Source organism: Rutidosis leptorrhynchoides, chromosome 4, assembly GCF_046630445.1.
Source record: "Rutidosis leptorrhynchoides isolate AG116_Rl617_1_P2 chromosome 4, CSIRO_AGI_Rlap_v1, whole genome shotgun sequence".
Taxonomy (NCBI): Eukaryota; Viridiplantae; Streptophyta; class Magnoliopsida; order Asterales; family Asteraceae; genus Rutidosis; species Rutidosis leptorrhynchoides.
Window position 1 is genome coordinate 282,587,464 of NC_092336.1, and position 72,089 is coordinate 282,659,552.

A 72,089-nucleotide genomic window follows, 5' to 3' on the forward strand; every position below is an offset into this window, starting at 1 on the left:
AATGTGAATTCTGGCTAAGGGAAGTTTAATTCCTTGGCCACATTGTGAACAAAGATGGTATTCAAGTAGATCCGGGGAAGATAGAGACGGTGAAGAGTTGGGGACGACTGACAACGCCTACGGAAATCCGAAGTTTTCTCGGTTTGGCCGATTATTATCGTCGGTTTATCCAAGACTTTTCTAAAATTGCTTCTCCATTAACGAAATTGACGAGAAAGAACCCGAGGTTTAATTGGGAGAACGAGCAAGAAATTGATTTTCAATTGTTAAAAGAGAAGTTGTGTCAAGCTCCGGTTTTAGTATTGCCGGAAGGTGTAGAAGACATGACGGTTTATTGTGATGCTTCTTTAAATGGGATCGGGTATGTTCTTATGCAAAGAGGTAAAGTCATCGCGTATGCCTCCTGATAATTAAAGGAACACGAAACGAGATATCCGACTCATGATCTTGAGTTGGCGGCGGTAGTTCATGCGTTGAAAATTTGGCACCATTACTTGTATGGTGTCAACTGTACGATTTATTCGGATCATAAGAGTTTGAAACATCTTTTTGATCAAAGAGATTTGAATTATCGTCAACGTAGATGGATGGATGTGGTGAAAGACTATGATTGTGAAATACTCTATCATCCGGGTAAGGCGAATGTGGTCGCGGATGCGTTAAGTCGGAAGAGTCAACATCCGACAATGCGAGTAGGATCGTTACGCATGATTATTACTAACGATTTTCTTGTAAAGCTTGGCGAGACTCAAATCGAAGCTTTTATTAACAATAAGCATGAGGAACGAATTGTGGGACAAACGTAGTTTATTACCTTAGGTCCGCATGTGTTATCTTTTCAAGGATAGGTGTGGGTGCCTAAAATGGGTGATTATCGACGAGTGCTACTTGATGAAGCACATAAGTCAAAGTATTCCATTCACCCGGGCTCAACGAAAATGTATCTTGATTTGAAGAGAGAGTATTGGTGGTCGGGCATGAAACGTGATGTTGTTAAGTATGCTGAACAATGCGTCACATGTTTGCAAGTGGAAGCCGAACACCAAAAGCCGTATGGTAAGTTACAACCGTTAGAAATTTCGAAATGGAAATGGGAGCACATTACCATGTATTTCATCACAAAGTTACCAAAAACGGCGAGAACCCAAATTGACTCGATTTGGGTGATAGTTGATCGATTGACAAAAAGTGCCTTGTTTCTTCCCATTCGGCAAGCTATATCGTCGGAGACTTTGGCTAAATTGTTCATCAAGGAAGTGATATCGAGACATTGGGTTCCTATATCTATTATTTCGGATCGAGATACCCGTTTTACATCTCGGTTTTGGGAAAAGTTTCATGAAGATATGGGTACACAATTGAAATTGAGCACGGCGTACCATCCTCAAACGGACGGTCAAACCAAATGTACGAATCAAACTTTAAAGGATATGTTACAGGTGTGCATTATTGATTTCGGTGGTAGTTGGGATGAGCACTTGCCTTTGGTGAAATTCTCGTACAATAATAGTTATCATACTAGTATTGGGATGCCACCCTATGAGATGCTTTATGGTCGGAGCTGTCAAACTCCGATTTGTTGGGGCGAAGTGGGTCAAAGAGAAATCGGGAGCACCGATTTGGTCTTAGAGACAAACAGTAAGATTGAGACGATTCAGACTCACTTGAAAGCGGCTCAAGATAGAAAAAAGACGTATGCCGACAAACGTAGGTGATTGATTGAGTTCCAAGAAGGTGACATGGTGATGCTTAAGGTTTCGCCATGGAAAGGTATTATTCGGTTTCGAAAACGGGGAAAGTTAGCTCCTCGGTTTATTGGGCCATTTAAAATTTTAGCTCGTGTTGGTGAAGTCGTGTACCGTTTGGAATTACCCGAAGAGCTTACGGGGATCCATAATACATTTCATGTTTCCCATCTCCGTAAGTGTCTTGTAGATGATTCATCTTGGGTACCTTTAGACGAGATTGAGTTAAGCAATAAGTTAGAGTATGTTGAGAAGCCGATTTCCATACTCGATGAGAAGGTCAAGCGGTTGAGAAATAAAGAAGTGAGAACTTTTAAAGTTCAATGGCGCCAGAGTAAAGGTTCCGAGTTCACTTGGGAGCCCGAAGAGTTTGTATTGGTGTATCTTCCCTCTTGTCATGCGGCTTGGATTGAGAGGACGAAATCCGGTTCAAGTGGGGGAGAGTTGTAAGGACCAGTTTTACTCAGTTGTTTGGGACGCCGTCCAAATATGTGGGACGCCGTCTAAGTGTGAAGGACTGAACGTCGTCCAGTAATTTGGACGTCGTCTAGATGGGCTGGCAGACAAGCTGTTTTGCTTTTAAATATTCAAAGGGGGTAGTTTGGTCTTTTCACTTGTTGAACGAATTTAAGGCTACTAGATTAGATTGGGGTGAGTCATTACTCCATTTTCAACCACCACCTCCTATCCACTTGAATTCTAGAGAGAGAGAAAGGTTTTAGTGTGAGAAAGCTCAATCCAAAGAGGAAGAAGCTAGTTTCGAGCCAAAGTGCGTGTTTTAAAGCTGTTCATCTACTTCCTAGCTACGTTGTGATAGTGGTGGTAAGTCCTAAACCTAATTTCCTCATTTTAAGTTGTTATGGGTTAGGGTGTGGTCTATAGATGAACATAAAACCCATATTTGATGATTTTGGGTGTTCTTGGGTAAGATTGAGTCATGAAGACTCAATAGTAACTAACCTAGGGTTTCAAAGTATAAATTGGTGTTTGTGAGTTCTAAGTTGGTTAGTTAAGTACTAGCACATCTAGATGTGAAGTAAGTGGGTGTTATTTGGGTATTTGGTGACCAAATGGGTGTGTGAACCTTGAAATGGGTCAAATGGTCTTTGATGACCTAAGTTGTCTAAATATGCGTGAAAATGCGGTAACCTTGTGTTAATGAATAATTTAAGACCCGAAACTTGCTAGTGTTAGGGTTTTGGCGAAGTTGACCTAATATGATTATTAAGAGTGCAAATGGGTCGAAGTTGCACAATGAGTTAAAAGGATACAAGGATGACGAGTGAGTTGATCGACCAACTCGATTGTGTGATTGATTAGATGCATTATATATATATATAGGTACGTCGCGTTGAAGGTTACGAGTTTGATCATCTCACCAAAGACGTTAAGGTGAGTGGAATAATTATATATGTATGTATATGATTTATTTACTTGTGGGGTATGGGTTAAAGTTCGATGTTGACGATTTCATATCCTAGAGTATATTGTTGGTTGATGAGGGTTAAAGTTCGATGTTGACGATACCTCATGTATGGATTTAAAGTTCGGTGTCGACGAAGCCATACACTATTGTAGTGACATTTGATGAGGGTTTAAGTTAGATGTTGACGATACCTCATATGTGGGATTAAGTTCGATGTTGATGATACCACATTTATTAGGACTAATGAGAATTAAGTTCGATGTTGATGATACCATTCGTTGGGCTAGCCTTGGGATTTGAGTACTAACGGATGTTGTGAATATCAATGTTTATGTATTCGTGTTGTAGCATGTTGTATTGTTGTGTTATATGCTAATGTTGTGCTAGCTTTGTTATTGTGGTTTTAGCGTTATACATTATAATGGTATGCTAATCATGTTGCTAGTATGTATTCGGATTTGGTGTAAGTGATTGCATGTAAGTAAGTTATATATGTATATTATGATTATTGGATTCACTAAGCTTTAGCTTACCCTCTCGTTGTTTACCTTTTTAGGCTCCGGCGTGGACAAAGGTAAAGGTATTCGGTTGGATTAGTGGTCACCCGCTTATTTTGATAGGGGTTTCTTTTGGGTTAGCTTTTGGAAGTTCGGCCAAGATTTGGGTAGTTTAACCCCAAACACCATGCTCTATGTGTCGTTTGGAATTTAAACTATGATGGTCGAAACTTGTATTTTGAACAAATTTCGTAAAACAGGACATTGTGGGCCCGGTGTTGTAAAACTCATTTTGATGATGAAAATCTCTTAGTTTTACTTATTATAACATGTTGTGAAAAGGTTTTCATTTAAAAGTATCGGGAAGCGGGATTTCCGTTCGTGTAATTTGGAACCTGAGATCACCAATTGTTTAGACGCCGTCCAAGTCTTAGTACTGGACGCCGTCCAGGAATCTGGACGCCGTCCAATTGTACTTGTCCATAATTTTTTTTTTTGGTGTGTTTTTGGTATAACGAGGTCGGATTGTTATAAAATTCCCGACAGACGTTAAAAAACAGCAGTTACGTGTGTGCACGTGCGTTTCATGTGAGGGTAATTAAGTTCTTTAGCATTTCATTCCTCTCTTTAGCCTATTTAACACATAATGTCCACAATTTCACCAATAATATCTTACCAACCAAATTTACATCTCTCTATCTCTCTGTAAAAAAAACAAAAAATCGCTGTAAAAACCCTAACATAATCGAGTCCATGCAATGGCAAATGACTATGTACTTCGTGACGAGCATGATTATAATGAGTTGAATCTATAAGATATATACGGTGATTTTGTTAGCAGGGCTTTTAATTTGTAAATTGTTATTACTTTAATTTGAAAATTATGACTTTGATTCGACCTAAATTTTTTTGTGTTACAGGTATTTATGAAGAACTATTCAAAGTTAAGCTACATCATGGTGGTCGTTTTACAAACTTTCCTGGTAGGAGATATGTTGATGGTAGGATTACATACGCTGATACTCTTGATATTGAGAGAATTTATGTATTTGTTAGAATAATAGGCTATGATGGTTTTTCTCCACATGTCTACTACTTTTTAAAGCCTCGTCATGAACTTGATAATGGGCTAAAACCCTTACGATGTGACCAAGATGTTATAAATTTTAGTAAATATGTGAAGGAAAATAGGGAAATGTCTGTTTACATTGAACATTATGTACCAACATTAAACCCTTTTGTAAGTCCTAAAAAACCTCTTGTGTTAGAAGAGATTGAGGATGAAGTATTAGTGCCTAAAAAATCCACTAGAAGCAATATTTTTAGGGAAAGAAGTCGTGGAATGACTTCCAAAAACCTTTATCTGGAATGGCATGAAACACGACAGAATGAGAGTCAACAAAGTGATGTAGTGGATAATAGCCAACCAATGTTTAATGAAGCTATTATGAGCGAAGATGAACCACATGATGACAAGTTGAGGGTGATGGTATTGAGAGTGAACCACATGATGGTGAAGGTAATAATGATGTACCACATGGTGGTGAAGGTTTTGTGGTTAAAAGTGACAGTAATGTTCAGACTACACATGAAGAAAGACTTGAGGATGAGGACAATATTATAGTGGATACAGATGTTGACATGAATGACTTCAACTTTAGCATTCACAACGATGAGAACCCTGAAACATGTGGTAAAAATAGTGGTAATGCTATGGGCAATGGTGTGTTAAAATTTGATGATTTTGGTAGTGATTATGATGAAGATGGGCTAGATTTCAGTAGGAATCAAAAAATCAAGGAATTAAAACAACCAGAACTGGCAAAAAGAGGTGAAAAAGTGGAACATTTTTTTTTACCTTGGTCAGAAGTTTGCTAGTGCAGCAGACGTTAAAAGTTATGTTAAACAGCATGCAGTTGAAAATAGGAGAGCTTTGATCCTGAATAGGAGAGCTTTAACTGAAAATAATGTATCTAAGGCAAAGACATGTCTATTTAAGAGAATCTATGTTTGTTTGGGTGCTTTGAAACAAGGTTTTAAAGCCTAAGGAAAAGAGATTCTATGGGTTGATGGTGCTTTTATGAAAGAGCCTGCTAGAGGTCAATTATTTACAGCAGTTGGTATAGATTCCAATAATGGACTATACCCTCTAGCTTATGCAATTGTTGAGAATGAGTGCTACAATTAATGGTGTTGGTTTCTTGATATTTTGAAAGAAGATCTGGATCTGCAAAGCAATTCCAATTTCACTTTAATTAGTGACAGATGAAAGATAACATTAATTTATACAATTTTGACTTTAGTTATTTTATATTTCCAATTTTTGTATCAATAATAACCCTATAGTGATTTTGTTATCCATAGGGACTTATCAATGTAGTTGAAAGGATATTCCCAAGTGTTGAGCATCGTTTCTATTTAAGACACATCCATGAAAATATGAAGAAGAGATGGAGTGGGCTTGCATACAAAAACCACTTGTGGGGTTGTGCCACAGCTACTACTGTTCCCCAGTTTGACAAGGCCATGTTAGAGTTGAAGAAATTCAACAAATATGCTTGGATTTACTTGGCTAAGATCCTACCAAAACACTTGGCAAGGTCTCACTTTCAGGTAGGGCAAAAACTGATGTTTTGCTAAATAATATGTGTGAAGTACTAACAGATGGTTGGTAGAAGCTAGGGATAAGCCTGTTATCACATGTTTGGAATATGTTAGGGAATATATGATGAAAAGGATAGTGAATGTTAAGAAAAATATAGCAAAGAGTGAAGGTCATTTAATACCTACTGCAACTAAACTATTTGAGGCAATTAAGGAAGAGTCTAGGAAGTATAATGTTTTGTGGAATGGAAGTGAGCATTATCAGGTTAGTGGACCACATAATGATCAATGTATGGTAGATCTGGTTAGAAAAACATGTGCTTATAACAAGTGGGAACTGACTTGTATGCCCTGTTAGCATGCAGTTGCAACATTGTATAACCATACCTTTAACAGTCATACTATGAGAGTACCTGAGGAGTGGGTTGACAAAGTATACTGGTTAGATACTTGAAAAGAAGCTTACACATACTTGGTTCAGCCTCTTAATGGAAGATCTTTATGGGCCAAATCTAGTGTGACTACTCTTTTACTCCCACCTAAAAGGGTTGCATCAGCTGGTAGGCTTAAGAAAGATAGAAGAAAGGCACTTGATGAAAATGACAGCATAAGTGATGGTCTGTGTTAAGACGGGGAAAAAGTGAAACTTGTCGAATATGTGGTGAGTATGGTCAAAACAGGAGGGGCTGTACAACATCAAAGAAAGAAGCTATAAGAATTGGTAAGAGGAAGGCATGTAGTGACCCGAACTTTTCCATGTTTATATATATTAATTGAGATTGATATTTACATGATTAAATGTTTCCAACATGTTAAGCAATCAAACTTGTTAAGACTTGATTAATTGAAATATGTTTCATATAGACAATTGACCACCCAAGTTGACCGGTGATTCACGAACGTTAAAACTTGTAAAAACTATACGATGACATATATATGGTTATATATATAGTTAACATGTTTTTATTATAAGTATGTATCTCATTAGGTATTTTAACAATGAGTTATATACATAAAAATGAGACTATTAATTTAAGAAACTCGAAAACGATATATATAACGATTATCATTATAACAACGTCTTACTAGGTACATATGAATCATATTAAGATATTTATACACTTGGTTAATTATGTTAAATGATAAGTAAATATATTATTAAGTGTATTAACAATGAAATACATATGTAAAAATAAGACTACTAACTTAATGATTTCGAAACGAGACATATATGTAACGATTATCGTTGTAACGACATTTAACTGTATATACATCATACTGAGATATATTATATATCATAATATCATGATAATACAACAATTTAACATCTCATTTGTTATAATAAACAACGGGTTAACAACATTCAACAAGATCATTAACCTAAAGGTTTCAAAACAACATTTACATGTAACGACTAACGATGACTTAACGACTCAGTTAAAATGTATATACATGTAGTTTTTTAATATGTATTCATACACTTTTGAAAGACTTCAAGACACTTATCAAAATACTTCTACTTAACAAAAATGCTTACAATTACATCCTCGTTCAGTTTCATCAACAATTCTACTCGTATGCACCCGTATTTGTACTCGTACAATACACAGCTTTTAGATGTATGTACTATTGGTATATACACTCCAATGATCAGCTCTTAGCAGCCCATGTGAGTCACCTAACACATGTGAGAACCATCATTTGGCAACTAGCATGAAATATCTCATAAAATTACAAAAATATGAGTAATCATTCATGACTTATTTACATGAAAACAAAATTACATATCCTTTATATCTAATCCATACACCAACGACCAAAAACACCTAAAAACACTTTCATTCTTCAATTTTCTTCATATAATTAATATCTCTCAAGTTCTATCTTCAAGTTCTAAGTGTTCTTCATAAATTCCAAAAGTTCTAGTTTCATAAAATCAAGAATACTTTCAAGTTTGCTAGCTCACTTCCAATCTTGTAAGGTGATCATCCAACCTCAAGAAATCTTTATTTCTTACAGTAGGTTATCATTCTAATACAAGGTAATAATCATATTCAAACTTTGGTTCAATTTCTATAACTATAACAATCTTATTTCAAGTGATGATCTTACTTGAACTTGTTTTCGTGTCATGATTCTGCTTCAAGAACTTCGAGCCATCCAAGGATCCATTGAAGCTAGATCCATTTTTCTCTTTTTCAGTAGGTTTATCCAAGGAACTTAAGGTAGTAATGATGTTCATAACATCATTCGATTCATACATATAAAGCTATCTTATTCGAGGGTTTAAACTTGTAATCACTAGAACATAGTATAGTTAATTCTAAACTTGTTCGCAAACAAAAGTTAATCCTTCTAACTTGACTTTTAAAATCAACTAAACACATGTTCTATATCTATATGATATGCTAACTTAATGATTTAAAACCTGGAAACACAAAAAACACCGTAAAACCGGATTTACGCCGTCGTAGTAACACCGCGGGCTGTTTTGGGTTAGTTAATTAAAAACTATGATAAACTTTGATTTAAAAGTTTTTATTCCGTGAAAATGATTTTTATTATGAACATGAAACTATATCCAAAAATTATGGTTAAACTCAAAGTGGAAGTATGTTTTCTAAAATGGTCATCTAGACGTCGTTCTTTCGACTGAAATGACTACCTTTACAAAAACGACTTGTAACTTATTTTTCCGACTATAAACCTATACTTTTTCTGTTTAGATTCATAAAATAGAGTTCAATATGAAACCATAGCAATTTGATTCACTCAAAACGGATTTAAAATGAAGAAGTTATGGGTAAAACAAGATTGGATAATTTTTCTCATTTTAGCTACGTGAAAATTGGTAACAAATCTATTCCAACCATAACTTAATCAACTTGTATTGTATATTATGTAATCTTGAGATACCATAGACACGTATACAATGTTTCGACCTATCATGTCGACACATCTATATATATTTCGGAACAACCATAGACACTCTATATGTGAATGTTGGAGTTAGCTATACAGGGTTGAGGTTGATTCCAAAATATATATAGTTTGAGTTGTGATCAATACTGAGATACGTATACACTGGGTCGTGGATTGATTCAAGATAATATTTATCGATTTATTTCTGTACATCTAACTATGGACAACTAGTTGTAGGTTACTAACGAGGACAGCTGACTTAATAAACTTAAAACATCAAAATATATTAAAAGTGTTGTAAATATATTTTGAACATACTTTGATATATATGTATATATTGTTATAGGTTCGTGAATCAACCAGTGGCCAAGTCTTACTTCCCGACGAAGTAAAAATCTGTGAAAGTGAGTTATAGTCCCACTTTTAAAATCTAATATTTTTGGGATGAGAATACATGCAGGTTTTATAAATGATTTACAAAATAGACACAAGTACGTGAAACTACATTCTATGGTTGAATTATCGAAATCGAATATGCCCCTTTTTATTAAGTTTGGTAATCTAAGAATTAGGGAACAGACACCCTAATTGACGCGAATCCTAAAGATAGATCTATTGGGCCTAACAAACCCCATCCAAAGTACCGGATGCTTTAGTACTTCGAAATTTATATCATATCCGAAGGGTGTCCCGGAATGATGGGGATATTCTTATATATGCATCTTGTTAATGTCGGTTACCAGGTGTTCACCATATGAATGATTTTTATCTCTATGTATGGGATGTGTATTGAAATATGAAATCTTGTGGTCTATTATTATGATTTGATATATATAGGTTAAACCTATAACTCACCAACATTTTTGTTGACGTTTTAAGCATGTTTATTCTCAGGTGATTATTAAGAGCTTCCGCTGTCGCATACTTAAATAAGGACGAGATTTGGAGTCCATGCTTGTATGATATTGTGTAAAAACTGCATTCAAGAAACTTATTTTGTTGTAACATATTTGTATTGTAAACCATTATGTAATGGTCGTGTGTAAACAGGATATTTTAGATTATCATTATTTGATAATCTACGTAAAGCTTTTTAAAACCTTTATCTATGAAATAAAGGTTATGGTTTGTTTTAAAAATGAATGCAGTCTTTGAAAAATGTCTCATATAGAGGTCAAAACCTCGCAACGAAATCAATTAATATGGAACGTTTTTAATCAATAAGAACGGGACATTTCAAGGCAAGCATGGAATCTGGAAGTGGAGGCATAAAGAAGAAACCAAACAAAGTGGAAAATTAAGTTTTTAATGTTTTGCAGTATGTCATGAAGTTTTTAATGAAGTCTTTTGTTATGTACTTTGTAATTTGGTGTCTTTTGGTATGTAATTTATGACAACTTTGGCATGTACTTTGGCATGCATTTTAAGTAGGGTAAAAGTGGTGTGATGTTATCTTCTTTTGGTATGCAACTCATGACTAGTTATTTTGAATGTACTTTGATCACTTTAACAATCAACAAACTGGTTGTTTATGCATGTTTTTTCCTGTTATTTATGGTCATTTTATTAGCTATTTACAGAATACACAAGTACACCAAATGCCATTTCCATTCCATTACCAAAAGAGGTATTTTTTTTAATTAAAAAAGATCTTCATACCATAATACCAATTCTAGTTCTAGTCTGGCATATATTACAACAAAAAACCCAGTACTAGACAAATCTTCAACCACCTACACTAAACTTCAAGATGAAACACAACACCCAACAGAACAACACAAACACAAATCAGTAAGAGCTTCATCATTCTTGCAGTCCTTTTAGCAGCCATCACCTCTTCTTCTAGGGCATTGATAGTCCTTAACAACCCAGGAATAATCATCTTGGATTGTTCACACATTGGTGGATCAAGCCAAAAAAAAAAGCTACAACCATTATTTTGAAATACAATACGATTAATTTCAGTAATTTGAAGTAAAATACACTTAATTATTTGTTTCAAAATTATGGCTTTTTTACTAACCTGAATAGAACACCTGTAATACCTTCTTCTAGGGTTGCGAGGTGTCCAAGCCGTACGTTCGATAGCTCATAAACCACAATTGCAGTTAACCATCGAATTATTTTGGGTTGCAGAAACGAAGGTGAAAGATGAAAGTGTGGAGTCTAAACTGATTTGGTGTGTTAAATAGAAGATACACCATTAATGGACTTAATTGTGTTTTCCAAACTATTTAATTGGAGGAGAGAGGGATGAAATGCTAAAGGACCTAATTACTGAAATGTCCCGTTCATATCGATTATAAATGTTCCATATTAATTGATTTCGTTGCGAGGTTTTGACCTCTACATGAGACGTTTTTCAAAGACTGCATTCGATTTTTAAAACAAACCATAACCTTTAAAATATTAAGACGATTATCAAATAATGATAATCTAAAATATAGCGTTTTCACACGACCATTACATAATGGTTTACAATAATATTACACAACAATATATATGTCTTCGATGCAGTTTTTAAACAATATTATACAAGCATGCTGACTCACACTATTGTCCATAAATTAGCATGCAACAGCGAAAGCACTTAATAATCACATGAGAATAAACATGCTTTAAATGTCAACAATAATGTTGGTGAGTTATAGGTTTAACCTATATATCAAATTGTAATAATAGACCACAAGATTTCATCTTTTAATAACATGCAATCTGCATAAAAATCATTCATATGGTTGAACACCTGGTAACCGACATTAACAAATGCATCTAGAATATCCCCATATATAAATATCGAAGTACTAAAGCAGTTCAAATTCTATGACTGGGGCGTGTCAAAGCCCATAGATCTAGCTTTAGGATTCGCGTCAATTGGTGGCAATTATAATAAACACCAATTCTTAGGCTACCAAGTTCAACAAAGGTGATATCCGGTATAATGATTCAACATATAATGTAGTTTCAATACTTGTGTCTATTTTGTAAATCATTTTCAAAGCTGCATGTATTCTCATCCCAAAAATATTAGATAGTAAAAATGGAACTATAACTCACTTTCACAGATTTTTCCTTCATCGGAAAAATAAGACTTGGCCACGGGCCGATTCACGAACCTATAACAATTATGTACATATATATCAAAGTATGATCGAAATATATTCACAACATTTTTTATTACGTTTTAATGATTTAAGTTTGTTAAGTTAGCAGTCCAACGTTAGTAATCTACAACTAGTTGTCCACAGTTAGATGTATAGAAATAAATCAATATATATTATCTCGAATCAATTCATGACCCAGTGTATACAAGTCTCAGGCTAGATCACAACTCAAAGTATATATATTATTTTGGAATCAACCTCAACCCTGTATACCTAACTCTAGCATTACTGCATATAGAGTGTCTATGGTTGTTCCCAAATAATATATATAGATGGGTCGATATGAGATGTTAAAACATTGTATACATGTCTATGGTATCCCAAGATTACATAATATATGTTAAAATACATGTATAATACAATATAAGTTACTTAAGTTATGGTTTGTATAGAGTTGTTACAAATTTCATGTAGCTACAACAAGCAAAATTATCCAATCTTGTTTTACCCATAACTTCTTCGTTTTAAATCCGTTTTGAGTGATTCAAGTTGCTATGGTTTCATAATGAACTAACATATATGAAACTAAACAGAAGAAGTATAAGTTTATAGTCTAAAATACATGTTAAAGGTCAATATTGTGAGAGGTAGTCATTTTAGTCGAAAGAACGACGTCTTGATGACCATTTTGAAAAACATACTTCCACTTTGAGTTTAACCATGATTTTTGGATATACTTTCATGTTAATAAGAAAAATCATTTTCCCAGAAGAACAACTTTTAAATCAAAGTTTATCATAGTTTTTTTTAATTATCAAACCCAAAACAGCCCGTGGTTTTACTACGACGGCGTATGTCCGATTTTACGGTGTTCATCGTGTTTTCAGGTTTTAAATCATTATGTTAGCATATCATATAGATATATAACATGTGTTTAGTTGATTTTAAAAGTTAAGTTAGAAGGATTAACTTTGTTTACGAACAAGTTTAGAATTAACTAAACTATGTTATAGTGATTACAAGTTTAAATCTTCGAATAAGATAGTTATATGTATATATGAATCGAATGATGTTATGAACATCATTACTACCTTAAGTTTAGTAGGTAAACCTACTGGAAGTGACAAAAATTGATCTAGCTTCAAAGGATTCTTGGATGGCTTGAAAGTTCTTGAAGTAAAATCATGACATGAAAATAAGTTCAAGTAAGATTTCCACTCAAAATAAGATTGTTATAGTTATAGAAATTGAATCAAAGTTTGAATATGAGTATTACCTTGAATTAGAAAGATATATTACTGTAAATAAGAAAGATTTCTTGAGATTGGATGATCACTTGAAATGGATTTGCAAGATTGGAAGTAAGCTAGTAAACATGAAAGTATTTGTGAAGTGTTCTTGAGGTGTTCTTGAATGATGATGTTTCTTGATTGTAATTGAAGCTAGATTGACCTAGATGATCAATATTACTGAAGTATAGACATTCTTAAGCTTAGAGAGAGTTAAGATGGAGAGAATTTGGATTAGAAAATCAAAGAAATGTGATGTGTATGTTGTTTGAAAAAAATGCCTAATGCTTAGTCAATATAAGGTTACTAGTTTTTGTTTTCATGCTCATAAGTCATGCTAGTTGTCAAATGATGGTTCCCACATATCTTGGTGACTCACAAGGGCTGCTAAGAGCTAATCATTGGAGTATATATACCAATAGTAAATACATCTAGAAGCTGTGTATTGTACGAGTACGAATACGGGTGTATACGAGTAGAATTGTTGATAAAAATAGATGAGAATGCAATTTTAAGCATTTTTGATAAGTAGAAGTACTTTAATATGTGTCTTAAAGTATTTCAAAAGTGTATGAATACATCTTAATATACTACATGTATATACATTTTAACTGAGTCGTTAAGTCATCGTTAGTCGTTACATGTAAGTGTTGTTTTGAAACCTTTAAGTTAACGATCTCATTTAATGTAGTTAACCCATTGTTTATTATATCTAATGAGATATTAAATTATTACATTATCATGATATTATGATATATGAATATATCTTAATATGATATATATACATTAAAATGTCGTTACAACGATAATCGTTACATATATGCCTCATTTCGAAATTCTTAAGTTAGTAGTCTTGTTTTACATATGTAGTTCTTTTTTAACATACATAATGATATATATAATTATCATTTTATCATGTTAAATATAGTGTAACAATACCTTAATATGATACATATGTATTTAGTAAGGCGTTGTTATAACGATAATCGTTATATATATCGTTTCGAGTTTCTTAACTTAGTAATCTCATTTTTTATGTATATAACTCATTGTTAATATACCTAGTGAGATACTTACTTATCATAATATCATGTTAACTATATATATATATATATATATATATATATATATATATATATATATATATATATATATATATATATATATATATATATATCATATAGTTTTTTACAAGTTTTACCGTTCGTGAATCGCCGGTCAACTCGGGTGGTCAATTGTCTACATGAAACTCATTTCAAATAATCAAGTCTTAACAAGTTTGATTGCTTAATATGTTGGAAACATTTAATCATGCAAATATAGTTTTCATTTAATATATATAATCAAGGAAAAGTTCGGGTCACTACAGTACCTACCCGTTAAATAAATTTCGTCCTGAAATTTCAAGCTGTTGGAGGTGTTGATGCATCTTCAGGAAATAAGTGCGGGTATTTCAGCTTCATCTAATCTTCACGCTCCCAGGTAAACTCGGGTCCTCTACGAGCATTCCATCGAACCTTAACAATCGGTATTTTATTTTGCTTAAGTCTTTTAACCTCACGATCCATTATTTCGACGGGTTCTTCGATGAATTGAAGTTTTTCATTGATTTGGATTTCGTCTAACAGAATAGTGATATCTTCTTTAGCAAAACATTTCTTCAGATTCGAGACATGAAAGGTATTATGTACCCCGGCGAGTTGTTGCGGTAAGTCAAGTTGGTAAGTTACTGGTCCGAAACGATCTATAATTTTGAATGGTCCAATGTACCTTGGATTTAGTTTCCTCCGTTTACCAAATCGAACAACGCCTTCCAAGGTGAAACCTTAAGCATGACCATCTCTCCAATCTCAAATTCTATATCTTTTCTTTTAATATCCACGTAGCTCTTTTGTCGACTTTGGGCGATTTTCAACCATTGTTGAATTTGAATGATTTTCTTGGTAGTTTCTTGGATTATCTCCGAACCCGTAATTTGTCTATCTCCGACTTCACTTCAACAAATAGGAGACCTGCACTTTCTACCATAAAGTGCTTCAAACGGCGCCATCTCAATACTCGAATGGTAACTGTTATTGTAGGAAAATTCTGCTAACGGTAGATGTCAATCCCAACTGTTTCTGAAATCAATAACACATGCTCATAGCATATCTTCAGGGGTCTATACCGTCCTTTCACTTTGCCCATCAGTTTGTGGATGATAGGCAGTACTCATGTCTAGACGAGTTCCCAATGCTTGCTATAATGTCTGCCAGAATCTTGAAACAAATCTGCCATCCATATCAGAGATAATAGAGACTGGTATTCCATGTCTGGAGACAACTTCCTTCAAGTATAAATGTGCCAATTTTTCCATTTTATCATCTTCTCCGATTGGCAGAAAGTGTGCTGACTTGGTGAAACGATCGACTATTATCCAAATAGTATCATAACCACTTGCAGTCCTTGGTAATTTAGTAATGAAATCCATGGTAATGTTTTCCCATATCCATTCCGGGATTTCGGGTTGTTGAAGTAGACTTGATGGTTTCTGATGTTCAGCTTTGACCTTAGAATACGTCAAACATTCTCCTATGTATCTAGCAATATCGGCTTTCATACCCGGCCACCAAAAGTGTTTCTTGAAATCTTTGTACATATTTTCCGCTCCGGGATGTATTGAGTATCTGGTTTTATGTGCTTCAAGTACCATTTCTCCCACATCACCAAACTTTGTTACCCAAATTCTTTCAGCCCTATACCGGGTTCCGTCTTCCTGAATATTTAGATGTTTTTCCTATCCTTTTGGTATTTCATTCCTCAACTTTCCTTCTTTTAAAACTCCCTGATGTGCCTCCTTTATTTGAGTAGTAAGGTTAGTACGAATAACTATATTCATAGCTTTTAACCGCATAGGTTCTCTATCCTTTCTACTCAGAGCGTCGGCTACCACATTCGCCTTCTCTGGGTGGGAACGAATCTAAAAATCGTAATCGTTCAACAGTTCGACCCACCTACGCTGCCTCAATTTCAGTTGGTTCTGATCAAATATGTGTTGGAGACTTTTGTGGTCGGTATATATAATACTTTTGACCCCATATAAGTAGTACCTCCAAGTCTTTAATGCAAAAACAACCGCACCTAATTCCAAATCATGTGTCGTATAATTCTGCTCGTGAATCTTCAATTGTCTAGATGCATAAGCAATTACTTTCGTTCGTTGCATTAATACACAACCGAGGCCTTGCTTTGAGGCGTCACAATATATCACAAAATCATCTTTCCCTTCAGGCAATGACAATATAGGTACCGTAGTTAACTTTTTCTTCAACAATTAAAACGCTTTCTCCTGCTCATCCTTCCATTCAAATTTCTTCCCTTTATGCGTTAATGCAGTCAAGGGTTTTGCTATTTTGGAAAAATCTTAGATGAACCTTCTGTAGTAACCAGCCAGTCCTAAAAATTGGCATATATGCTTCGGAGTTTTCGGGGTTTCCCTCTTTTCAACGGTTTCAATCTTTGCCGGATCTACCTGAATACCTTCTTTGTTCACTATGTGACCGAGGAATTGAACTTCTTCCAACCAAAATGCACACTTTAAAATTTTTGCGTACAGTTGTTCCTTCTTCAAAAATTCTAGCACTTTTCTCAAATGTTCCTCGTGCTCTTGATCATTCTTTGAGTAAATGAGTATGTCATTGATGAAAACAATGACAAACTTGTCAAGATATGGCCCACACACTTGGTTTATGAGGTCCATGAACACAGCTGGTGCGTTAGTCAATCCAAACGGTATAACCATAAACTCGTAATGACCGTAACGCATTCTGAAAGCAGTCTTTGGAATATCATCCTCCTTCACCCGCATTTGACGATACCCAGAACGTAAATCGATCTTCGAATAAACCGACGAGCCTTGTAGTTGATTGAATAAGTCATCGATTCTCGGTAGTGGATAACGGTTCTTGATGGTAAGTTTGTTCAACTCTCGGTAGTCGATACACAACCTGAATGTACCATCCTTTTTTTTGACAAACAAAACAGGAGCTCCCCATGGTGTTGTGCTTGGTCGAATGAAACCACGTTTTAACAGTTCTTGTAGTTGACTTTGTAATTCCTTCATTTCGCTGGGTGCGAGTCTGTAAGGAGCACGAGCTATTGGTGCAGCTCCCGGTACAAGATCTATTTGAAATTCAGCGGATCGATGTGGGGGTAGTCCCGATAATTCTTTCGGAAATACGTCGAGAAATTCTTTTGCGACGGGAACATCACTGATGTTCTTTTCTTCAGGTTTGACTTCTTCGATGTGTGCTAGAATGACATAGCAACCTTTTCTTATTAGTTTTTGCGCCTTCAAACTACTAATAAGATTTATCTTCGCGTTGTTCTTTTCTCCGTACACCATTAAAGGTTTTCCTTTTTTGCGCATAATGCGAATCGCATTTTTGTAACAAACGACCTCTGCGCTCACCTTTTTCAACCAGTCCATGCCAATTATTACATCAAAACTCCCTAACTCGACTGGTATTAAGTCAATCTTAAACGTTTCGTCAATTAGTTTAATTTTTTTAATCCCGGCATACTTTATCTGCTGTAATTAGTTTACCGTTTGCTAATTCGAGTAACAATTTATTATCCAAAGGCATTAATGGACAATTTAATTTGGCACAAAAATCTCTACTCATATAGCTTCTATCCGCACTCGAATCAAATAAAACATAAGCAGATTTATCATCAATAAGAAATGTACCCGTAACAAGCTCCGAGTCTTCCTGCGCTTCTGTTAAATTAATGTTGAAGACTCATCCACGGCCTTGCCCATTATTATTCCCTTGATTAGGGCATGCTTTACTGAAATGGCCCGGCTTTCCATATCCATAACAAATAATGAAATTATTTGTTATGTTATTTTATATGCCTTTGGTCCATAGACATCACACTTCGTTACACTACGTCCGGTTCTGTTACACTTGGTACACACTACTACACAGAACTTATCTGGATGATACCCTCCACCCCTTAGACATTTATTGTTCTGATTGTTATTGCCATTGTTGTTATTGATTTGGTTGTTGTTTCGATTGTTATTGTTGTTAGGACGGTGATTGTGGTTGTTGTTATTGTTGGGATAGTTGTTGTTGCGTTTGTTTTTGCAAAAAATGGAGCGATTGTAGTTGTGATTGCTGTGTTGGTTGTTGAAGCAATAGTTACTGTTGTTTTGTTGGTGATTCTTTTCACTGTTTTCTTCCCACTTCCTATTGACTTGTTTCATGTTGGCTTCTTCGTCCGCCTGCTCTTTAATTCTTCCCTCAATCTGATTTATGAGTTTATGAGCCATTCGACTTGCCTTTTGTATGGAGGCGGGCTCGTGTGAACTCAAATATTCTTGAATCCTTTCTGGTAACCCTTTTACAAATGCGTCGATTTCTCTTCTTCGTCTTCGAACGCTCCCGGACACAATAGGCACAACTCTGTGAATCGTCGTTCGTACGTGGTAATATCAAATCTTTGTGTTTGTAACCCTCTAAGCTCTACCTTGAGCTTATTGACCTCGTTTTTGGGACGATACTGCTCATTCATCAAGTGCTTGAATACTAACCACGGTAGTGTGTAAGCAGCATCTTGTCCCACCTGCTCGAGGTAGGTGTTCCACCATGTTAATGTAGTACCCGTGAAGGTATGCGTAGCGTACTTTATGTTGGGTTTTAACAAGTTTCATAATACTTAGGACATTTTAAGAAACAAATAAAGCGGAAGCATGTAAGTATTACCATTTAGAACTTGTAAACCTTTAACCAATTAAAGTTAAAACCCAATTAGGATCAAGTTATGAAACATGCTTACAAACTACAAGCAAATAAAGAGATTATACCTCCTACTAGCTTGTTGATAGATGATGATGAAGATGATGATGAATGGAGCTCCAAAACTATGAAACCTCAAGTAGTTATACCCCAAACTTGTGCACCAACACCCTAGCTTTTGGTTAGGATTTATTTTTACTTGAAATGAACTTGCAAAATTCAAATTATGAACCTCCTTTTGGCCACCAAACCCCACGGCACCAGCAGCTAAGTTTTAAGAGAGTTATGCAGTTTTTTTTCAAGTATTTTGACTTGTTTCACTTGAGAGAATAAGTGCTATACTTGGTAGAAGTGTTAAGCATGCTTATGAGGAGTTGTGAAGTATTAAAAGTAACAAAAACAAGCATGTGAGCCCTTCCTTGGAGTCCAAAAATCTGCCACATATTTGTTTAATAATAATACATGTAAGTTTATAAAAAATTTATAAACTTATTATAAACTTATGTATTATTTTGTTACTTATATATTTTATAAAACCTTTTATAAAATATAACACAATATAATCATTTAAACCCATAAACAATTATATATAAATTATCCAAATAATTTATCTCAAGTGATAATATTTTAGAAACCCGATTTTCTAAAATCCAAGTGTCGCGTATTTGCTTAATGATCCAATCGTTAAGATCAAATACGTATGAGGTGTCGGTAAGTTTGTTATTGGGTATGACCCGACTTGGATCATATCATATTAGCCGCATTAATTTAATATGTCTCTCGGGCATACGAAATACCTTCAATCTCCCACTTGCACGAGAAACATAAGAAATTAATGCAAGTGACGGATACAGCCTAACACACCGTCCATCACTCCTAATATGTTATGACTTTGTGCCATTCAATAACATCATCCCTTTCGAGCTCCCTACTCGAACTGATATATGTAGGTGAATCTTTCATTATTTCCTTTCGTCCTAGATGTCATGTTAAATCCAAGAGATACAGAGTGATCACTCTCTTATAGATTTAACTTTTCAGGCCTTAGACATCTGACTCTCAACGAATAAGAGGGATAAATTCCATCTTGACTACATACGTCCTAGATATACACTTTGTAATATACCTGAGTTCTTCCTTATGTACTACCATGTTTCAGAATAGCGAAGGAAAGAATCAAGGCACAGTACTTGGTGAATATCCGAACCCAATATGTATCTCAGGTCAGAGGATACAATGATATTCGCCTTTACTCAAGATTACATGTGATCAACCACAAAGGCTCTATACAGTAATTCTTGAGAGCGGGTCTTCCAATATTTGTTTCCCACAAATATCTATGAACCTTGGTTGCAACCTTGCCCCACATTCAACCTATGAATGTATACCAATCCAAGTTCATAATAGTCTAAACCTCACACTTGTTCCCACAAATGTGATCGACTACGGAAATTTAGAATAGTTGCTTATTCATGGATGAAATATGCAAAATAGGAACATGACTCATAATTAAATTAATACCATAGTTATATTAATGAGTTTGAATAATTTCGTTCCAGTACAATACATAAAATAGATCATATCCAATCACTAGAATATCGAAGCCCTAATGCACAAACATGTCCCTCATGTTTTGGCCCATGTAAAAGCTTCGTGAGTGGATCCGCAACATTATGATCTGTGTGAACTTTGTGAATACATATCTTTCCCTTTTCAACCTCATCCCTGATGTAGTTGAATCTCCGCTCAATGTGACGAGTCTTTTGATGAGCACGAGGTTCCTTGATTTGAGCAATCGCACCCTCGTTGTCACAAAAGATCTCAAGAGGGTCCTGAATGGAAGGGACCACTCCTAAGTCGTCGATGAATTTCTTCATCCATGCAGCTTCCTGAGCTGCCAGTGAGGCGGCAATGTACTCCGACTCTGTAGTGGATAACGCAACAACCTCCTGTTTCGAACTCTTCCAAGAGACCGCACCACCATTTAACATGAAGACATAACCGGATTGTGATCGAGAGTCATCTCGATCAGTTTGGAAACTCGCGTCCACGTAACCTTTTACGGCGAGTTCCTCCTCACCAGACCCATATATTAGAACCATATCCTTAGTTCTCCTAAGGTATTTCAATATACTTTTAACAGCAATCCAATGACTGTTTCCTGGGTTATTCTGGTATCTACTTGTCAAGCTTTGAGCGCATGACACATCCGGTCTAGTACATATCATCGCATACATGATAGACCCAATAGCAGATGCGTATGAGACTTTCTTCATTCTTTCTTGTTCATCTTTAGTGGTAGGACACTGAGATGAATTGAGAACGGTTCCTCTTTGAATAGGTACCAAACCTTTCTTAGAGTTTTCCATCTTGAACCTTTTCAAGATTTTATCAATGTATGTACTTTGACTTAAACCTATCAATCTCTTGGATCTATTCCTATAGATCCCTATCCCCAATATGTATTGTGCGTCTCCAAGATCCTTAATGGAGAAGCAACTCTTTAGCCAAGTTTTGACTCCTTGCATTGTGGTAATATCATTCCTAAATAATAATATATCATCCACATATAGTACAAGGAACATGATAGTGCTCCCACTAGCTTTCTTATATACACAAGCTTCATCACCATTTTTAATGTAGCCAAATTTCTCGGCTTCCTCATTAAAACGATGATTCCACATTCTAGATCCTTGTTTCAATCCGTAGATTGACTTCTTTAACTTGCATACACTTTTAGGATATTTTGGATCAACAAAACCTTCAGGCTGGACCATATAGACATCTTCCATAAGATATCCATTTAGGAAGGCGGTTTTGACATCCATTTGCCATATTTCATAGTCGTAGTGAGCAGCAATGGCAAATAATATCCTAATAGACTTTAGCATTGCCACAGGCGAGAAAGTTTCATCATAATCAACCCCTTGAGTTTGAGTGAAACCTTTTGCTACAAGTCTAGCTTTATATGTATCCAAGTTTCCGTGTATGTCGGTTTTCATTTTGAAAAGCCATTTGCAATCAACTAGCTTAGAGTTAGGAGGTTGCTCAACAAGTTCCCACACTTGGTTTTCATACATGGATTGCATCTCGGCGTTCATGGCTTCCTGCCATTTATCTTTATCAATCCTTGATAAAGCATCTTGGTAGTTTGTTGGTTCATCCAAATCAACCGTATAGCAACCATCTATGAGAAACCCATATCTCTCAGGAGGATTGCTAACCCTACCAGATCTACGAATGCCTTGTGTATTTTGATCATCCATTTGATCACTATCAACATTTTCATGTTGAGTGCTAGTGTCAACCAATTGTGTATCATCTACTTGATCTTGAACCTCTTCAAGATCTATCTTCCTTTCACTATTTCCTTCCATTAGGAACTTAGTTTCAAGGAATTCCGCCTTCCGAGCAATAAATACGGTTTGCTCGGATGGATCATAGAAGTAATATCCCATGTCATCTTTGGGATATCCTATGAAGATACACTTTGTGGATCGAGCATTCAACTTATTAGGGACGTAACGCTTAGGATAAGCTTCACATCCCCATACCTTTAAGTATGATAGAGATGGAGGTTTACCAAACCACATCTCGTGAGGAGTTCGTTCCACTTTCTTGGTTGGGGCCATATTTAAAATACGAGCCGCGGAGCTTAGACAATAACCCCAAAATGATAGAGGCAACGAGCTTCTTGCCATCATAGATCGAACCATATCCATTAGGGTTCGGTTCCTCCTTTCGGAAACTCCATTAAGTTGGGGTGTTCCGGGTGGAGTAAGTTGTGAGATAATCCCACAACTCCTAAGATGATCTTGGAAGGCATCGCTTAGGTATTCACCTCCTCTATCGGTACGTAGTACCTTAATTGTCTTATTGAGTTGATTTTGTACTTCGTTTTGATATTCTTTGAATGCTTCAAACGTTTCGTCCTTGTGTCTTAATAAGTAGACATATCCGAAACGACTAAAGTCATCAATGAAAGTAACAAAGTATCTTTCACCTTTCCTAGTCATGGGTTTAAAGGGTCCACATACATCCGAATGTATTAATCCCAATAAATCTTTAGCCCTTTCATAGGTCCCTTTGAAAGGTGCTTTAGTCATCTTGCCTTGTAAACAAGATTCACATACTTTAAACGAATCCATTTCATTTGATTTCAAAAGTCCATTCTTTTGAAGTGTATGTATTCGGTTCTTGTTTATGTGACCAAGGCGACAATGCCATAAATAGGAATCACTCAAATCCCTTTTGAGTTTCTTGGTGCTTGTATGGTATATTGAGCTACTAGGTAATGTGTCATCATGAACCAATTCATAAATTCCATTTGAAGGTGAAGCCTTGAAATAGAATACATTATCTAAATAAATGTGGATATCATCATTAACAAAATTAGGATTAAAACCACATTGTTTCAAACGGGAAACAGAAATAATGTTTCGACATAAGTCGGGTGCATACAAAACATCATTCAAAATAAGTTCCAAGCCACTTGAAAGTTTTAACACAAATTCTCCTTGAGCTTTCACTTGCACTTTAGCTCCATTCCCCATGAAGAGACTTGATGTTCCCGTTCGCTTGTTACTTCTTTTGAACCCCTGCAAAGAATTGCAAATATGAGTTCCACATCCCGTGTCTAATACCCATGTATTAGAAGAAGTAATATTAAGCTCAATATATACCATATATATATTACCTGAGGTTTGCCCTGCATCCCTCTTATCCTTCAACTCCTTAAGATAGATCGGACAGTTTCGTTTCCAATGACCCATTTCACCGCAACCGAAACATGGGTCTTCCTTGGGGTTTGCCTTCTCGGCTACCTTTTGCTTCTTAGCCTTGTTGATGGTTGGGGTAACCATCTTCCCTTTCCCTTTGCCTTGGTAAGCGGGTCCTTTTCTCTTAGCCACCTTTGGCTTAGAGGTCTTACCTTTGGACCCACCTTGATCGATTGCTAACACGGGTAAAGCCCTTTTACCCATGCTAGTTTCTGCCGTTCTAAGCATACCGTGAAGCTCACCTATGCTCTTATCCATCCCATTCATATTGTAATTAATTACAAATTGATCAAACCTTTTTGATAGGGAGTTAAGGATAAGATCGGTGGCTAACTCATTAGATATGTTTAGGTTAAGACGGTTAGCACGATCGATAAGGCTTTTCATCTTAAGTACATAAGATGAAACCGATTGGGTATCGTCCATACGACAAGCATGTAGCGCTCAAACCGTTTAGAAGCGTTCGACACGCGCTTGTTGAAGGAACATCTCCTTCAATTGCGTTATCATGTCGTATGCACTATGATGTTCGAAATCCTTTTGGAGTTCGGGTATCATAGTCCCAAGCATTAAGCATGAGACTTGAAGGGAGTCGTGGCAATACTTATCGTAAGAGGCCATTGCCTCCACATCATTCTCATCCGGTTGATCGGGAATGGGGTCCTCAAGCACATACATTTTATCCTCTTGTTTGAGGACAATCCGAAGATTGCGGAACCAATCCATAAAGTTGGTATGGTTGAGTTTGTCTTTCTCTAAGAGAGACCTTAATGATAGGTGGTTTAGGTTAAGTGGTGCTTTTAGCATGTTGTTGTTGTTATTGGCGGCCATCTACAAAATTAACAAAGTTCGTTTAAGTATCGATTTTAATTTAACATTCAATACCCTTTAAATCAAATTGAATTATTAAATTCTAGAATCCAACGGTAAACCAAAATTCGGTTAGGTGACCTTTATCCCGCAATTTGATTTAGCTAGGTAGTCAATAAATGACAATTGCAATCCATTTGCAACTTCTAGAGTATGGGATCATGCAATCCTTTTGCATGGCATATTTATCCCATCAACGCCTATTTGTTCCTCATGCTTCGGTGATCCTAAGTTCATGATTCCCAAATCAAGTCGTCCTACTTGTATAGACTTGTAAATTTAACATACATGTGGTTAGGTGACCTTTATCCCACAAGCATGCGAAATTTACCTTAATCATATTAGTTTGCTCATAATGGTTAGGTGACCTTTATCCCATCATGAGTTCCCTAATACTTTTAAGTGTCACACAATAGGATGGCGTTTAACTTGTTTACCTTGTTAGTGAAAGGGATTTTGAGTTTTCGTTAATTCTAGTTTGAGAAAACTTTTATACCATACACCAACATGCATTTAGTGCATGGTACTTATGAAAAACTATTTTCATGTCTTGTAATTAAACCAATTACATGATATAAACCATTTTATATATATGATCCTTATTATGATCTTAATAACCGTTTGTTAATGTCCTATTAGCCATTTCAATTTAACCATTTTAAATTGTCGTTTTGCATGTGATTAATAACGTCTAATTTAACCAATTAAATTTTAGTTTTGTTTGTTGTTGACTTGTGTGATTAACTTGTGGCATACAAACATACAATCCACAATCATACAAGAAATTAAAACAACCACGCATGCAAAACAAAGATGTTCACAATCTAGCCATTTTGGTAGGCATTTGTTTAGCCGAAAACAAATGCCACCGGTTAAGGGGTTATAACTCAAAGTTAGAGATTTCAAAATCTCCCACTCAATCTTGCATCCAAATGCTTCTTCTTGTGTTCTTCATCTTGCATCTTCATCTTTTACAAAAAATATATCCTAATACATTTTTCTCTAAAAAATGAAAATACAACCTAATCTATTTTACATACCAAATATAAAATAAATTACATAACCAAATGAATTATTACATGCCAAATGAATAAATATTATTACAAACCAATTGAATAAATATCAATCAACCATGCATGCAACCAAACACAAGGTCAAGGCATAGATTGTGAACATCATCAACATAAGTGATAGGCAATACAGAATCACAAGTGATTGGAAACACAGAATCACAAGTGATTGGCAATACAGAATCACAAGTGATCGGCAACACAGAATCACAAGTGATCTGCAACACAGAATCACAAGTGATTGGCAATACAGAATCACAAGTGATCGGCAACACAGAATCACAAGTGATCTGCAACACAGAATCACAAGTGATCTGCAACACAGAATCAAAAGTGATTTTGGCCAAAATGACAACCACCCAAAACCGAAAATTTTACATTCTACTTCATGCATGTTCATAGAATGCAAAATTATAGTGGGTTTAATAACCATCTCGAAGCATATTTCAACAACTTCGGCTCTAGATACCATTGTTGGGTTTTAACAAGTTTCATAATACTTAGGACATTTTAAGAAACAAATAAAGCGGAAGCATGTAAGTATTACCATTTAGAACTTGTAAACCTTTAACCAATTAAAGTTAAAACCCAATTAGGATCAAGTTATGAAACATGCTTACAAACTACAAGCAAATAAAGAGATTATACCTCCTACTAGCTTGTTGATAGATGATGATGAAGATGATGATGAATGGAGCTCCAAAACTATGAAACCTCAAGTAGTTATACCCCAAACTTGTGCACCAACACCCTAGCTTTTGGTTAGGATTTATTTTTACTTGAAATGAACTTGCAAAATTCAAATTATGAACCTCCTTTTGGCCACCAAACCCCACGGCACCAGCAGCTAAGTTTTAAGAGAGTTATGCAGTTTTTTTTCAAGTATTTTGACTTGTTTCACTTGAGAGAATAAGTGCTATACTTGGTAGAAGTGTTAAGCATGCTTATGAGGAGTTGTGAAGTATTAAAAGTAACAAAAACAAGCATGTGAGCCCTTCCTTGGAGTCCAAAAATCTGCCACATATTTGTTTAATAATAATACATGTAAGTTTATAAAAAATTTATAAACTTATTATAAACTTATGTATTATTTTGTTACTTATATATTTTATAAAACCTTTTATAAAATATAACACAATATAATCATTTAAACCCATAAACAATTATATATAAATTATCCAAATAATTTATCTCAAGTGATAATATTTTAGAAACCCGATTTTCTAAAATCCAAGTGTCGCGTATTTGCTTAATGATCCAATCGTTAAGATCAAATACGTATGAGGTGTCGGTAAGTTTGTTATTGGGTATGACCCGACTTGGATCATATCATATTAGCCGCATTAATTTAATATGTCTCTCGGGCATACGAAATACCTTCACTTTACTTTGTCTTCTTCAGTACATTTACTTATGGCAAACACCAATTCAACCTTCTCGTTCCACCGTTTCAATCCGATTGGTCCTTCGGTTCCATCAAATTCCAAAGGTTTACAGGCAGTGAATTCTTTGTAGGAGCATCCTACACGATTTCTTGTGGAATTATTTCCACTGCTAGATCCGGAGTTATTGTTGTTATTTTGCATTGCAGCCTGTACTGCGGCTATGTTGGCAGCCAGAAAAACACAGAAGTCTTCCTCGCTCATGTTCAAGTTCTGACGAGTAGTCGGTGCCATTTCTTTCAAAAATAGCCAAAAGAATTAAGTTAATCATATAGAATATTAAGAGTAGTTAATAGTATTTCGTAGCATAATATGAACTTATTTATAAAAGCTTTTTCTTCATATTAGCATTTTATAAGTTTTAATTCGGGCACTACCTAGCCATTAAGTTCATACTTAATAGCTAATATACCATTCAACTACTACAATTCTATATGAAAACCTGATCATAATATTTCGCGTTCAAACTTTTATACAATTTTACAAACTTACAATACCGCTATTATACATATAGCATGAAATATAGCACACAATAACTTTGATACAAGGTAGTTGTGAAGACAGTTCTAGTTAATACGCAAGTCGTTCAGCAAAGGCAATAAAGACACGTAATTCATAAGTCCAGAAACAAGTCATGCATTCGGGTTTTACTAGTATTATTTCCCATCCTTGGTATTGTGAAAAATAACCATTGTGACCGTTGAGTAGGCAGCATGTTGTAACGTCGTCAAAAGGACGGGGGTTACGTAATGCCCAACAGCCCTGTAATAATCTAAAAACCTTGTTTCTCACTCCAACTACTGAATCCGTCACTTGTGGGAATGTTTTAATTAATAGTTGTAATCCGATGTTCTTTTTCTCAATTTGGTGAGAAGCGAACATCACTAACCCGTAAACATAACATGCTTCTTTAAGTTGCATGTTAGAAGCTCTTTCTAAAGAATGAAGTCCTATGTTGGGATATGTGGAGTCAAAATAGGCTCTCAACCCGTAGCGTAAAATTGCATTTGGGTTCTCCGCATTTAATACCTTAAAAAAAACACGGCGTAACTTAAAGTCTCCCCAATGTGATATACCCCATCTTTCAAAGAAAGCCTTTTATAAACTAAGGCATGATTTCATCAATGAATTCTGACCGACTCTACACAAGATTTCATCAATCATATCCCCTTGTAGGTCTTCTAAAATTTTTAGTTGTCTATCCTTAATGTCCATTGTGTGTTTTATACTGTAAAATAGACAAGGATTAGATTTGTAAAAGATAACTAACAAATAATACAAGCAATTTTTACATATAACATAAAAATACAAGCACGTTACAATACATATATTACACAACATGATTACAATTCTTTATTCCGACTCACTCGTTTCTTCCTCCTCAGAATTGGTTCGTTTTACTAACTTCCTAGGGATATACGGTGCTCCTCTAATGCGAGCCGTCATTTTCACAAATGGTTTAGAAAAACCTGGTGGCTTAGATGTTCCCGGGTTATAGTGAAAGTTTAAGAAATACGAGTGTTTACGGGACACCCCATCCGGGTATTTCATGTTAACGTAGAGTTCATCGGGGTTGAAATTAGGTTTCTCTATTTTGATGCTTTTTCCCTTATTATTTCCTTTTGCTTTTTCAAATTGGGTCGAGGTAATTTCTGTAACATCATCGGAATCCTCATCGGGATCCCATTCATCAGAAAATTGGTAATTTTCCCAATATTTTGCTTCCTCGGCGAAAACACCATTGACCATTATTAACTTTGGTCTATTGGTTGAGGATTTTCTTTTATTTATCTATTTTTCTGTGGTTCCTAATATTCTTCTTCCGGTTCCTCTTCTTCCGGTTCCTCTTCTTCCGGTTATTCTTCTTCCGATTCCTCTTCGGAAATTTGTGAATCTTCCCAAAATATATTCGACTCTTCATTATTATTAGGTGATTCGATGGGATTTGTACTAGAGGTAGACATCTATCACACAATATGAAACATGTTAAGAGATTAATATATCACATAATATTTACATGTTAAGATTATATAGTTTCCAACAAAAATGTTAAGCAATCGTTTTTCAAGTAAACACGGTCGAAGTCCAGACTCACTAATGCATCCTAACGAACTCGATAAGACACACTAATGCAAATTTCTGGTTCTCTAAGAACAACGCTCTGATACCAACTGAAATGCCCCGTTCATATCGATTATAAACATTCCATATTAATTTATTTCGTTGCGAGGTTTTGACCTCTATATGAGACATTTTTTAAAGACTGCATTCGATTTTTAAAACAAACCATAACCTTTAAAATATTACGACGATTATCAAATAATGATAACCTAAAATATAGCATTTTCACACGACCATTACATAATGGTTTACAATAATATTACACAACAATATATATGTCTTCGAATGCAGTTTTTAAACAATATTATACAAGCATGCTGACTCCAACTCTTGTCCATAAATTAGCATGCAACAGCGGAAACTCTTAATAATCACCTGAGAATAAACATGCTTTAAACGTAAACAAAAATGTTGGTGAGTTATAGGTTTAACCTATATATCAAATTGTAATAATAGACCACAAGATTTCATCTTTCAATAACATGCAATCTGCATAAAAATCATTCATATGGTTGAACACCTGGTAACCGACATTAACAAATACATCTAGAATATCCCCATATATAAATATCGAAGTACTAAAGCAGTTTAAATTCTCTGACTGGGGCGTGTCAAAGCCCATAGATCTATCTTTAGGATTCGCGTCAATTGGTGGCAATTATAATAAACACCAATTCTTAGGCTACCAAGTTCAACAAGGATGATATCCAGTATAACGATTCAACATAGAATGTAGTTTCAATACTTGTGTCTATTTAGTAAATCATTTTCAAAACTGCATGTATTCTCATCCCAAAAATATTAGATAGTAAAAATGGGACTATAACTCACTTTCACAGATTTTTCCTTCGTCGGGAAAATAAGACTTGGCCACGGGTCAATTCATGAACCTATAACAATTATGTACATATATATCAAAGTATGATCGAAATATATTCCCAACATTTTTTATTACGTTTTAATGATTTAAGTTTGTTAAGTTAGCAGTCCAACATTAGTAATCTACAACTAGTTGTCCAGAGTTAGATGTACAGAAATAAATCAATATATATTATCTCAAATCAATCCACGACCCAGTGTATACAAGTCTTAAGCTAGATCAAAACTCAAAGTATATATATTATTTTAGAATCAACCTCAACCCTGTATAGCTAACTCTAGCATTACTGCATATAGAGTGTCTATGGTTGTTCCCAAATAATATATATATATGGGTCGATATGATATGTCAAAACATTATATACGTGTCTATGGTATCCCAAGATTACATAATATATGTTAGAATACATGTATAATACAATATAAGTTAGTTAAGTTATGGTTTGTATAGATTTGTTACAAATTTCACGTAGCTACAACATGCAAAATTATCCAATCTTGTTTTACCCATAACTTCTTCGTTTTAAATCCGTTTTGAGTGAATCAAGTTGATATGGTTTCATAATCTACTAAAATTTATGAAACTAAACAGAAAAAGTATAAGTTTATAGTCAGAAATACAGGTTACAAGTCAATATTGTGAGAGGTAGTCATTTCAGTCGAAAGAACGACGTCTTGATGACCATTTTGAAAAACATACTTCCACTTTGAGTTTAACCGTGATTTTTGGATATAGTTTCATGTTAATAAGAAAAATTATTTTCCCAGAAGAATAACTTTTAAATTAAAGTTTATCATAGTTTTTTTTTAATTATCAAACCCAAAACAGCCCGTGGTTTTACTACGACGGCGTATGTCCGGTTTTACGGTGTTTATCATGTTTTCAGGTTTTAAATCATTATGTTAGCATATCATATAGATATAGAACATGTGTTTAGTTAATTTTAAAAGTTAAGTTAGAAGGATTAACTTTGTTTACGAACAAGTTTAGAATTAACTAAACTATGTTCTAGTGATTACAAGTTTAAATCTTCGAATAAGATAGTTATATATATATATATATATATATATATATATATATATATATATATATATATATATATATATATATATATATATATATATATATATATGTGAATCGAATGATGTTATGAACATCATTACTATCTTAAGTTTAGTAGGTAAACCTACTGGAAGTGACAAAAATTGATCTAGCTTCAAAGGATTCTTAGATGACTTGAAAGTTCTTGAAGTAGAATCATGACACGAAAACAAGTTCAAGTAAGATTTCCACTCAAAATAAGATTGTTATAGTTATAGAAATTGAATCAAAGTTTGAATATGAGTATTACCTTGAATTAGAAAGATATCTTACTATAAATAAGAACGATTTCTTGGGATTGGATGATCACTTGAAATGGATTTGCAAGATTGAAAGTAAGCTAGTAAACTTGAAAGTATTTTTGAAGTGTTCTTGATGTGTTCTTGAATGATGATGTTTCTTGATTGTAATTGAAGCTAGATTGACCTAGATGATCAATATTATTGAAGTATAGACATTCTTAAGTTTAGAGAGAGTTAAGATGGAGAGAATTTGGATTAGAAAATTAAAGAAATGTGATGTGTGTGTTGTATGAAAAAAATGCCTAATGCTTAGTTAATATAAGGTTACTAGTTTTTGTTTTCATGCTCATAAGTCATGCTAGTTGTCAAATGATGGTTCTCACATATCTTGGTGACTCACAAGGGCTGCTAAGAGCTGATCATTGGAGTGTATATACCAATAGTAAATACATCTAGAAGATGTGTATTGTACGAGTACGAATACAGGTGTATACGAGTAGAATTGTTGTTGAAAAAGGATGAGAATGCAATTGTAAGCATTTTTGATAAGTAGAAGTACTTTGATATGTGTCTTGAAGTCTTTCAAAAGTGTATGAATACATCTTAAAATACTACATGTATATACATTTTAACTGAGTCGTTAAGTCATCGTTAGTCGTTACATGTGAGTGTTGTTTTGAAACCTTTAAGTTAACGATCTCATTTAATGTAGTTAACCCATTGTTTATTATATCTAATGAGATGTTAAATTATTACATTATCATGATATTATGATGTATGAATATATCTTAATATGATATATATACATTAAAATGTCGTTACAACGATAATCGTTACATATATGCCTCGTTTTGAAATTCTTAAGTTAGTAGTCTTGTTTTACATATGTAGTTCATTGTTAACATACATAATGATATATATATATATATAATTATCATTTTATCATGTTAAATATAGTGTAACAATACCTTAATATGATACATATGTATTTAGTAAGGCGTTGTTATAACGATAATCGTTATATATATATATATATATATATATATATATATATATATATATATATATATATATATATATATATCGTTTCGAGTTTCTTAACTTAGTAATCTCATTTTTTATGTATATAACTCATTGTTAATATACCTAGTGAGATACTTACTTATCATAATATCATGTTAACTATATATATATATATATATATATATATATATATATATATATATATATATATCCATATATATATATATATATATATCCATATATATATCATCATATAGTTTTTACAAGTTTTAACGTTCATGAATCGCCGGTTAACTCGGGTGGTCAATTGTCTACATGAAACTCATTTCAAATAATCAAGTCTTAACAAGTTTGATTGCTTAACATGTTAGAAACATTTAATCATGCAAATATAGTTATCATTTAATATATATAATCATGGAAAAGTTCGGGTCACTATAATTACCCTCACATTAAATGCACATACAAGTAGGTAACGGCAGTTTTCTAACGTCTGTCTGGAATTTGGACTATCGGTGTAAAACGTACAAAGTAAAGGATTAAAAAGTTGAAAAAATAAAGTTTGGACTATCCATGTGATTTTCTGCAAACTTCACGGACTATCCGTGTAATTTTGTCAGCAAAAAATTAGGAGTACATAGGGTAACCATTTAGTGAACAGTTAAGTGGTAGTTGTTTTAGTATATAAGAAAATTCGTGTATTGTAATTTTCCTAAGTAAAGAAGTACGGTGTAGTCGTTTGTGGGCTTGTGGCATATAATTTCTTTGTTCTTTTATTTATGCCATATAAATTATTGTTGAACAGTAGTCGTTAGTGGCATTTCTGTTACTGTTAGTTCCAAATCGTAGAAGGAGACGTCAAATCGAATACAGATGGTGATGGATAATCATTATCCTAATGAGTCGCTAGATAATCATGATCTTGCGATTGATTTGCATATATATGTTAATTATTATTGAGCAGTAGTGCCTCGATGGTTGTTCCGAATCTGTAGTTTTTTTTCTTTAATATTATCCTCTTCCTTCCCTTTAACCCGAACAACCAGATTAATTACAGGTCATCCCCTACCTCCGAATCCTTTGACGGACAACAGAGAAGTTAGTTCTTCGCCTATCACATTGGTCGACTTGAACTTCCTTCTAGTCCTAGAATTTCAAGTTCATTATCCTAACCGTATCCTCTTCTCCACCGGGAGCCTGACCACTTCTTCTATCTTATCTACTGCCTTGCTCCTCGGCTCATACTGCTCCAGCCGCTGTAATGAACTTTCTATTTTCTTACTTCTCATTGGTCGAAAAACCACTATTCACGTTTTGGTTTTTTTTTCTGCTTTATAATTTGTTTTCCTGTTTTTTTTTTTTTGAGCTTTGTGGGCTGTTTTCTAAGGAATTGATCTTTATATGGGCTCTTTTAGATTAGTTGGGCTATCATTTTGCTTAGTTGGACTTATTTTCACTTGCTGTTGAAACCTAACTGGGTCAGACACCGAATCTTGGAGCGTCCTTTGAACTACTGTGCGCGATACCATACTACCCCCCATCACTTTCGTCATTATAGTCATGATCGGCTATCCCTCTTGAGACATGAAAGCTTGTTCGATATGTCTTGCCTCTTCTATACACTACCTCACCTTATCTTTCTATCACTTTTGCCCCAAATCGTCTTTCCAGATATTGTTCATGTTTGGTTTATTCTCCACATGTAACAATATTTGACATGACTATTTATTATTGCAAATTGAATGCTATTTTTTCCTGATTGTTTTGGTGTTATTTTCGCATTAAAGTGTGTGTAGGAATTACAGTTCATTAGTCTTCAGGGTACATTTTTATAAAATTTTAGATTGATTTATGTTATTCATTCGTTATTGTTGCGTTTGGTCAAGTTAAATGCTATTTTTTTCTCGAATTTTTGGGTGTTATTGTTGCGTTAGTGTTCATTGGTCTTAAAGGTGCGTTTTTCTAAAGTTTTTGAATTTTTAATTATTTATGTTATTCGTTCGTTATTGCTGGCTGTGGTATTTTATACGGTGCTATGTGGTGCGGTGTGTTAATTTGCTGCTTCGTCACTATAGTGTAATTTTTATTTTGGCATTTTCTCGATTTTTTGGGCGATATACATCATTGTTGTTACTTGTCCTAATGAAACGGTCGAGAAAAGAAATAAAGATGATGATGCTATACATGTAGTTACATTACAACGTTTAAAGTACAATTGAAACATCTGCGAAAATCTAAGGTTGATGCGTCAGCAGTGACAGGTTATGGTCATGCTTATGTTGCCTATCTAAATGGTTATTTATTTTAAAAAATTCATGTTCCTGAATGTTGTTTTCATGATTGAATTTCCTCAGCTGCTGTTAAGTATAGTCCCTCTGTGCAATTATCTTGTCAATCCAGTAAGCGGCCATTTATACCGATTTATACTTTGTCTGCGGTCTTTGATTCTTCAGGTATGCATTGTTTTTTTCAGAGTATATTTAGGTTTTTTGGAACTTTTTTAACAGATTAGTGTTAATACTTTGCTTAGATGTTGTATTCAGTGTCTTTCACATAATTTTTTTTAGATTAATAAATGTAAACAAATCATGAGAACTTCTCTTTAAAGTGTATTTGGTTGTTTGGAAGTATTTTCAAAACTTAGATGAGCAACAGATACAGCATGTATGTGTTTTTTTTAGATTAGCACAAATTATGTATGTGTAGAATTGTTAAGTGTTTTTGTTTATCTTGGCTTATATTGATGTATTTAGTTGCTATGTTTTTACTACCTTGTGTGTGGTTACCTAGTGATTAGTATTTATCTTGACTTATATTGTTGTAAATGAAATTCCTATGTGTTTTGTTTAATCTGATGCTTGCATTTGTTTTTATTTTGTTTTTTTTTTTTTACTTTCTTATTGTTGTCTCTAGGGCATAGACCTTTATATAAAGCAACATTTGTTTAAAGAAGGGCAGATTAGTTACGGCTGCATTTGTTTATTAACCTTTTTAGCCTTCCCTTGCCAGTAACCTGGTCAGTTAATGAGTTTTTTTTTGTTTTTTACAGCTATTTCGCCTTTGTACTGTGACTTGGGTGACTCCACGTGCGTATGTTCAAAGTGTGGGGCCCTATTTGGCGTGCTGAATGCCCGAAGGGCTACTTTAAAGATTAAAAACTGCATTACCATCGGTGTTGTGAGAATGGCCGTGTGTATTTGCCATGCTATGAAAATCCTCCTACGGTGTTCAAACAACTACTAGAGCGTCCTGGGTTCATTGAGAACATACATGTCTACAACCCGATGTTTAGCATGACTTCCTTTGGTGCCCGCGTTGACGACACCATAAATGATGGCCGCTCACCATACATGTTTAAAGTGTCTGGGCAGATTTACCATTGGATTGGTGCTTTATGTCCTCCGGAGGGAACTCATCCAAGATTTTTACAGCTTTATATATACGATACTGATAACGAAGTTGAAAATAGAATGACCCATTTTGGCGGATAGGTTTAAGATCGACTTTGCCTAGCAGTTGTCCTTCAGCTCATACACCTCCTTGATTCGCATAACGAGCTGGTTACGTTGTTTCGTACTACTAGAGATAAATGTTCTAGTGAGGAGGTACCAACCTTCATGGTATGACTGTTCAGCTTGGCCGGTTCAAAGCAGCATGCTCTTCCTACCTCCGATGTAGTCGGGGCTATTGTCTTTGACAGTGGTCCGCAAACTACTTCTGATTATGATGTAGTAATTGAACCAAGGTCTGACAGGCCGAGGAGGGTTAAAAAACTTCACCCATTGTACATGTCTTTGCAGTACCCGTTGATGTTTTTCTTTTACGAGCAAAGTTTCCATCCTGACTTGATGCTACGTGACATCCCTAGTTCACAAGGCGGTCGGCTAAAAAAAAATGTCAATGAACATGTACTATAACTATCATATTCACGATAGGCTTAATGTTTACAGCCTCATGTTGCGGGTTGGGCGCCTCTTCCAACAGTATGTTGTGACAGTTGCAGTATAGAACTTGATCGGATGGATTATATTAGAAGGAACCAGAATAATATACGAAATGAATACCTCTCAGGTTTTTACGATGCCAGTAGTAGAGGTGGCCAAACTGGTGCATATGTCGGCAGCAGAACTATTCTTCCTGTTTCGTTCACTGGTAGTCCCCGTTATATGTATAGCCATTATCTAGATGCTTTGGCCATTTTTCGGGTTTTTGGAAACCCCCAATTTTTTATCACTTTCACCTGTACTGACAAGTGGCTTAAAATAAGTCGGTATTTACGAGCTTTCCCACACCTTACACCGTCAGATCGAGCTGACATTGTAGCTCGTGTATTCTCTATGAAAGTTAAAGAGTCCGTCGTCTTCTTGAAAGAACAGAAACCTCTTGGTGATTTTAGAGGAGGTACTACATGATTGTTAATTTTTTTGTTTTTTGTTACTTTATATCATCTATATTATACAGAATCATAACCGTCGTTCGCTTTTAATTTTTCAGTACTCTATACGATTGAATTTCAAAAGAGAGGTCTGCCGCATTGTCATACATTGTTGTGGCTACATTCTACAACATCAACTCCAATTAGCGAACGTCTAGATGATTACATAAGCGCCGAACTACCTGATCCTAGAAATGATCCGCTGGTTATGCAGTTATCTCAGCTACTATGATGCACGGGCCATGTGGGGCAGAAAAACCTCGCGCACCATGTATGGAAGGTTTTGCTTGTAAGAATAAGTTTCCCAAGAAATATAACAATAAGACTTTATTCGATATTGATGGCCGCACGCACTACTGAAGGCATATCACTGGTGTCTATACCACAAGAATCGATATTAAGCTAGATAACAGCTACGTTGTATCTTATAACAGGCTGTTATATATGACTTTTCACGCACATATAAATGTTGAGTGCTACAGTTCAAAAACTCTCATCAAATATCTCTTTAAATATATCTCAAAGGGTACTGATCATTTGACTTCTCTCATTTCAAAACCAATAGGCAGCGGCAGTTGAGAGGCACCTAAAAATTCTCAAATGGTTGATGAGATATATAATTCATATATGCTCGCTTCATCTGCCAGCACAAAGTTTGCTGGCGCATTTTTAACTTCCCGATTCATCACCGTGAACCAGCTATCCAGATCCTCGCATTTTTAACTTCTCGAAAATCAACTCACCTATTTGGTTGATGCCATGCAAAAAAGTGTTGGAAACAGAGGACAAACATGAAGAAACCTTCTATTGAAAGAATATCCTACATACATCCTGCGTATGGAGAGGCTTTCTTCCTCAGAATGCTACTTTGCCATCAGAAGGGTTGCCGGAGTTTTGAAAATATCAGAACTGTTAAAAAAGTTCTCCATAGTACATATCGATCGGCTTGTGAAGCTGTTGGTTTGCTAGGTGACGATAAAGAATGGGCAATGATCGAACATAAATCTGCTCAAATAGCAAAGTTAATGTTGAGTGCATGATGGAGTGTTTAAGAACGTTTATAGCATTGTTCTTCGGTCCGATTTACCGTGAATAACCCTTATAGAGATGATGATCTATAAAAGTGTGATCAAAGCTACATCCACCATTGATGGTAACTGTCGCAACAATGGCTACTAAGGGTTGTTGCATAGGGTTTATGTTCAAAGAACATACATGTTACCGTAAGATTGTTTTCTAAATGCAATCGTGTATTCGAGTAATAAAGAAAATGCTTTATCGAGTGAAGGAGGTTAGAGTTGTATTTATAATAAAACTCTAACCCTAGATTACCTCTTAATTCACTTCTAGATCCTTCCGAATATCAACCATAAATAACGGGTTTATAGTTGGAAAAGGATCACGTTTAATTATGGATAAGATTAAATCTGATTGCTTTCGTGCGCGCTAAGTAATACTCATATGCGCGCCTCCTAACCAGATGTTTTTGTAATACTTAAGACGTGCGCGCTGCATGTGATACGTACGAGTGCCGTGCGCATAGGAACGCGTATCATTAAGTCCCCCTAGTTTAATATGATGTGCGATCAGCATGGCTTATCATGTTAAACTACCACTTAGGAACAAAATGAAACTACATGTTTAGTCTTCATATATATCTTAATTAAAATAATAGAAATTTCAAGTAACCACATCATTTAGCCAAGATTTTACCATTATGCTGCATTAATTACTAGATAGCCGTTGTCAATTAAACGTTTGCTAATGCGGTCTTGAAAATGGCTGCAGTGTAGATAATCATGATAGGCTGTCAAATCACACCTTGCATCTTGAACTTGATTGTTTCCAGTAGTTGCCTGACAAAACAGTTGTGGGTACTAGCATCTTGGACTTGATTGTTGCCGGTAGTTTCCTGAAGCAGTGCTCATACATTACATCGACATTACTGCCCGTGTCGACATTTAATCATCGCACACTGTATCTGCAATCGGTGATGCAACCTTTAATGATTATAAGAGCATGTGAAGGGTTGATTGTTTACATCGGAAGAAAGATAATAGCCTCTGTTTCCCATTCTTCCAATTGCTCGACTTTGCGCCTCTGACCAGAGTGCCAACCATGCACCATATTTATCATTTGGTCAGAGTTTTTGTCACTGCCTTTTTGTTGGTTCGGCGTAGCTTTTTCTGACTGATAGCTCTGCGACGTTGCTCCTTGCTTTTTCATTGGTTTTAGGTGATTAAGTTCACCCTTCCTTAGGCACTCGATCACTTTTTCAATAAAATATTTGCAACAATCGATTTCGTACCCATAATCGTCATGAAATTCACAAAATGTCGACTTGTCTCTCCTAGCGTATTCTAACATTTTGGCAGGGGCCACGAATGTCAAACAAATCGGTTTCGTAGCTAGTATCTCCTTCGATGTTTTAGTTAACTCGCGCATGATCGCGAAGTTCTGGCTTGGGAAGTGACCCTTCCCTTGGTTAGAATTGCTTGACTTCTGGAACTTGTTGTATTTTGATGACCCAGAACCTTGGCTGTAACTGTCACCCTTGCGCTTTGATCCCCTGTTTGTCCGCGATAAAAATCATCATCTTTATTACTCATGTTACCGAAATTTTTACCGCTATTTCGAGTAGTGTCTTCCCTCGCAAGCATATGCTTATGCGTTTCTTTGATGGCCTCGGCTAGGGTATCGGGGACCTTCATGCGCAAGCGTTGCCATAGGGAAAGATGTCGCTCTTTACACAACCCGCGTATGAAATCGAATACCTTTTGACTTTCGGGGAGGCTCGCCATCTTTGCGACCTCCTTGGTATATCGATCTATGAACTGCCCAAGGGATTCCCTTATCCCCTATCTGATGTCATGACATTCAACATGCTTACTTTTGTGGGCGCCCATGTTGCGAAAGTTTAATACCAAACGCGCTCGAAGATCATTATAGGAAGTAACAAGCGGCAGTGGCAAATTACTAAACCACTCCCTTGCGACTCCTTGTAGCAATGTTTGAAACTCAAGGCACTTGGTTTCATCGATCCAAGCCTAAGCACTCGTAGTTCCTTCATATCTTTATAGGAAATCATCCAGATCTGTGGTGCCATCGTACCACCCTATAGTTAAAGGGATGATAGGAGGAGATTCCGGTACATAATCAGCAATATGGGGCGCAAACTTTTCGTTAGCTGGCATAACCTCCATGAAAGGTTTTACCTTTCGCCCCGTTATCCCGGCGTAGAAGTTATCTAACATTCTTCACCTTTATCTGGCACCGTAAATGCCTGCGCATATTTTTCTGGTGCAGCTTGGGCCAGTTTGGTAAGTAAATCTTCTTGACTCTTTTTCTTGCTTTCCCCTGCAGAATTAGTAGTGCGCCCCGAAGGCGAACCTGGTGAAAGCAAAGATGACAACCTGGGGATAGGTGAAGGCATGTGCTTGCTTCGTATATTGTCCAAGGGAGTGCGATCGTTAGTTGGACAGCCAACATCGATGTTCTACCCCGCTAAATACTCGCATGCGCTTGCAGATGTCATTGTTCGCCAGGTATGAACCGTTGACTTTGGTGTATAAAATATGGGAAAGGACACCACTGTAGTGATAGGGGTTTCTTCCTCATAATCACCATCGTCATCTTCGTCACCTAGCACCCAATATTCATCAGTTTTTCGCGACGTTAATGGCTGTGACACTGGGGGAACAACAGCTGACGATGTTTTTGATTTTTCTATGAGCTTTACTGCTCCAGAGTTTGGAGTTTTGTTTGTGACATGAGTCTTTTCTTGGTTTGCTTGTTTCGATCCCGTAACATCAGGACCCTGAGAACGAGACGATTGATTGCTACCAGACTTTCCCATTGAAACATGTTACACAAGAATAACCACAAAAAGATTAGAAGTTTTATAGTTAATCGTTCGTAACGTATAAAACTTTTTACGCAATTCTAGTTATGGTCCCATGGATGGCGCCATTTGATCGAACATAAATTTGCTCAAATAGCAAAGTTAATGTTGAGTGCATGATGTAGTGTTTAAGTACGTTTGTAGCTTTGATCTCCGATCCGGTTTACCGTGAATAATCCTTATAGAGATGATGATCTACAAAAGGGTGATCAAAGCTACGTCCACCATTGATGGCAACTGCCGCAACAATGGCCACTAAGAGTAGGGTTGTATTTATAATAAAACCCTAACCCTAGATTACCTCCTAATTTGCTTCTAGATCCTTCCGAATATCAATCATAAATAACAGGTTTATAGTTGAAAAAGGATCACGTTTACTTATGGATAAGATTAAATCCGACTGCTTTCATGTGCGCTAAGTAATACTTGTATGCGCGCCTCCTAACCTGATGTTTTGGTAATACTTAAGACGTGCACGCTACACATGATACGCACGAGCATGGTGCGCGTAGGTATGCGTATCATTAGGCAACGGCTCTAGAAGAAGCATCTGCGTATGCAATGGTTTCCCCAGCTTCACACCCTTTTTGCTCATATTTTGGTATACTTTTTTGTCACTAATCTAGTTGAACTTTGGGAGAAGCATTGGAAATTGATGTCTGATGACATACCACTGCACGCAACCACCTCATTAAATATGCTGATGCTATAGATAAATGATGAAGACCTGCATAATTATGTTCTGTTCGAGGTTGAGGTTCTTTTATATCAATGTTCGAAGTCAATTTCTGATTATGCGCTGCCACCATTACCGTGTGACTTGCTTGTCGATCTAGCAAACAGGTTAATCATGTAGGAAAATAACTACAACTACAAATCTCTTAACGTCGAACGATTAGAACTAGAAAGCAAGATAAACTTAGAACAGAAACAAGTGTATGAAATGGTAACAAATGCTTCATTTTCTAACCAGACTGAGTTAGTTTTTGTGTATGGACATGGTGGCACAGGCAAAAAATTCTTATGGAAATCGATTATCACGCATTAAGAGCAAGAGGGAAGATTGTACTGGCCTTGGCATCGTCCGGTATTGCTTCTCTGATACTTCCTTCAGAAAGAACCGCTCATTCTCAGTTCAAATTTCCGCTGGACTTGACCGATGAATCCATGTGTAATATAAAGAAAAATACTCAGATGGCGAAACTGATCGAGAGTACAGATCTAATTATTTGGGATGAGGCACCAATGAACGACAAAAGCTGCTTCAAAGCTCTGGACAAGAGCCTAAGAGAGATTCGGGACAACAACGAAGCACCTTTTAGGGGCAAGTCTTTAATTCTCGAGGGTGATTTTAAACAGACGTTACCGGTAAAGAAAAATGGAAGTAAATCTGAGATATTAGCAGCTTGCATCACAACTTCGTATATGTGGCGAGGCTTCAAAGTGTTTGTTCTAACACAAAATATGAGGTTAGTGCAGCCAGGTCTGTCGGCATCTGAAAAGGCGAGAAATGAGGAATTGTCAAGGTGGATATTAAGTTTGGGCAATGGTCATGTAGGAACGCCTGATTTGGAGGACCAACATAATAGCCGTTAGGTGTGTATTCTGGATAGCTATTGCATTCCTGAAGATGAAAATGGGCTGCAAAATCTCATTTCTTTTATATACCCCTGTTAATAGTTGCAAAATCCAACTGCCGCTGAACTCCAACAGAAGGAAATCGTCTGCCCAAAAACGATGATGTAGATGCTATAAACAAGATTATCGTCGATATGGTTGATGGCCGGGTGACAACCTGCAACAGTAATGACACTGCAACACTGCGTGGAAATGACTGCGGTGAGTCAGAACTGATATATCCAAAGAAATACCTAAACACGCTCAAATATCCTGGCCTCCCATCACACGTCCTAGATTTAAAAGTAGGGGTACCAACCATTCTGTTATGTAATATAAATGTTTCTGCTGGGCTCTGTAATGGTACAAGGATGATTATTACTCAACTGCTAAGTAAATCGGTTGAGGCTGAAACAATCACGGGCACGCGCGTTGGTGAGAAAGTCTTCTTCCCAAGAATGAAACTTATCCACAAAGAACCATCACTACCATTTCTTCTAAAAAGACAACAGTTTCTGTTAAAAGTTTTGTATGCCATGACCTCAAACAAAAGTCAAGGTCAATCACTCAACAAGATAGGTTTTTATTTAAGAAAAACCATATCCCCTCACGGGCAATTATATGTCGTACTCGCAAGAGCTACATCACCAGAAGGTTTAAAAGTTTTGATCAAACAACAAGAAGATCACGGGCCTAATGTAACAAACAATGTCGTCTATACAGATTTCCTATCCTCAATTCTTGACTTTGAGCCAGCACCAACTGGCCATATTAGCCGTTAAAAAACACATCCAAAAAATAAATATGTACATAGTTAATACATATGTATTATTATATTACTAATATTTTTTACTTTAATAGGGTGGCACAAATAACAGCTCTGGCACAGCTAGTCCCGGGTGATAGAAACAGGACAATTGCAGCTAGGATCTACTGAAAGTGGTAACTTACAGGTTTCACAACCAGGCTCCTACTGGATACTCCTGCATGCTAATTGATAAGATGGTCTCTTACTTCTAAACTATTTTATTAGGTATCTGTATGTTTAATTTAAAACACCTATCTGACATTGTATATTTCATTATGTAGCACTATCCTATGCTCGTGAACATGCGCTTTGGTGACAAAGATTTTCTTGACAACCTTATGCACTTGAACAAAGTCTACGTGATTGGAAACTTCTCATGTCATGCAACAACTAGGTGGGAGAAAGTGTTATCCAGGCCGACAACCTCCGTTTTTGATCGCAACACATCTTTTGAAAAACTCCCACTCGCAAACTTCCCCGACCATTTCTTCGACTTTGTAGCATACAATAAACTCTACAGACATGTCTGGAACAACATTGTACTTGCAGTTAAACTTAACATAGCAGCAGTAACTTTTTCGATTATGCTTAGACAGCCATTGATGTGTGCTTTACACAAACAAACTACATTGGCTGTACTGACCACCTTAAAGACCCAGTTTTGATGGGAGATGCTAATCCCAGGCAGGTTATAAGAAGAACTATTAGCCTCACAAACCTCGAGTAAGCCATTGTTTACCAAATAAATAAAATTTAACTACTTATCTATTTTCTATCTTTACATGTAGCGAGTGCTGATTCTATGACTCTTTATCTAACATGCACAGTTTGAAACATTTCAACATTTAATAATTAAAAACTGTTATTAGATATTTTTGACCGCTAACATTATTGTACAATCGGTAGCTTATAAAAGGCAGTCCCATAATTAGCTTATGAATAATGTTTTATTGACAAATTCATATGCAGCGGTGACGCAGTTCAAGTAACTCTCTGGAACGAGCAAGCAACCGCTTTTGATGTAGATGCATACGACTCTATGGTAAAATGTGTTATTTTAGCAGTCAGCTCGTGCCAACTGAAAATTTACCGCGGTACAAACAAACAAACTTATAATTTCTCCCTAAATACTTGATCTACTCATGGGTTAATGGTGGGCTGATTTAGTAACTAATATTTACATTTTCTGTTTCAAAATGTGTGCTCTAGCTTAATGGAACCCATGCTACACATTATTACTTCAACCCAGCAATACCAGAATTTATCGATTCGATTGATGAGTAATGACCACTTTTGCTCCTATCATGGAAAACATTTATAAATAAATGCTTCAAAATAATTGACATAACTTATTTACGAAGTCACAGGGTGCGCTTCCTAGCAAACCCGCCACTGCTTATTACTCGACAAAGGTCTCCTGACATGGCAATTGAGCGCATCCGGAACAGGTTTCCTATCGCAGAATTCCTGACACACAATCTCAACAACTACAAGGAAAGTATAATATTGATACAAAATAAGCTACTTTCTAATTGCAACTTCATTACACGTAGATAAAAATACTTGTACACTCTGTAGACTGGTACTAGAGACTGGTACTATAAAAGTTGCAACGAATGCTCCTATAAGATCGTAGAGGAAGTTGACGAACCTATCAAACACACCTGCAGAACCCACAGCCCCCAGCCATCATCGAGCAAGTAGGTGGTAATAGAGACTGGTACTATAAAAGTTGCAACGACTGCTCCTGTAAGATCGTAGAGGAAGTTGACGAACCTATCAAACACACCTGCAAAACCCACAACCCCCAGGCAACGTACAGACCTACGTATGAAAATCATAACACCTTAATTTTGTTCCATCCATGTTCATACTAATTAAATTGCCAAACTCATTATGTGTTATCTATGTTTATACTAAATTACAAACGATTTATACGTGGTAGTTACTATTTCAAAACAATAGTCAATGACGCCTCAACTATTGCATTCTTTACCTTCTTCGCGGACGTTGGGAATCAAATTGTCGGCCACACATGCAACGAGGTGGTAATAATTAGAGGGTTTGATCAGGCTCATAAACTACCAGACCTTAAAAAAGCCATTGAAGTACAGTCACACACATTTCAGTTCCATTATAACCCTCAATCAAGGAAACAACACCCTGAATTCATTGTGGACAGACTACTTGATAAAGTACCAAATGAAACACCGATTGGCAGTCCATCTAAAACTTCCACAGGAGTTCAGCAAAACGCAACAGGTTCGGTTGTTAGGCCATCTTCTTCTTATTGTTCCTGGTGTCTTATATTAACTTTTTGCCTTGCCCTTCTGATTTACTCTTTTATTATTATTATTATTATTATTATTATTATTATTATTATTATTATTATTATTATTATTATTATTATTATTATTATTATTATTATTATTATTATTATTATTATTATTATTATTATTATTATTATTATTATTATTATTATTATTATTATTATTATTATTATTATTATTATTATTATTATTATTATTATTATTATTATTTTGCCGGTGTGTGTATACTTATTATACCCAATATGCCATTAGCCAGGTTCGGAGACCACCACCCCTCGGAGACCACCACCCCACCTCGACCAAACGAGTAGTCAGAACCGATGAAAGTACCAAAGGACGTCACAAACCACAGGTCAGCAAGGCGCACTCTATTCATCGCATATACTACTGAAGATGAAGGAGGCGCAAAGAAAATGTGTGGGGCCTAGGGAAAATAGAAACGTGCATCTGCTCCTATATTTTGGGAGTGAACAGTCACGAGGCAATACCCAAAAACCTTTGTATAGTTTTGAAAATCTGCCGCTACTCCGTCTTACTTATATGTCTAAGCTTTATGTTCTCGCATGTTTGTAATCATCAACCACTTTATGTTGTAAATTATGGTAATTTGTTAGCTTTGTAATCGTTCCTAAAACAGTTCATCACATAGCTTATGTTCACTTTGTAACTTTATCGTTCTGCAATTTTCAAGTGGCGATATGCAGAATGCTTAATGAATATGTCAATTTAGCTATTTGAAGCCTATACAATTGGTGCCCTTCTATTTTTATGCTCCTTACAATCGTTGAAATGTTTTTTAAGTCGTTTAAAGAAGTTCGGGTTGTGAAACTCTTAATAATAAACCGTGGAACTAGGACGTAAGGTTGATTCAAAAAATTAGGAAACCTATTAACTAATAAGAAACACCTATTTAATGACTCAAACAAAGTTTAAATTTTTTGGTTTACATGACCTTTCACTCCTATTGATTGATTACTTGATATGTTAGAGTGCAAATTGCTAGCATACTCAAAACATTGGATAGTTGTGGATCACATATAATATATATGACCTTATAGTTGTTTGGTTCAAGCCCACTTGGTAGCCATTTAGAAAATGCTATTTACCGGATAATTTTGATCCAACCCATTTAAACATATCCGTTTAAAAAAAGAGGGAGTATATTTAATATATATTTACAGACAAAATATTCCCCCACCTGCTCAAGTACCAAATATATTGCAAAGATATCTTCACCTGCCACCATCTCTTTACTTGCAAAAGCTTCTCAACAACAACTGTGACGACCCGCCAAGTACCCTTAACGGCTCCGTCACTTGGTCCCACAGCTTGATCATAACTCTAAATGAATTTAACTAATAACATTGCATTCTTTATTTAAAAATGATTTCCTATAAAGGAAACCTGTAATAAATGTAAGTTTAGAAAAACTAACATAAGTAATTAACCAAAAGTTGACCAAAACCAAGTAACAAACACCCACAATTTCATGTAACCAAAACAGAATGCAAGTTTAATGTTTAACAAAAGCTGCCAATATGTATGCAGACTCTCTAAGCACAGCGGAAGCAATCAGTCAAGTACCTAAGAAAACATGGGAGTAAACTGTCAACAAAAATGTTGAGTGAATTATTGGTTTAAATAACATATAAGCTTTAGACCACAAGATTTCAAATGTTAGAAAACATAAAAACATTATTCCATTAACCCGTGAGCCACCTGGTAGCCACTTAACCATTCCTTACCCTTAACATACAACAATATACATGAACAGGTGTATCTTTAAAAATCACGAAGTACAAATACATTCCGATTATAAATTGCTAGCATGACTAGCATGAAATGGGGCTGTCAAGCCTGAGAGATCTATCCATATGATTTGTGTTCACCTGTAGAAACTGGTGATTACAGTTACCAGATTAGGGAATATTTTCGTTCAACTCACCATAAATAACTTAAATTAATTTCCACTTGTGTCTAAAATGTAAAACAAAAGCTGCATGTAATCTCATCTCAAAAATACTTTAAAATAGTATGAAAAACGAGACTATAATTCACCTTAAGCAAATGAAGCAAAAAGGAAACAAGTATGCGAACAGCAAAGGCAATTGATCAAGAATGATCACAACTCCGATCTAAAAATAAAGCAGGTCAATATAAATAACTAACTTATGTCAAGTCTTAGTATGTTAACCGTAGTGCTTGTTGTAGTAAAGCAAAGAACAATAATCGCTATGATTCGGTATGATTATGATAGCGTAAAAGACGTACTTCCTGTTTTTAGAAAGTTTCTATTTTTAATAAGTTTTCATTTTTGGAAAGTTTCTATTTTTGGAAAGTTTCTATTTTTAGAAAGTTCCTTTTTTGGAAAGTTTCTATTTTTGAAAAGTTTTGTTATTTAGAAAAGTCAACAAAAGTCAACTGAAAGTCAAAGTCAACTCAAGTCAACCTTAAAGTTTAAAGTATAAATCACATTAATAATATTAGTTATAAAATTATTTAAAATAAAAATTAGTATAAACTAGTCATATCATAAGTTTAATTAAATTAATTTGAGTTATAAAGTTAATATAAGTTTAAATGATATAATAGATATAACATAAGTATTTAATTAATTAATTAAATATTAGTCATATCATAAGTATTATTAATTAATAATGAATTATTAATCATAATATAAGTATCTTAAATTAATTATGCAATGTTACACATATCATAAGTATTTTGTTATAATTATTAAACCATAAGTATTTAATAATTAAATTGTATCATAAATAATTAATAACTAAGTCTTATAATAAATAAATAAATAAATAATTAATTTGTATTATAAGTTTTGATTTAATAATCTCATGTCATAAGTTTTATACTTAACATAAGTCTTCCATTAAAAATATTTGTATTATTAAATCATAAGTTTAATTATAAGAATAATTAAATCATAATATAAATGTTAAATGATATAATAAATATATATCATAAGTATTAATTAATACTCCATAATAATTACTTTTATAACATAAGTAATTTAATAATAATGTAAATTATTATTTATATACCTAAGTTCAATTTTATAACCATAAGTTTCATTAAAATTTTGCCGGGTCATAACTTGAGCCTCGGGTGTCGGTTTTTGACGAATCTTATATATATCCTCGTCTAACAAACCATCCCGACACCTTAGAATACTCAAGAACACCCCAAAATCAGTTCATATGGTCGTGATGAACAGGCATGAACTAAACATTTCATTAATCTGTTTCAAAACTTGTTTTAGTCATTCAGGGTGATCCATGGCTCGGGTTTCGATGACCCGAACATGAAATTTCATCCAATAATCAATCCTAACCCAATGGTACACCCCAAAATCTCAAATTATGGTCCCAAAGTCGGAGCATAACCTGGTTTCACAATTTGTACACTTCAATCTTTCAAAACCCAAAATCAAGCATAGATTTTGATCCGTAACTCGAAACGAGATGAATCCAAAGCCTAAAATTATGTACTCAATGAGAGGAACTCATTTATACACTTTAATTAATCAAAAACATTAGCCAAATATACCGATTTTTATCAATAAAGATGCTATCCACGAATTGATCAACCGAAAACATACGCAATTGAACATTTCTAAGCATAATAACAACAATACAACAACATACAAGCACTAATACATCAACATACATATAAAATCAGTAAAATAAGATGAAAATGAAAAAGTTAGGGTTTTTTATTATACCCTAATCAACAATCAAGTGATATAGACGTGTAGAGATCGAAGAGTAGAATCCGTTTATGATGAAAGCCCAAAATCTTCAAAGCAAAAAATCAAAAGATAAAGATGAATGTGTGTGTCAGAGGTGACGGCCTAAGGGAGGAGAGGAAGGAGAAAAAAATTAGATTTAGGTTAGAATGAAATGTAGTAGTGATAAAAGGCTTAAGTGAATGATTAAATGCCAAAATTACAAAATTAATCCCATGTTTAATGGTGGTGGGTTTCGGCCAATTCAAGGGGGAAAGTTGGCTCCCATTTTGCCCATCTTTGATTAATGTTCAATAGATTGTGGCCCGAAAACTCGAACGAAGCCAGATTTGCGAAAACGCCATTATACTATTAAATCTTCGGAAGAAACACGTACACGCGAAAAATAAAATATAGAAATATTCTATAAAATCATATGATATAAAAATATCATAAATAAAATAATTTGGATTCGAAAATTGCGAAAGTCTAATTATTGGTTTGAAAACCGAAATGATTTACCGGATAGAAATCCAAGATACGTAGAAACGTAAAATTCTAAATACGAACACATATATTCATATAACACATAATAAGGAAATATTATTATTAAAATAATAATATAAGTCATAGGAATTACGTGGCACGAATATCAATTAACGGACGTTAAATATAAACGAAAAAATATAACGGAAAAAGTAGGGTCGTGACAGTACCTTCCCGTTACGAAACCCGAAATTTAAGCAGGTGCAGTGGTTGACTTGCCATTTGAGACCAATGCGGGTATTTCTGCCTCTCTGATCTTCAGGTTCCCAAATGAACTCGGGCCTGTGTCTTGCATTCCATCTAAATCAGACGATAGGAATCTTACTTTTCTTGAGTCTCTTAACCTCTCGATCCATAATCTCGAAAGGTTCCTCAATAAAATGAAGCTATTTATCGATGTGAAGTTCATCAATGTGAATGGTTTTAACGGCCTCAGCCAAACACTTCTTAAAATTAGATGCATGAAAAACGTCATGAACAGCGCTAAGCTCTTGTGGCAATTTCAAACGATAAGCCACGGTTGATCATATACGTACATATGTATATGTATATTTTTAGTGCGAAAAGCCACATAAGGACAAAGACACGAAACTGATGAACCGCGGTAAATGCTAATGAATGCGGTGAGATTACGCGTCATATTAAAGAGTGCGTAGGATTCTCGCAGTACTTATGCGGAATGCCTTAGTGCGCGCACATCTTACTTCTGACGAAAATCTCAAGCTTATAAATAAGGAGCTTGGCCTCTCATTTTTAGGTTGTTGATTCTGGAAGAATTGCTCTAGCCATATTGATCTCTCTCGTGAGTTTGCCCGAGACTTGATCTTTGTTGGTTAAGGTAATTTACGAAGACCGGGACATGGTTGTTGATCTTTTAGCACTTAATGAAATAAGACAATAAGATCCCAAAACCATGATTGACATCAATTATACCCCCTCATTGCACTCAATCCTTGATTAGCCTTAATTGTATAATCTAGGATTGATCAACGGTTCCAAATCTTTCAATAATCTCAAACGGACCAACATAGCGAGGATTCAACTTTCCCCTCTTACCAAAATGTATACCTTCAACATGACACGATCACTAACTTGAAACTCTAAAGGTTTCCTTCTAACATCGACATAACTCTTTTGCCGACTCCTGGCGGTTTTCAACCTTTCTTTAATCTGCACAATCTTCTTGGTAGCCTCATGAATAATTTCTGGGGTTGTGAGTTGAGCATCCACATCCTCATTCTAACATATAGGAGACCTATATTTTCTACCATATAGTGCCTCAAATGGTGCGTCTTTAATACTTGCATGATAGCTGTTATTATAAGAAAATTCAGCTAACGAAAAATATATATCCCACCCATTACTGAAATCAATAACACATGCTCATAACATGTCTTCCAGCGTTTGAATAGTCCTTTCACTCTAACCATCGGTCTGTGGAAGATAAGTAGTGCTCATATCCACTTTGGTTCCCAAAGCTTCCTGTAGAGATTACCAAAACCTCGATGTAAATCGACTGTCTCGGTCTGAAATAATGGACACATGAACACCATGTCTTGAAATGATTTCTTTCAAATGTAAACGAGTAAGCTTCTCCATCGAATCAGTTTCTTTTATTGGCAATAAATGAGCTGACTTGGTGAGTCGGTCAATAATAACCCAAATAGTATCATATCCACCCACAACTCTCAGTAATTTCGTAATAAAATCCATTGCAAAACCTTCCCATTTCCACTCTGGAATTTCAGATTGCACTAAAAGTCCGGACGGTTTATGATGTTCTACTTTAACTTTAGCACAAGTCAAACACTTAGCTACGTAAGTAGCTACATCAACCTTCAAATTAGGCCACCAATATAACTCCTTGAGATCATGATACATCTTCCCCAAACCAGGGTGAATAGAGTATCTTGACTTATGAGCTTTATCAAACACAAGTTGTCTTAAGTCACTAAATTTCAGAACCCAAAGACTTCCCGAAAAATACCTTAAATTGTTTACTCAAGCCTTTGACCTTTTCATTTACGAAATTCTCCTCCTTCAAGGCTTCTTGTTGTGCCTCCCGAATCTGCCTTGCGAGGTTTGTTCGGATAGTCATATTCAAGGCTCAAAACCTACGAGGTTCACTTCTCTCTTTTCGACTCAAAGCATCAGCCACAACGTTGGTTTTTCCCGGATGATAAAGGAGTTCACAATCATAATCGTTCAACAACTCAACCCATCTTCACTGTCTCCTATTCAATTGTTTTTGATCAAAGATATGTTGAAGACTCTTGTGATCAGTGTACACTGTACATTTGACCCCATACAAATAATGTCTCCAAATCTTGAGTGTGAACACAATAGCTCCCAATTCTAAATCATGGGTCGTATAATTTTGTTCGTGAATCTGGAAAAGTCTTGGATGAACCTTCTGTAATAACTAGCCAATCATAAAAATTGACGTATTTGTGTTGGAGTTCTTGGGGTTTCCCATTTTTCAATAGTTTCAACCTTGCCGGGGCATCCTAAATACCTTCTTTGCTAATTATATGACCGAGAAATTGCACATCCTTCAACCAAAATGCACATTTCGAAAACTTAGCGTACAGTTCTTCCATTCTCAACCAATCAAGCATTATTTTCAAATGTTCTTCATGCTCTTGGTCATTCTTATAGTATATACGTATGTCATCAATAAAAACATTAACAAACTTGTCCAGATATGGACCACACACACGGTTCATGGGGTCCATGAACATTGCCAGTGTGTTAGTTAATCCAAACGACATAACCAGAAATTCATAATGACCATAGTGGGTTCTAAAAGCTGTCGTCAGAATATCTTCCTTCTTAACACGTAATTGATGATAACCAGAATGTTAATAGATCTTAGAATAAATACACGAACGTTGCAGTTGATCAAACGAGTCATCGATTCTCGATAGTGGATAACGATTCTTAATGGCAAGTGATCAAGCATATTTTCACGAGGTCAAGGTGAACCTACGCTTGAGTGTATGATAGGGTTTAAGGACTAACAATATTCAAACCTCCGACACTTAGTCGTGGATAACCCACATCGGTATCGTTTTGATTCCGACAGGGTGGCCAATTTGAGAGTCCAACAACAACCCAGCATACGAGGTTGAGTGGCCCAAAGACATGAAGGTTTTATAGTTTGAGGCATACCTGAAAGTCTTTACGTGTGAGATCGTATGAAGCTTGTTCGTACGATAATGTGTATGCTTGATAATGCTAAAAACGAACATATATTTCATAGCATTATCCCTCAAGAAAGACAAGCTTTTAGTTGCAATTTTTCTATTTACAAGTGATATTCCTTTAAATAATAAAAGGTGAAGACAAAAGACAGATTTGACGAATTGAAGACGCAAACGATCAAAAAGCTCAAAAGTACAAAATACAATCAAAGTGGTTCAAATTATTGATGAGAAACGTCTCAAAATTACAAGAGTACAAGTCGCAAAACGTAAAATACAAGATATTAAATTGTACGTAAGGACGTACAAAAATCCGGAACGGGGACCAAAGTCAACTCTCAACGCTCGACACAACGGACTAAAAATTATGAGTCAACTATGCACAAGAATATAATATAATATTTATATAATTATATAAAATTATATATATTATATTATATAATAAAAAAATAACGTCGAAAAGCAAGAAAACAAAGCAATGTAAGCTGTCCCAGATGGCCATGCGATCGCATGGCCTGGAAGCACGATTCTCATGCGATCGCATGAGCCCAGAATACTGGCCACATCTATAAATTGCAACGAATTCGGCCAGGGTTATATATATATATATATATATATATATATATATATATATATATATATATATATATATATATATATATATATATATATATATATATATATCTTTTTCTTTTCTCTTATCCTATGTATCAAATATCACTCCAAATATTAATCTCAATTTGTAATTTTAATTTTAAGTTAGTGATAATAATAAGGTTAGGTTAGTCGAATGTCTTAAGGTTTTGCAAGTTGAAACTCTGTCCGTGTACCACTACGCTATTAATATCCACTGTAAGTTATGTTAAATTTTATTGTTAAATTAATGTCTCGTAGCTTAGTTATTATTATGCTTATTTAATGCCGAAGTAATCGTGATGTTGGGCTAAATATTAAAATTGGGTAATTGGGCTTTGGACCATAATTGGGGTTTGGATAAAAGAACGACACTTGTGGAAATTAGACTATGGGCTATTAATGGGCTTTATATTAACTAAATGATACCTCGTTAATTTAATATATTGACTTATAATTTGACGTATTTATATATAACCACATACGCTTGACTGGGCACGGTGGGCGGGATATCTATAAATACTAATAATTGTTCATTTTACCGCACATGAAACTGGATTAATAGTTAATAGACTTGTTGAAACAGTGGTGGATTACATTCAAGGGTAATTGGTGTAATTGTTAACAAAGTATTAAAACCTTGGTTTACACGCAGTCGATAACCTGGTGTATTCATTAAACAAAGTATTAAGACCTTGTTACAATTCGAATCCCCAATTAGTTAGAATATTTGACTTCGGGAATAAGAATAATTTGACGAAGACTTCCGCATTTTATGATTATGACTGATGGACGATTATGGACAAATCCGTATGGACATATCAAATAATCCAGGACAAAAGACAATTAACCCATGGGAATAAACTAAAATGAACACGTCAAACATCCTAATTACGGAAGTTTAAATAAGCATAATTCCTTTATTTCATATTTAATTTCCTTTATTTCATATTTAATTGCACTTTTAATTATTGCACTTTTATTTATTGTCATTTTAATTATCGTACTTTTTAATTATCGCAATTTTATTTACCGTTATTTATTTATCGCATTTTTATTTATCGCAATTTCATTATCTTTATTTACTTTACGCTTTAAATTAAGTATTTTATATATTTAATATTTTACATTAGGTTTTAACTGCGACTAAAGTTTTAAAATCGACAAACCGGTCATTAAACGGTAAAATTCCCCTTTTATAATAATAATATTATTTATATATAATTGTATTTTTACAATTATAAGTTAAAACTAATATAGCGTTAAACTTGGCGGAGTTCCCTGTGGACGAACCGGACTTACTAAAAACTACACTACTGTACGATTAGGTACACTGCCTATAAGTGTTGTAGCAAGGTTTAGGTATATCCATTCTATAAATAAATAAATATCTTGTGTAAAATTGTATCGTATTTAATAGTATTTTCTTGTAAAAATATAACTATTTTGTACATTACCTCGCACACATCAAGTATTTTTGGCGCCGCTGCCGGGGACTTCCTGCTTAAACGCCAGAAGCGCAACGCTATATATATAAAAAAAAGATTTTATTAGAGTTTTATTAAGTTTTTATTAAAAATATACGTTTTTAAAAAATAAAAAATATACAAAAATATAAAAGAAAAATATCTATATATTTATGTTTAAGAGTTTGTTTAAAATATATAAAGTTAAAAAAGTATTTTTATTTCTATTTTAGTTTTTAAATATAAGTATTTTATTATTTTATATAAATATTTATTTATTTTAAAAAAATAGCAAAACAGAAAAAAAAGAAAAAAAAATATAAAAAGTACTCGACCCGATCACTGTTGCAGCCCAAAGTTTGGCCCGAAACCCTACTCCATGTGACCGCATAGATTTTTGACGTGAGGACCATGCGATCGCATGGACCTGTCTGACACGCCACATTTGACTGCCAACTGCAATAATTACGGAGTAATAATTATTATTATTATTTAATTAAAACCCTAATTAGGGTTAGGGTATTCGATATTATTTAGTTTAGTTTTATTATTTATTTTGTATTATTAAGTTTAATTAGTTTTATAAATATATAAAATTAATAGTTTTATAAAATAAATAATATAAAAATAATATTTTTATAAAAATTGTACTTTTTACAACTTTAAGTTTATTTTTATATTTTATTTCTTTTTATTTGTTTTAGCGTAATTTTTGTATTTTTCGCTCGTAATTAGTTTTAAGTCATAGTTTTTGCCATAGTTATTTTTATTTCTAGATTTTTAGGCTTTGCCGTAAAATCCCTTAAGTGCTTTTTCTTTAGACTAAGATTTATGTGCTTTAGAATTTTGCGACGCCGTTTTAAGTTTTTAGTACATTTTTAAGTTATTGCGATTTTAGATATAGAATTCCTTTTAAGCTTTAATATTTTTAGACGCAACTTTTAATTCTTAGTTTTTAGTTCCTTTTTAAATTTCGACGCGCTACTTTCTTATTTTTATTTTTCGATGCCTATTTTTTTCAACTTTTTATTTTTCGACGTTTTTCGACGCGCTCTTTTTCTTTCTTATTTCTCGACGCTCTAGTTTTTAGGACATAGAATTTTCTATTTCTTCTCTAAATTTCTTTAAATTTCAACGAAAAATTATTTTAAGCGGTTAAATTGATAGATATCCTAAATTTTCTGGTTCGTAGTAATAGTTGGATTTGTTAGTGGCGAGTTGTGGGCTTCCGATTTAAAGGGTCCTGGCTACCTGCTGCATCTATTGGTTATTCGAAACGTGGGCAAAATCAGAAAAGTCTATTAATTTGATAACTTATATAATTTTTATCTTTTATATCTAATAGGATATTCAGTGAATGCACCGAGCAAAACGTTCACCACCTTTCGTACATTCACCACCTGTAACCAGATCAAGACATCTAGCCAATATTGTCGCCGTTGATTTTTCTTTAGAATCGTCATCTAGGCGACCAAGTACTCCAATTCAAATTTCCGATAATCCATTTTTTTGAACCCGACCTCACAATTGAGAATCGGGAGGATTTTCAGGGAGAATTCAGAGATCCTGAACCACTAATCTTTCCTCCGGAACCACCAATCATTCAAACAGAGATTGTTGAGGAACAACCCATTAAATCAGAATCCTATAGTGATTCAGATTCAACAAATTCAATCATGGAAAATCTGGAACCTCTAAGTATGGAAGATCGAATGCGAGCTAAACGCACTGGCCAAGGTCACGCAATTACTCAACCTGACATTAATGCGCCAGATTATGAAATCAAAGGACAAATCCTACACATGGTAACTAATCAATGCCAATTTAGTGGTGCGCCGAAGGAAGATCCAAACGAACATCTTCGTACTTTTAATAGGATCTGTACTTTATTTAAAATAAGAGAAGTTGAGGATGAACAGATAAATCTCATGTTATTTCCCTGGACTTTAAAGGGAGAAGCCAAAGATTGGTTAGAATCGTTACCTGAAGGAGCGATTGATACATGGGACGTTTTAGTTGAAAATTTTCATAAACAATTCTTTCCGGCATCTAAAGCCGTGAGACTTCAAGGAGAAATTGTTACGTTCACGCAAAAGCCAAATGAAACTCAATATGAAGCGTGGACAAGATTTGAAAAGTTATTGAGAGGATGTCCGCAACATGGTTTAGACACTTGTCAAAGAGTACAAATATTCTACCAAGGATGCGACATCGCTACAAGAAAAGACATCGATATAGCAGCTGGTGGTTCCATTATGAAGAAAACAGCAACTGACGCTTACAAAATTATTGATAACACTGTTTCCCACTCATATGAGTGGCATCAAGAAAGAGATATCGTTAGATCATCTAAAGCAGCTAGAGCCGATTCTAGCCATGACTTCGATTCCATTTCTGCAAAGATAGATGCTGTCGAGAGGCAAATGGAAAAGATGACTAAGGATATACACTCAATACGAATTAGTTGTGAGCAGTGTGGAGGACCACATTTGACAAAAGATTGTCTCAGTATTGAACTAACAATGGAACAAAGAAAGAATGTTTCATACATAAACCAAAGGCCTGGAAATAATTATCAGAATAATTATCAACCTCCAAGACCAATCTACAATCAAAATCAGAATTATAACCGAAATGTTCCATACAACAACCAACAAGGTCCTAGCAATCAACAAGTATCCAATAATACTTACAATCAGCAAAGACCTATTTTTCAAAACAAACCACCACAACCCGATGATAAAAAGCCAAATTTAGAATATATGATGTCAAAGCTAGTTGAATCTCAAACTCAGTTTTTCACATCTCAGAAACAAACCAATGAACAAAATGCTCAAGCATTTAGAAATCAACAAGCTTCTATTCAAAATCTTGAACAAGAAGTAAGCAACCTGGCAAGGTTGATAGGTGAAAGAAAACCGGGAAGTCTACCTAGCGATACGAATGCTAACCCCCGGAATGAAACAGCTAAAGCCATTACCACAAGAAGTGGTATTACACTTAAATCACCTGAAATGCCTGTAATTTCTGATGACTCTATTCCTACCCCACAAGAACCACAGTCTGAGCAAGATAAGGAAACAGAACCGGTAGTTGAAAAGGTTAATGAAGATAACACAGTTAAGGCTAAACCTTATGTTAAACCATACCAACCACCACTTCCTTACCCGAGTAAAATGAGAAAAGAGAGACTTGAAGCCGAGCAATCCAAATTTTTGGATATGTTTAAACAAATAAATGTCAATCTTCCTTTCATTGATGTGATTTCAGGAATGCCTAGATATGCTAAATTTCTGAAAGATCTAATCACAAATAGAAAGAAAATGGAAGAACTCTCGGCTGTTACTATGAATGCTAATTGTTCTGCAGTGCTGTTGAATAAGATACCAGAAAAATTATCAGATCCAGGAAGTTTCACAATTCCATATTTTCTGGGTAGCCTTAGTTTAATAGAAGCATTGGCAGACTTAGGTGCTAGTATAAATTTAATGTCGTATTCACTATACGCTAAACTAGACCTTGGAGAATTGAAACCAACACGAATAAGTATACAACTAGCCAATCGATCAGTAAAATATCCTAGAGGGATAATGGAGAACATGCTAGTTAAAGTTGGTACTTTAGTATTTCCAGTAGATTTTGTTATTCTAGACATGGAAGAAGATTCTAGAGTTCCTCTCATATTAGGATGACCATTCTTAAACACGGCTAAAGCAATAATAGACGTGTTCGGTAAGAAACTGACCCTAAGTATAGAGGACGAGAGTGTTACCTTTTCTGTTGATAGAGCCATGCAACAACCACAATATGCAGATGATACATGTTATTATATTCAAACTATAGATTCACATGCAGAATTGTTAGAAGAATTTCCAGAATTACAAGGAACAGGAGAATGTTCTTTAGGAGAAGGAACTGAACCAATTGAAGAAGCTGAAATGTTAGCTACACTTATGGCTAATGGATATGAACCAACAACAGAAGAAATTCAAATGCTAAAAGAAGAAGACAGATATCGATATAAATCATCGATAGAAGAACCACCGACATTAGAATTAAAGCCACTTCCAAATCATTTGCAATATGCTTAATTACATGGTGAATCTAAATTACCTGTAATAATATCGTCTTCTCTTACTAAAAATGAAAAATCTCAACTCATTTATATGCTAAAAGTTCATAAACCAGCTATTGCATGGAAGATTCATGACATTAAAGGAATAAGTCCTTCGTATTGCACACATAAAATCCTTATGGAAGAAGGTTATAAAACGTATGTGCAACGCCAACGAAGACAAAATCCTAATATGCAAGATGTTGTTAAGAAAGAAATTATTAAACAGCTTGATGCAGGTTTAATTTATCCAATCTCTGATAGTCCATGGGTAAGCCCAGTTCAATGCGTACCTAAGAAGGGTGGCATGATTGTTATCATAAATGAGAAAAATGAGCTTATTCTTACTAGGACTGTAACAGGATGGCGTGTTTGTATTGATTATAGAAAATTAAATAACGCCACCAGAAAAGATCACTTTCCCTTACCTTTCATTGATCAAATGTTGGAAAGATTAGCCGAAAATAGTTAGTATTGTTTTCTTGATGGTTTTTCCGGATATTTTCAAATTCCAATAGCACCCGAGGACCAAGAGAAAACCACGTTCATGTGCCCTTATGGTACTTTTGCTTATAAATGCATGCCATTTGGAGTTTGCAACGCCCCTGCAACCTTTCAAAGGTGCATGATGGCGATTTTTCACGACATGATAGAAGAATGCATGGAAGTTTTCATGGATGATTTTTCAGTCTTCGGTGATACATTTGAATCATGCCTAGTTAATCTTGAACGAATGCTTATTAGATGCGAACAATCAAATCTAGTACTTAATTGGGAGAAATGCCATTTCATGGTTAAAGAAGGCATCGTTCTTGGTCATAAAATTTCAAAGGAAGGAATTGAAGTGGATAGAGCTAAAGTAGATGTAATTGCTAAACTTCCACATCCCACCAATGTTAGAGGAGTTAGGAGTTTTCTAGGGCATGCCGGTTTTTACCGACGTTTCATAAAAGATTTTTCTAAAATTGCCACTCCTATGAATAAACTCCTTGAAAAAGATGCTCCATTCATATTTTCAGATGAATGTATCAAATCTTTTAATATTTTTAAAGAGAAACTCACTAATGCGCCGATCATGATAACTCCAAATTGGAATCTACCGTTTGAACTAATGTGCGATGCAAGTGATTTTGCAATGGGAGCCGTTTTAGGACAAATGATTGAAAAACGATTTCAACCTATATATTATGCTAGTAAGACGTTACAAGGAGCACAAACAAATTACACAACTACTGAAAAAGAACTCCTTGCTATTGTCTTTGCTTTTGACAAATTTCGTTCATATCTCGTTCTAGCAAAAACGGTGGTCTATACCGACCATTCTGCTCTTAGATACCTATTTTCGAAACAAGATGCTAAACCAAGATTAATCCGTTGGATCTTACTCTTACAAGAGTTCGATATTGAAATCCGAGATAAAAAGGGAGCAAAAAATCTCGCAGCTGATCATCTTTCTCGTCTTGAAAATCCCGAATTAGAAGTTCTAAGTGAATCGGCCATACAAGACAACTTTCCTGATGAATATCTATTGAAGATAGATTATAATGAAATTCCATGGTTTGCAGACTATGCAAACTACTTAGTATGTGGATTCCTTGAAAAAGGATTATCGTACCAAAAACGAAAGAAATTCTTTAGTGATATAAAACACTATTTTTTGGAAGATCCACATTTGTTTAAAAGTTGTCCCGATGGAATAATACGTCGATGTGTATTCGGAGATGAAGCCAGTCAAATCTTAAACCATTGTCACACAGGACCAACAGGAGGGCATTATGGGCCTCAACTTACAGCAAGAAAAGTTTACGGTGCTGGATTCTATTGGCCTACAATTTTTAAAGACGCACACCTTCTTTGCAAATCCTGTGATGCTTGTCAAAGGGCCGGAAAAATAAGTCAACGTGATGAAATGCCACAAAATGTCATTCAAGTATGTGAAGTATTTGACATTTGGGGTATTGACTTTATGGGTCCATTTCCAAAATCTCATAATAATCTCTACATTCTCGTTGCCATTGATTATGTATCTAAATGGGCGGAAGCACAAGCTCTCCCAACTAACGATGCACGAGTTGTAGTCAACTTTTTAAAACGTCTTTTTGCTAGGTTTGGAACACCGAAAGCTTTAATAAGTGATCGGGGTACTCATTTTTGTAACAATCAACTTGAGAAAGTTCTCAAAAGATATGGAGTAACTCATAAAATCTCAACCTCTTATCATCCACAGACAAGTGGACAAGTTGAAAATACCAACCGAACTTTAAAACGTATTCTAGAGAAAACCGTACGATCAAATCCGAAGGAATGGTCCATGAAATTGGAGGATGCACTCTGGGCTTTTAGAACAGCCTACAAAACTCCAATTGGAACCACACCTTTCAAACTTGTTTAAGGAAAAGCATGTCATCTTCCAGTAGAAATTGAACACAAAGCATTTTGGGCTTTGAAGACATGTAATCTCGATTTACATGAAGTCGGACGTCTACGATTAAGTCAACTAAACTAATTAGAAGAATTAAGACATGAAGCATATGAAAATTCGTTAATCTATAAAGAAAAAACGAAGAAATGGCATGATAAAAGAATCAGAAGTTCAAAAGAGTTTAAAGAAGGAGACAGAGTTCTTCTTTTCAATTCACGATTCAAGCTATTTCCCGAAAAATTGAAATCAAGATGGTCTGGACCATTCATAGTCAAAAGAGTTTTCCCATACGAAACAATAGAGTTAATAAATTCAAATGGGATTGAATTTAAAGTTAATGGTCACAGAGTTAAACATTACATTAATGGTCCGATGGAAGTTGACAATGAAGTTAATCACAATTTCAACACCACATCTAACTAAGTATGTGGAGGTTCGAATCTTTTTAGGGTAATAGTTATTTCTGTTAGATTTAGATATTCTGTTTTCGTGTAGTTTCCGAGAATGGAATTCGAATGGTCTTTCCCTAGCAGACCCTAAAGAACTAGTCTTCTCCCCCCATTCTGAATTTTTATTTTTTTAGGTTTTACGAGATGAAGAATTCCTGTGAACTAAACCATGGTCTAATGCTACACGCTTTGATCACTAAACGTAATAATGACACACTCCCGAGTGACCTGGTATCAGTAATAAGAGCCAAATTGGATGGAGTAAGAAAAGAACTCAGGAACGAACATAATAAGTTACTTTTTGGTAAAGGAAAATCAAAATCCGCAGTGAAAAGAAGAGCACGACACCTTAAAAGATGTCACAAATGCGGAAAATGGTCACACGAAGGAAAATGCTCGACGAATCAGACATATTCCAATACCGAGTTCGTTACTTTATGCAGAGAAGGACCGTTCATATGTTTCGAAGAAAAATCATTGAATGTTCGAGGTTATGCCTATGTAGCTATGAAAAACCAATTAGTCCGACTATCTTATGAGTGGGCTAAAGCAGGTCACTGAGAATTCTATCTCACAGGTAAGTATGTACAGTTTTTATTTTTATTTTATTACTTTTAACCTTTTGATAATAAACGCTAAATCGTTCGCTATAAAGTATTAAATTGGTACTCAATAAAATTAGGTTTTGTAACCGAAATTATTGATATCATACAAAAATTTATTACATCACTGCGAAATTTACCGTTTATTCTTAAGGTATAAATATCTTTAATCAATCAACCCAAAATATTTCAAAAATTCGTCAGGAGTAAAACTAGGTAATATAGCCGAAATTACTTTACCGAAAAGAGGGGCGTATATTTTTGATAATATTTGATTGATTAAAGTGGGATAAAAGACCAAAAAGATTTTTAATTTTTATTTTTACTTTGCTTTTAAAATTAATATATTAATATTAAATTATTATTGTAAACTTTTAAAATCAATATTTAAGTTTGTAAATATTTGAAAAATTTATGTTTTTAATAAAAGTTTGTATGTATAAAAACAAAATTATAATATAAATTTGGTGTGAATTTTTAAAATTTTAATAATATGAATTTTTAATTTTATGCATTTCAAATTTAAGTTTGGTGTGAATTTTAAAATCAAAAATTTACTTTATTTCACTAAGTTAAAAATTTGATTTTTAAAATTCGTCATGAGTTGAAAACTAGGTCGTTGAACCGAAATTGCTCTACCCTAGGGAGGGACGAGAACTTTTATTATCATTATTTTTAATCTTATTAAATTAAAGTATGCAAAAACATTTAAAAAAAACCCAAAAATCTTTGCTTTTAAAACAACGCTTTGAATTGACAAATTTTAAAATTTTGTCGAGTGACGGACTAGGACAACGATCCAAAACACCCTCACTCCTAAAAAGAAACAAATTTTTAAAATTTTATTAATTTATGTTTTAAAAGTTATAAGGTTTTCATTAAATAAAAAAAAATAGAGGGGGCCTCATGCGATCGCATTAGATTTACCCTGTAACCTCATGCGATCGCATTAGGCTAAAAATCAGGCCAGAAACAAAAAGGGCAGCGAGCTGTGTTCTGTCTCCACTCCACACATACACACACACGAACATACACACATATACACTCCTAAAATTGCCATTTTTTCACTAAATTCAACCAAATTTCTCGCTACAATCCGCTCTAAACATAAATTTGATAAGGAGTTTATCAAGAAGGGTAACAATTTCATCCCTAAACCTATTTAAATTTGATTTTTAGTGTTCTTGAGCTATATTTTACCTAATTTGATTTTGTTAATTTCTAGTGTAATTAGAGTTAAATTGTTAGTATATTATGCATGTATAACCTAGATTGATGCTATTTAACATGATTTGAAGCCAAAAACTTCAAAATTTTTAGGAATCTAGGGTTTTTGTTCTTGAGCAATTTGGGGCTTTTTGATATAAACAGGTTATGGTCGATTTTTGTCATGAATTATTGTAAAATTAAGTAATATAACATGTTTAGGTAGCTAAATGATCCAAACTTTGATCCTAAACATGATTTTTGAGAATTAAAATGGACTTTTAGGTATAAAATTCATGAACTTGATTAAATTGATGTAAATGCCATTTGAAACTTGTTTAATTGCTAGTAATGGTTGTTTTAACATGATATTTGAATTGAATGCTTATGAACTTTGTAAACATTTTCATATATGCTTATTTGAAAAAGTGTAGAATTGTAAAAATTGTGAAAATACGTATAAGTTTAATTTTGATTTAACATGTTATTGTAATTGTGTTAATTTGTTATTTTGCTAACACTAATTCATATTTGTATGCACAAATTTTGTGTTTAATGTGTTTTGCAGAGATTTACTAATACTGAAACTGGAGGTGCATCATCATCATCTAGACAACCACAACAGGAACCAGAACCAGAAATGCAATATGAATCTGAACCAGAACAACAACAGGAACCACAACAATAACCTAATCAACACGTACCTTATTATGATCTGCTACAATTAGTTGATGCCTTTATAGTATTTCCGATGCATCCGCCTGTAGAATACCCAACGATTCCTGAACACACGTTGCATCCTAATCTGAGATTCGATATGTAGTGACCCGAAATTTTCTGAACCTTTCTATGATTATATGTTTAATGAAAATTATATTTACATGATTAAATGTTTCCAACATGTTAAGCAATCAAACTTGTTAAGACTTGGTTAATTGAAACGGAAATTTTGTAAACGTCTGATTACCCAGTTTGACCAATGATTCACGAACGCTATAAGTTGTATATGACATGATGATACATAAATGAATAAATATATATGTTTAACATGATATAATGATCATCAAGTATCTCATTAAAAATACTAACAATAAGTTATATACTTAAAAAGGAGACTATTGACGTATGAAACACGAAACGATACATATAACGATTATCGTTATAACCACGTCTTACTAAATATATATGAAGCATATTAATACATTGTTATATTATATATAACATGATAATATGATAATTAAATATATCATCAAGTGTATTAACAATGAACTACATAAGTAAAAACAAGACTACTAACTTAAGGTTTTCGAAACGAGACATATATGTAACGATTATCGTTGTAATGACATTTAAATGTATATATCATATACAGATATATTAATATATCATAATATCATGATAATATAATAATTTAAAATCTCATTTGATATTAAAAACTTTGGGTTAACAACATTTAACAAGATCGTTAACCTAAAGGTCTCAAAACAACACTTACATGTAACGATTAACGATGACTTAACGACTCAGTTAAAATGTATATACATGTAGTGTTTTAATATGTATTCATACACTTTTGAAAGACTTCAAGACAGTTATCAAAATACTTCTACTTAACAAAAATGCTTACAATTACATCCTCGTTCAGTTTCATCAACAATTCTACTCGTATGCACCCGTATTCGTACTCGTACAATACACAGCTTTTAGATGTATGTACTATTGGTATATACACTCCAATGATCAGCACTTAGCAGCCCATGTGAGTCACCTAACACATGCGGGAACCATCATTTGGCAACCAGCATGAAATATCTCATAAAATTACAAAAATATGAGTAATCATTCATGACTTATTTACATGAAAACAAAATTACATATCCTTTATATCTAATCCATACACCAACGACGAAAAACACCTACAAACACTTTCATTCTTCAATTTTCTTCATCTAATTGATCTCTCTCAAGTTCTAACTTCAAGTTCTAAGTGTTCTTCATAAATTCTACAAGTTCTAGTTACATAAAATCAAGAATACTTTCAAGTTTGCTAGCTCACTTCCAATCTTGTAAGGTGATCATCCAACCTCAAGAAATCTTTGTTTCTTACAGTAGGTTATCATTCTAATACAAGGTAATAATCATATTCAAACTTTGGTTCAATTTCTATAACTATAACAATCTTATTTCAAGTGATGATCTTACTTGAACTTGTTTTCGTGTCATGATTCTGCTTCAAGAACTTCGAGCCATCCAAGGATCCGTTGAAGCTAGATCCATTTTTCTCTTTTCCAGTAGGTTTATCCAAGGAACTTAAGGTAGTAATGATATTCATAACATCATTCGATTCATACATAAAAAGCTATCATATTCGAAGTGGTAAACTAGTAATCACTAGAACATAGTTTAGTTAATTCTAAACTTGTTCGCAAATAAAGTTAATTTTTATAACTACACTTTTAAAATCAACTATACACATGATATATATCTATATGATATGCTAACTTAATGATTAAAATCCCGGAAACACGATAAACACCATAAAACCGGATTTACGTCGTCGTAGTTACAACTGGGGGCTGTTTTGGTTTGGATAATTAAAAACTATGAAAAACTTTGATTTAAAAGCTATAATTCTGGGAAAATGATTTTTCTTATGAACATGAAACCATATCCAAAAATCATGGATAAACTCAAAGTGAAAGTATGTTTTTCAAAACAGTCATCAAGATGTCGTTCTTTCGACGAAAATGACTACCTCTTTCAAAAACGACTTGTAACTTGTATTTCCGACCATAAACCTATACCTTTTCTGTTTAGTTTCATAAAGTCAAGTTCAATACGAAACCGTGGCCGCTTAAATCACTCAAAACGGATTAGAAACGAAGAAATGGCGAGCAAAACAAAATTGGTAAAAACTACTCATTTTAGCTACGTGAAAATTGGTAACAAATCTATTCCAACCATAACTTAATCAACTTGTATTGTATATTATGTAATCTTGAGATACCATAGACACGTATACAATGTTTCGACCTATCATGTCGACACATCTATATATATTTCGGAACAACCATAGACACTCTATATGTGAATGTTGGAGTTAGCTATACAGGGTTGAGGTTGATTCCAAAATATATATAGTTTGAGTTATGATCAATACTGAGATATGTATACACTGGGTCGTGGATTGATTCAAGATAATATATATCAATTTTTTTCTGTACATCTAACGTTGGATAACTAGTTGTAGGTTACTAACGAGGACAGCTGACTTAATAAACTTAAAACATCAAAATGTATTAAAAGTGTTGTAAATATATTTTGAATATACTTTGATATATATGTACATATTTGTTATAGGTTCGTGAATCGACCAGTGGCCAAGTCTTACTTCCCGACGAAGTAAAAAAATCTGTGAAAGTGAGTTATAGTCCCACTTTTAAAATCTAATATTTTTGGGATGAGAATACATGCAGGTTTTATAAATGATTTACAAAATAGACACAAGTACGTGAAACTACATTCTATGGTTGAATTATCGAAATCGAATATGCCCCTTTTTATTAAGTCTGGTAATCTAAGAATTAGGGAACAGACACCCTAATTGACGCGAATCCTAAAGATAGATCTATTAGGCCTAACAAACCCCATCCAAAGTACCGGATGCTTTAGTACTTCGAAATTTATATCATATCCGAAGGGTGTCCCGTAATGATGGGGATATTCTTATATATGCATCTTGTTAATGTCGGTTACCAGGTGTTCACCATATGAATGATTTTTATCTCTATGTATGGGATGTATATTGAAATATGAAATCTTGTGGTCTATTGTTACGATTTGATATATATAGGTTAAACCTATAACTCACCAACATTTTTGTTGACGTTTAAAGCATGTTTATTCTCAGGTGAATATTAAGAGCTTCCGCTATTGCATACTAAAATAAGGACAAGATTTGGAGTCCATGTTTGTATGATATTATGTAAAAACTGCATTCAAGAAACATATGTCGATGTAATATATTTCTATTGTAAACCATTATGTAATGGTCGTGTGTAAACAGTATATTTTAGATTATCATTATTTGATAATCTACGTAATGCTTTTGAAACCTTTATTGATAAAATAAAGGTTATGGTTGTTTTAAAAATAAATGCAGTCTTTGAAAAATGTCTCATATAGAGGTCAAAACCTCGCAACTAAATCAATTAATATGGAACGTTTATAATCAATATGAACGGGACATTTCAGTTGGTATCCGAGCGTTGGTCTTAGAGAACCAGAATTTTGCATTAGTGTGTCTTATCGAGTTTGTTAGGATGCATTAGTGAGTCTGGACTTCGACCGTGTTTACTTGAAAAATGATTGCTTAACAAATTTTGTTGGAAACTATATATTTTTAACATGTGAATATTATGTGATATATTAATCTCTTAACTTGTTTGATATTATGTGATAGATGTCTACCTCTAGAACAAGTCCCATTGACTCACCTAATAATAATGAAGAGTCAAATGTAAATTGGAATGATTCGTGGACTGATTCACAAGTTCCCGAAGAGGAACCGGAAGAAGAGTCGGAACCGGAAGAAGAATCGGAACCGGAAGAAGAATCGAAACCGGAAGAAGAAATAGAACCAGTGGGGAAAATAATAAAATAGTTAAGTAGAAGAAAATCCTCAACCAACCGACCAAAGTTAATTATGGTCAATGGTGTTTCTGCCAAGGAAGCAAAGTATTTGGAGGATTACCAATTCTCCGATGAATCGGATCCCGACAAGGATTCCGATGATGTTATAGAAATTACCCCAACACAATTTAATAACGTAAAAGAGAACAATAAGAGAAAGGGCATAAAAATAGAGAAATTTGATTCCAAACCCGATGAACTTTATATGTATCGTCGACACCCGTATTTCTTAAGTTGTGACAATAACCCGGGAACCTCTAAACCACCAGGTTTTTCTAAACCAATGTGGAAAACGACGGCTCGTATTAGGGGAACATCATATATCCCTAGAAACTTGGCAAAACGAACCAAAACTGAAGAAGAAGAAACGAGCGAGTCGGAATAAGATAGTTGTATTCGTGTGGTGTAATATATGTAATATAGTGTGCTTATGCTTTATGATATATGTAAAAATTGCTTGTATTAATAAGTATTTTTTTATGAATCTAACTCTTGTCTATTTTACAGTATAAAAACACAAAATGGATAGAAAACCCAATATTTTAAGAGACCAACCCGAAGACATGATTGATGAAATCTTGTCTAGAGTCGGTCAGAATTCCTCGGCACAACTATTTAAGGCGAGATCAGTTTGTAAGACATTCGAAGAACGTTCAAAGAATGCATTGGTTTATAAAAGGCTTTCGTTCGAAAGATGGAGGATATCACATTGGGAAATCCATAAGTTACGATATGTTTACTTTGACGCATATATTGCGGGGAACCCAAATGCTATTTTACGCAACGGGTTAAGAAATTATTTTGACTCAATATATCCGAATATAGGACTTCGTGATTTAGAAAAAGCGGCTAACATGCAACATAAAGAATCATGTTATGCTTACGGGTTAGTAATGTTCGCTTCTCACCAAAGTGAGAACAAGAACATCGGTCTACAACTATTAAACAAAACGTTCCCACAAGTGACGGAGTCGGTAATTGGGGTAAGAAATGAGGTTTTTAGATTGTTACAGGACTGTTGGACATTACTTAACCCTCGTCCCTTTGACGACGTTACAACACGCTGTCTTATCAACGGCCATAACGGTTATGTTCCACAAGACCAAGGATGGGAAGTAGTCCTAGTAAAACCAGAATGCATGACTTGTTTCTGGACGTATGAATTACGTGTCTTTATTGCCTTTGCTGAACGACTTGTGTACTAGCTAGAATTATCTTCACAACCATCTTGTATTAAATTTATTGTGTGCTATATTTCATGCTATATGTAAAATAAGCGGTATTGTAAGTTTGTAAAATATTGTGTAAAAGTTTGAACGCGAAATATTATTATAATCAGTTTTTCATATAGAATTGTAGTAGTTGAATTGTATATTAGCTACTAAGTATGAACTTACCGGGTAGGTACTACCCGAATTTAAACTTATAAAATGCTAATATGAAGAAAAAAGCTTTTATAAATGAGTTCATATTATGCTACGAGATACGATTGACTACTCTTAATATTCTGTATGATTAACTTGTTTCATTTGACTATTTTGAAGGAAATGGCACCAACTACTCGACATACCTTGAATATGAGCGAAGAGGAATTTCGTGCCTTTCTTGCTTCAAACATAGCCGCAGTACAGGCTGCTCTACATACCAACAATAACCTTGGATCTAGCAGTACAGGAAATTGTGTAGGATGCACCTACAAAGAATTCACTGCCTGTAAACCTTTGGAATTTGATGGAACCGAAGGACCGATCGGATTGAAACGGTGGACCGAGAAGGTCGAATCGGTGTTTGCCATAAGTAAGTGTACTGAAGAGGACAAAGTGAAGTACGCTACGCATACCTTCACAGGTACTGCGTTAACATGGTGGAATACCTATCTAGAGCAAGTGGGACAAGATTATGCTTACGCACTACCGTGGTCAGCATTCAAGCACTTGATGAACGAGAAGTACCGTCCCAGAACCGAGGTCAATAAGCTCAAGACAGAACTTAGAGGGTTACGAACCCAAGGATTTGATATTACCACGTATGAAAGACGATTCACAGAATTGTGCCTATTGTGTCCGGGAGCGTTCGAAGATGAGGAAGAGAAGATCGACGCATTTGTGAAAGGATTATCGGAAAGAATCCAAGAAGATATAAGTTCACACGAGCCCACCTCCATACAACAGGCATGTAGAATGGCTCACAAACTAGTGAACCAGATTGAGGAAAGAATTAAAGAACAGGCGGCAGAAGAGGCTAATATGAAGCAAGTCAAAAGAAAGTGGGAGGAAAACAGTGATAAGAATCACCAATACAATAACAACAGCAATTACAACAATAATCGCAACAACTATCCCAACAATCGCAACATCAATCGCAACTACAACAAACGGCCCAACAACAACAACAACAATAATAACAACAGCAACTACAACAATCATCCCAACAACAATAACAACCGCAAGAACAACAATAATCAGAAGCAGCTATACCAAAGCTGTGAAAAGCATCACTCGGGGTTCTGCACCAAATTTTGCAACAAGTGTAAAAGAAATGGTCATAGCGCGGTGAAGTGTGAGGTCTACAGACCAGGGGTTAACAGAACGAAAGGAACAAATGGTGTCGGAACGAGTAATGGTGGAGCAAATAGTGTCGGAGCAGGTTATGCCAATGTAGTTTGTTATAAATGTGGAAAACCGGGCCACATTATTAGAAATTGCCCGAACCAGGAGAACACGAATGGACAAGGCCGCGGAAGAGTTTTCAATATTAATGCGGCAGAGGCACAGGAAGACCCGGAGCTTGTTACGGGTACGTTTCTTATTGACAATAAATCTGCTTACGTTTTATTTGATTTGGGTGCGGATAGAAGCTATATGAGTAGAGATTTTGTGCTAAATTAAGTTGTCCATTGACGCCGTTGGATAGTAAATTTTTACTCGAATTAGCAAATGGTAAATTAATTTCAGCAAATAATATATGTCGGAATCGAGAAATTAAACTGGTTAGTGAAACATTTAAGATTGAATTGATACTAGTAG

The 72,089-nt window shown here is 34.7% G+C and overlaps 2 protein-coding genes across 2 annotated transcripts; both read left to right on the plus strand.

Annotated features, from left to right (window-relative positions):
• Positions 1-42,256: 42,256 nt before the first annotated feature.
• Positions 42,257-42,829, plus strand: LOC139841645 (uncharacterized). The gene has a single exon (XM_071831854.1). The coding sequence runs from the start codon at positions 42,257-42,259 to the stop codon at positions 42,827-42,829; it is 573 nt and encodes a 190-aa protein (XP_071687955.1).
• Positions 42,830-43,005: 176 nt separating this feature from the next.
• Positions 43,006-43,632, plus strand: LOC139841646 (uncharacterized). Its single transcript, XM_071831855.1, has one exon. The coding sequence runs from the start codon at positions 43,006-43,008 to the stop codon at positions 43,630-43,632; it is 627 nt and encodes a 208-aa protein (XP_071687956.1).
• Positions 43,633-72,089: the final 28,457 nt, after the last annotated feature.

Bases quoted from the DNA above. Each gene is read 5' to 3' on its own strand.
- LOC139841645 (XM_071831854.1), top strand. From the start codon at position 42,257: ATGGAAATCGATTATCACGCATTAAGAGCAAGAGGGAAGATTGTACTG.
- LOC139841646 (XM_071831855.1), top strand. From the start codon at position 43,006: ATGGTTGATGGCCGGGTGACAACCTGCAACAGTAATGACACTGCAACA.